Source organism: Arachis hypogaea, chromosome 3, assembly GCF_003086295.3.
Source record: "Arachis hypogaea cultivar Tifrunner chromosome 3, arahy.Tifrunner.gnm2.J5K5, whole genome shotgun sequence".
In the NCBI taxonomy this organism is placed as follows: Eukaryota; Viridiplantae; Streptophyta; class Magnoliopsida; order Fabales; family Fabaceae; genus Arachis; species Arachis hypogaea.
In genome coordinates, this window is record NC_092038.1 from 63,885,629 (window position 1) to 63,957,717 (window position 72,089).

Consider the following 72,089-nt stretch of genomic DNA (forward strand, 5'->3'; position numbering starts at 1 on the left):
TTGGAAAGTAGACATTCAGAGCTTTCCAACAATATATAATAGTCCATACTTTATTCAGGAATTGATGACGTAAACTGGCGCTCAACGCCAGTTCCACGTTGTTGTCTGGAGTAAAACGCCAGAAACACGTCACGACCAGGAGTTGAACGCCCAAAACACGTTACAACTTGGCGTTCAACTCCAAAAGAAGCCTCAGCTCGTGGATAGATCAAGCTCAGCCCAAACACACACTAAGTGGGTCCCGGAAGTGGATTTATGCATCAATTACTTGCTCATGTAAACCCTAGTTGCTAGTCTAGTATAAATAGGATAATTTACTATTGTATTAGACATCTTTGGTCTCAGTTTTATTTTATTCTTCATCTGAGGAGACTATTTATCACGTTTTGGGGGGCTGGCCATTCAGCCATGCCTGAACCTTTCACTGATGTATTTTCAACAGTGGAGTTTCTACACACCATAGATTAAGGGTGTGGAGCTCTGCTGTACCTCAAGTTTTAATGCAATTACTAGTATTTCCTATTCAATTCTCTTTCTTCCTATTCTAAGATATTCGTTGCTCTTCAACTTGATGAATGTGATGATCCGTGACACTCATCATCATTCTCACCTATGAACGCGCGTGATTGACAACCACTTCCGTTCTACCTTAGGCCGGGCGCATATCTCTTGGATTCCTTAATCAGAATCTTCGTGGTATAAGCTAGAATTGATGGCGGCATTCATGAGAATCCGGAAAGTCTAAACCTTGTCTGTGGTATTCCGAGTAGGATTCCGGGATTGAATGACTGTGACGAGATTCAAACTCCTGAAGGCTGGGCGTTAGTGACAGACGCAAAAGAATCAAGGGATTCTATTCCAACCTAATTGAGAACCGACAAATGATTAGCCGTGCTGTGACAGAGCATTTGGACCTTTTTCACTGAGAGGATGGGATGTAGCCATTGACAATGGTGATGCCCTACATACAGCTTGCCATAGAAGGGAGTGATAAAATTGGATAAAAGCAGTAGGAAAGCAGAGATTCAGGAGGAGCACAGCATCTCTATACGCCTATCTGAAATTCCCACCATGGAATTACATGAGTAACTTTATCTTTATTTTACGTTTATTATTTATTATTTATTTTCGAAATTCCGTAATCAATTATTATCTGCCTGACTGATATTTACAAGATAACCATAGCTTGCTTCATACCAACAATCTCTGTGGGATCGACCATTACTCATGTAAGGTTTATTACTTGGACGACCCAGTACACTTGCTGGTTAGTTGAACAGAGTTGTGACCACACATACCAAAGAGCTATTATCTCAAATCAAATTTCATACAAGTACAAAGAATACAGATCACAATTTCGTCCACCAAGTTTTTGGCGCCGTTCCCGAGGATTGTTCGAGTATGGACAACTGACGGTTCATCTTGTTGCTCAGATTAGGTAATTTTCTTTTCAAAAAGTTTTCAATAATCTTTCAAAAATATTTTTCTATTATTTTCGTTTTTTTTAACATAATTTTCTAAAAAAAATAATAAAAATACAAAAAAATCATAAAATCATAAAAACCAAAAATATTTTGTGTTTCTTGTTTGAGTCTTGAGTAAATTTTTAAGTTTGGTGTCAATTGCATGCTTTAAATTTTTTTTTCCTTGCATTTTTTGAAAATTCATGCATTCATAGTGTTCTTCATGATCATTAAGTTGTTTTTGGTAAGTCTTCTTGTTTGATCTTGATGTTTTCTTGTGTTGTATCTCTTGTTGTTTTTCATATGCATTTTTTGTTTGTTAGAGTCCATGCATTAAAGATTTCTAAGTTTGGTGTCTTGCATGTTTTCTTTGCATAAAAAATTTTTCAAAATTATGTTCTTGATGTTCATCATGATCTTCAAAGTGTTCTTGGTGTTCATCTTGACATTCAAAGTGTTCATGCATGCATCATGTGTTTTGATCCAGAATTTTCATGTTTTGGGTCATTTTTATGTTTTTCTCTTTCATCATCAAAAATTCAAAAATCAAAAAAATATCTTTTCCTTTTTTTCTCTCCTAATTTTCGAAATTTTGGGTTGACTTGGTCAAAAATTTTTAAAATTAGTTGTTTCGAACAAGTCAAGTCAAATTTTCAATTTTAAAAATCTTATCTTTCTAAAATCTTTTTCAAAAATCATATCATTTTTCATTTTTTTTATTTTCGAAAAATTCCAAAAATCTTTTTCAAAACATTTTCAAAATCTTTTTCTTATCTTTATGTCAAATTTTCGAAATTACACTAACAAGTAATATGATTGATTCAAAAATTTGAAGTTTGTTACTTTCTTGTTGAGAAAGGTTCAATCTTTAAATTCTAGAATCATATCTTTTAGTTTCTTGTTAGTTAAGTAATTAATTTTAATTTTAAAAAAAATAAATCTTTTTCAATCCTATCTTTTTATCATATCCTCTTATCTTATCTTTTTCAAAATTTATCTTTTTCAAAAATTTGATTTCAAAATATCTTATCTAACTTCTTAACTTCTTATCTTTTCAAATTTGATTTTAATATCTTTTTCAACTAACTATTTGACTTTTTGTTTGTTTCTTATCTTTTTCAAAACCACCTAACTACTTTTCCCTCTCTAATTTTCGAAAATATCTCATCCTTTTTTCAAAATTCTTTTTAAATTAACTAATTGTTTTAAATTTTAATTTTAACTATATCTTATCTTTAATTTTCGAAAATCACTAACCACTTTTTCAAAATTATTTTTGAAATTCTCTATCTCTCCTTCTTTTATTTATTTATTTATTTATTTATTTACTAACACTTCTCTTCACCTCTCTTCATCTCAAATGACTACCTCTACCCTTAACCATTCTTCTTCACTCTTCTTCCCTTACCTCTTCTACTAACAACAAAGGATCCTCTTTACTGTGACATAGAGGATTCCTCTTTCTTTTCTTGTTCTCTTCTTCCCTATATGAGCAGGAACAAGGAAAAAGACACTCTTGTTGAAGCTGATCCAGAACCTGAAAGGACTCTGAAGAGGAAACTAAGAAAAGCTAAACTACAACAATCCAGAGGCAACCTTTCTGAAATTTTCGAACAAGAGAAGGAGATAGCAGCCGAACCCAACAACAATAATGCAAGGAGAATGCTTGGTGACTTCACAAAACCAACGTCCAAATTTGATGGAAGAAGCATCTGCATTCCTGCCATTGGAGCCAACAATTTTGAGCTTAAGCCTCAACTAGTTGCTTTAATGCAACAGAACTGCAAGTTTTATGGACTTCCATCTGAAGATCCTTACCAGTTTTTAACTGAGTTCTTGCAGATTTGTGAGACTGTTAAGACAAATGGAGTAGATCCTGAAGTCTACAGGCTCATGCTTTTCCCTTTTGCTGTAAGAGACAGAGCTAGAACATGGTTGGACTCACAACCTAAAGATAGCCTGGACTCTTGGGATAAGCTGGTCACGGCCTTCTTGGATAAATTCTTTCCTCCTCAAAAGCTGAGCAAGCTTAGAGTGGATGTTCAGACCTTCAAGCAAAAAGATGGTGAATCCCTCTATGAAGCTTGGGAAAGATACAAGCAGATGACCAAAAAGTGTCCTTCTGACATGTTTTCAGAATGGACCATATTAGATATATTCTATTATGGTCTATCTGAATTTTCCAAGATGTCATTGGACCATTCTGCAGGTGGATCTATTCACCTAAAGAAAACGCCTGAAGAGGCTCAAGAACTTATTGACATGGTTGCAAATAACCAATTCATGTACACTTCTGAGAAAAATTCCGTGAATAGTACGACGCCTCAGAGGAAGGGAGTTCTTGAAATTGATACTCTGAATACCATATTGGCTTAGAATAAAATGTTGACTCAGCAAGTCAACATGATCTCTCAAAGTCTGAATGGATGGCAAAATGCATCGAACAGTACTAAAGAGGCAGCTTCTGAAGAAGCTTATGATCCTGAGAACCCTGCAATGGCAGAGGTTAATTACATAGGTGAACCTTATGGAAACACCTATAACTCATCATGGAGAAATCATCTGAATTTCTCATGGAAGGATCAACAAAAGCCTCAACAAGGCTTTAACAATGGTGGAAGAAATAGGCTCAGTAATAACAAGCCTTTTCCATCATCTTCTCAGCAACAGACAGAAAATTCTGAACAGAGCCCCTCTAATTTAGCAAACTTAGTCTCTGATCTGTCAAAAGCCACTTTAAGTTTCATGAGTGAAACAAGGTCCTCCATTAGAAATCTGGAGGCACAAGTGGGCCAGCTGAGTAAGAAAGTCATTGAAACTCCTCCCAGTATTCTCCCAAGCAATACAGAAGAGAATTCAAAAGGAGATTGCAAGGCCATTGAAGTAATCAATATGGCCGAATGCACAAGGGAGGAGAATGACGAAAATCCTAGTGAGAAAGACCTCCTGGGATGTCTCTCAAACAGGAAGGAGTTCCCCATTAAGGACCTAAAGGAATCTGAGGCTCATATAGAGACTATAGAGATTCCACTAAATCTCCTTCTGCCATTCATGAGCTCTGAAAACTATTCCTCCTCAGAAGAGGATGAAGATGTAACTGGAGAGCAAGTTGCTCAATATCTAGGAGCTATCATGAAGCTGAATGCCAAGTTGTTTGGTAATGAGACTTGGGAAGGTGAATCCCCCTTGCTCATTAGTGAACTAGATACATGGATTTAGAAAACTCTACCTCAAAAGAGACAAGATCCTGGTAAATTCTTAATACCCTGTACCATAGGCACCATGACCTTTAACAAGGCTCTGTGTGACCTGGGGTCAGGCATAAATCTTATTCCACTCTTTGTAATGGAGAAACTGGGGATCATTGAGGTACAGCCTGCCTTATTCTCACTTCAATTGGCAGACAAGTCAGTAAGACAAGCTTATGGATTAGTAGAGGACGTGTTAGTAAAGGTTGAAGGCCTTTACATCCCTGCTGATTTCATAATCTTAGACACTTGGAAGGAAGAAGATGAATGCATCATCCTTGGAAGACCCTTCCTAGTCACAGCAGAAGCTGTGATTGATGTTAGCAGAGGAGAATTTGTCCTTCAATTGAATGGGGACTACCTTGTGTTTAAAGCTCAAGGACCTTCCTCTGCAACCATGGGGAGGAAGCATGGAAAGCTTCTCTCAGTACAGAGTCAAAAATAGCCCCCACAGTCAAACTCTAAGTTTGGTGTTGGGAGGCCACAACCAAACTCTAAGTTTGGTGTTGAGAAGCCCCCTCATTCAAACTCTAAGTTTGGTTTGGGAGGCCCTCATCATGCTCTGAATATCTGTGAGGCTCCATGAGAACCCACTGTCAAGCTAATGGCACTAAAGAAGCGCTTGTTGGGAGGCAACCCAATTTTTATATATCTAATTTTAATTTTATTTTATTGTTATTTTGTGTTTTTATTAGGTTCATGATCATGTGGAGTCACGAAAAAAATACTAAAATTAAAAATAGAATCAAAAATAGTAGAGAAAAATCACACCCTGGAGGAAGGACTTACTGGCATTTAAACGCCAGTAAGGTGCATCTGGCTGGCGTTCAACGCCAGAACAGAGCATGTTTCTGGCGCTGAACGCCAGAAACAAGCAACATCTTGGCGTTTGAATGCCAGGAATATGCCTTGAGGAAAGCTGGCGCTGAATGCTAGAAACATGCTACACATGGGCGTTGAACGCCCAGAGTGTGCATCACTTCGGCGTTTAAACGCCAGAATGGTGTGCAAAGGCATTTTACATGCCTAATTGGTGTAGGGATGTAAATCCTTGACACCTCAGGATCTGTGAACCCCATAGGATCATCTCAGGATCTGTGGACCCCACAGGATCCCCACCTAATATATTCTCCCCTCTTCTCAACATTCATTCTCTTTTTCCAATTAACACACTTCCCAACAACTTCAATCTCTCTTCCCAATTACCCCCTTCACCACTCACATCCATCCACTCTTCCCCATAAACCCCACCCACCTTCAAAATTCAAAAATCCTTCCCACCCAAACCCACCCTAAATAACCGAAACTACACCCACTCCCCTCCCTATATATACCCTTCCATTCTACTTCATTTTCACACAACACAAACTCCCTCTTCTACACCTTGACCGAAACACCTTCCCTCACTCTCCTCCATATTTTCTTCTTATTCTTCTTCTCTTCTTTCTTCTCTTGCTCGAGGGCGAGCAACATTTTAAGTTTGGTGTGGTCAAAGCATAATCTTTTTGTTTTTCCATTACCATCAATGGCACCTAAGGCTGGAGAATCCTCTAGAAAAGGAAAAGGGAAGACAAAAGCTTCCACCTCCGAGTCATGGGAGATGGAAAGATTCATCTCCAAAAGCCATCAAGACCACTTCTATGATGTTGTGGGAAAGAAGAAGGTGATCCCTGAGGTCCCTTTCAAACTCAAGAAAAATGAGTACCCGAAGATCCGACATGAAATCTGAAGAAGAGGTTGGGAAGTCCTAACCAACCCCATGCAACAAGTCGGAATCTTAATGGTTCAAGAGTTCTATGCCAATGCATGGATCACTAGGAACCATGATCAAAGTGTGAATCCGAGTCCAAAGAATTATCTCACAATGGTTCGGGGGAAATACATAGATTTTAGTCCAGAAAATGTGAGGTTGGCATTCCACTTGCCCATGATGCAAGGAGATGAACACCCCTACACTAGAAGGGTCAACTTTAATCAAAGGTTGGACCAAGTCCTTATGGACATATGTGTGGAAGGAGCTCAATGGAAAAGAGACTCCAAAGGCAAGCCGGTTCAACTAAGAAGACTGGACCTCAAGCCTGTGGCTAGAGGGTGGTTAGAGTTCATTCAACGCTCCATCATCCCCACAAGCAACCGATCTGAAGTTACTGTGGATCGGGCCATTATGATTCATAGCATCATGATTGGAGAGGAAGTAGAAGTTCATGAAGTCATCTTCCATGAATTCTACAAAATAGCTGAAAAGTCCTCCACCATGGCAAGGCTAGCTTTTCCTCATCTTATTCGCCATCTATGTTACTCAGCTGGAGTTATCATAGAAGGAGACATCCTCATTGAAGAGGATAAGCCCATCACCAAGAAGAGGATGGAGCAAGCAAGAGAGACCCTCCACGGATCTCAAGAGATGCATGAGGAAGCTCATCCTCAAGAAATCCCTGAGATGCCTCAAGGGATGCACTTTCCTCCCAACAACTATTGGGAACAACTCAACACTTCCCTAGAAGATTTGAGCTACAATGTGGAACAATTAAGGGTGAAACATCATGAGCACTCCATCATTCTCCATGAAATAAGAGAAGATCAAAGAGCAATGAGGGAGGAGCAACAAAGGCAAGGAAGGGACATAGAATAGGTTAAGGACATTGTTGGTCCTTCAAGAAGAAGATGCCACTAAGGTGGATTCATTCCTTGTTCTTACTTTTCTGCTGTTCGGGTTTTATATTATATGTTTATCTATGTTTTGTGTCTCTACTTCATGATCATTAGTGTTTAGTAACTATGTCTTAAAGTTATGAATAATTCCATTAATCTTTTACCTCTCTTAAATGAAAAATGTTTTTAATTCAAAAGAACAAAGAAGTACATGAATTCCGAATTTATCCTTGAATTTAGTTTAATTATATTGATGTGGTGACAATACTTTTTGTTTTCTGAATGAATGCTTAAACAGTGCATATTTTTTATCTTGTTGTTTATGAATGTTAAATCTGTTGGCTCTTGAAAGAATGATGAACAAAGAGAAATGTTATTGATAATCTGAAAAATCATGAAATTGATTCTTGAAGCAAGAAAAAGCAGTGAAAAACAAAAGCTTGCGAAAAAAAATAGAAAGAAAAAGAAAAAGCAAGCAGAAAAAGCCAATAGCCCTTAAAACCAAAAGGCAAGGGTAAAAAGGATCCAAGGCTTTGAGCATCAATGGATAGGAGGGCCCAAGGAAATAAAATCCAGGCCTAAGCGGCTAAACCAAGCTGTCCCTAACCATGTGCTTGTGTCATGAAGGCCCAAGTGAAAAGCTTGAGACCGAGTGGTTAAAGTCGTGATCCAAAGAAAAAGAGTGTCCTTAAGAGCCCTGGACACCTCTAACTGGGGACTCTAGCAAAGCTGAGTCACAATCTGAAAAGGTTCACCCAGTCATGTGTCTGTGGCATTTATGTATCCGGTGGTAATACTGGAAAACAAAGTGCTTAGGGCCACGGCCAAGACTCATAAGTAGCTGTGTTCAAGAATCAACATACATAACTAGGAGAATCAATAACACCATCCGAAATTCTAAGTTCCTAGAGAAGCCAATCATTTTGAACTTCAAAGGAAAAAGTGAGATGCCAAAACTGTTCAGAAGCAAAAAGCTACAAGTCCCGCTCATCTAATTAGAATTAATATTCATTGATATTTTGGAATTTATAGTATATTCTCTTCTTTTTATCCTATTTGATTTTCAGTTGCTTGGGGACAAGCAACAATTGAAGTTTGGTGTTGTGATGATCAGATAATTTATACGCTTTTTGGCATTGTTTTTAGGTAGTTTTTAGTAAGTTCAAGCTACTTTTAGGGATGTTTTCATTAGTTTTTATGTTAAATTCACATTTCTGGACTTTACTATGAGTTTGTGTGTTTTTTTGTGATTTCAGGTAATTTCTGGCTGAAATTGAGGGACTTGAGCAAAACTCTGATAGGAGGCTGACAAAGGACTACTGATGTTGTTGGAATCTGACCACCCAGAAAGCCCAGAAAGCTGTATGTTGGGTTGAAATGGGTTTCACCGTTGTCAATGGCTACCTCCCGTCCTCTCAGTGAAAATGGTCCAAATGTGCTATCACAGCATGGCTAATCATCTGTCGGTTCTCGATCATGTCAGAATAGGATCCATTGATCCTTTTGCGTCTGTCACTATGCCCAACACTCGCGAGTTTGAAGCTCGTCACAGTCATCCCATCCAGATCCTACTCGAAATACCACAGACAAGGTTTAGACTTTCCAGATCTCAAGAATGCTGCCAATGGATTCTAGCTTATACCACGAAGACTCTGATCTCACGGAATGGGAGGCTTGGTTGTCAGGCGAGGCAACCATGCGTCGTGGGTCAGGAATCCAAGAGATACACACTCTAGCTTTCGTAGGTAGAACGAAAGTGTTTGTCAGGCACGCGTTCAGAAGTGAGAATGGTAATGAGTGTCACGGATCATCACATTCATCAGGTTGAAGTGCGAATGAATATCTTAGAATAAGAATAAGCATGAATAGAAAAGAAGAACAATAGTACTTTGCATTAATACTCGAGGAACAGCAGAGCTCCACACCTTAATTTATGGTGTGTAGAAACTCCACCGTTGAATATACATAAGTGAAAATAAGGTAGGCATGGCTATGAGGCCATTCCCCCAATGTCTAAGGACTAATAATAATCAAAGATGTTCCAAAAGCTCGTCCAAAAGATCTCTCAAATACAATAGTAAAAAGTCCTATTTATACTAGACTAGTTATTAGGGTTTACAGAAATAAGTCTTAGTGCAGAAATCGACTTCTGGGGCCCACTTTGGTGTGTGCTTGGGCTGAGCTTGAGCTTTATACGTGCAGAGGCTTCTCTTGGGGTTAAACGCCAAGTTGTAACATGTTTTTGGCATTTAATTCTGGTTTGTGACGTGTTTCTGGTCTTTTACTCCAGAATGCAGCATGGAACTGGCGTTGAACGCCAGTTTGCGTCATCTAAACTCGAATAAAGTAAGGACTATTATATATTGTGCGCCATTTGGAGTTCTGTAGCTCCAGAAATCCATTTCGAGTGCAGGGAGGTTAGAATCCAACAGCATCTGTAGTCCTTTTTCAGCCTCCTATCAGATTTTTGCTCAGGTCCCTCAATTTCAGCCAGAAAATACCTGAAATCACAGAAAAACACACAAACTCATAATGAAGTCCAGAAATGTGAATTTTGCATAAAAACTAATAAAAACATCCTTAAAAGTAGCTAGATCCTACTAAAAACTACCTAAAAACAATGCCAAAAAGCCTATAAATTATTCGCTCATCACAACACCAAACTTAAATTGTTGCTTGTCCCCAAGCAACTGAAAATCAAATAGGATAAAAAGAAGAGAATATACTATAAATCTCAAAATATCAATGAATATTAGTTCTAATTAGATTGCCATCTCACTTTATCCTTAGAAGTTTAGAATGATTGGCATCCATAGGAACTCAGAGTTCAAATAGTGTTATTGATTCTCCTAGTTAAGTATACTGATTCTTGAACACAGCTACTTTTATGAGTCTTGGCCGTGGCCCTAAGCACTTTGTTTTCCAATATTACCACCGGATACATAAATGCCACAGACACATGACTGGGTGAACCTTTTCAGATTGTGACTCAGCTTTGCTAAAGTCCCCAGTTAGAGGTGTCCAGAGCTCTTAAGCACACTCTTTTTGGTTTGGATCACGATTTTAACCACTCAGTCTCAAGCTTTTCACTTGGACCTTCGTGACACAAGCACATGGATAGGGATAGCTTGATTTAGCCGCTTAGGCCTGGATTTTATTTCCTTGGGCCCTCCTATCCATTGATGCTCAAAGCCTTGGATCCTTTTTACCCTTGCCTTTTGGTTTTAAGGGCTATTGGCTTTTTCTGCTTGCTTTTTCTTTCTTTAAATTTTTTTTGCCACTTCTTTTTTTTCGCAAGCTTTGTTCTTCACTGCTTTTTCTTGCTTCAAGAATTAATTTTATAATTTTTTAGATCATCAATAACATTTCTCTTTTTCATCATTCTTTCAAGAGCCAACAATTTTAACATTCATAAACAACAAGATAAAAAATATGCATTGTTCAAGCATTCATTCAGAAAACAAAAAGTATTGTCACCACATCAATATAATTAAACTAATTTCAAGGGTGAATTCGAAACTCATGTACTTCTTGTTCTTTTGTATTAGAAACATTTTTCATTTAAGAAAGGTGAAGGATTCATGGAATTATTCATAGCCTTAAGACATAGTTACTAAATACTAATGATCATGTAGTAAAGACTCAAAATATAGACAAACATAAAGCATAAAAACAAAAAACAGAGAGATAAGAACAAGGAAGTTAAGGAATAAGTCAACCTTAGTGAGGGTGGCGCCTTCTTCTTGAAGGACCAATGGTGTCTTTGAGCTCCTCTATGTCTCTTCCTTGCCTTTGTTGCTCCTCCCTCATAACTCTTTAATCTTCTCTAATCTCATTGAGAATGATGGAGTGCTCTTGATGTTCCACCCTTAATTGGTTCATGTTATGACTCAATCCTTCTAGAGAAGTATTGAGTTGTTCCCAATAGTTGTTTGGAGGAAAATGCATCCCTTGAGGCATCTCAGGGATTTCTTGATGATGAGCTTCCTCATGCGTCTCTTGAGATCCATGAATGGGCTCTCTTGTTTGCTCCATCCTCTTCTTAGTGATGGGCTTGTTCTCTTCAATAAGGATGTCTCCTTCTATAACAACTCCAGCTAAGTTGCATAGATGGCAAATAAGATGAGGAAAAGCTAGCCTTGTCAAGGTGGAGGGCTTTTTGGCTACTTTGTAGAGTTCTAGAGAGATGACTTCATAAAGTTCTACTTCCTCTCCAATCATGATGCTATGGATCATGATGGCCCGATCCACAGTTACTTCGGATCGGTTGCTAGTGGGGATAATGGAGCGTTGGATGAACTCCAACCATCCTCTAGCCACAGACTTAAGATCCAGTCTTTTCAATTGAGCCGGCTTGCCTTTTGAGTATTTTTTCCATTGAGCTTCTTCCACACATATATCCATGAGGACTTGGTCCAACCTTTGATCAAAGTTGACCCTTCTAGTGTAGGGGCGTGCATCTTCTTGCATCATAGGCAAGTTGAACGCCAACTTTACGTTCCCCCGAACCATTGTAAGCCAATTCTTTGGGTTTGGGTTCATGCTTTGATCATGGTTCCTAGTGCTTCATGCATTTGCATAGAACTCTTGAATCGTTAAGATTCCGACTTGTTGAATGGGATTGGAGATAACTTCCCATCCTCTTCTTCTAATCTCTTGTCGGATCTCCGGATATTCGCCCTTTTTGAGCTTAAAAGGGACCTCAGGGATCATCTTTTTCTTGGCCACAACTTCATAGAAGTGGTCTTGATGGGCTTTTGAGATGAATCTCTCCATCTCCCATGACTCAGAGGTAGAAGCAATTGCCTTCTCTTTCCTCTTTCTTGAGGTTTCTCTGGCCTTAGGTGCCATCAATGGTTTTGAAAAAAAAAAGCTATGCTTTTACCACACCAAACTTAGAATGTTGCTCGCCCTCGAGCAAAAGAAGAAATAATAGAAGAAGAAGAAGAAGATATGGAGGAGAGGGAGAGAGGTGTAGGTTTCGGCCAAGGGGGAGAAGAGAGGGTAGCCTTGTGTGAAAATGAAGAAGGATGGATGGGTTTATATAGTGGAGGGAGAGGGGTTTGGGTGGGAAAGAGATTTTGAATTTGAAGGTAGGTGGGGTTTATGGGGAAAAGAGATTGAGGTGATTGGTGAAGGGTATAGTGTTATTGGATTGTGTGAAAAAGAGAGAAGTATGGTAGGTGGGGATCCTGTGTGGTCCACAGATCCTAAGGTGATCCTGTGGGGTCCACAGATCTTGAGGTGTCAAGGATTTCTCATCTCTGCACCTTTTAGGCGTGTAAAACGCCATCTGTATGCAATCCTGGCGTTTAATGCCAGACTGCAGCTTGTTTCTGGCGTTAAACGCCCAGATGTAGCCTGTTTCTGGCGTTTAACACCAGCCTGATGCTTGTTTCTGGCGTTAAATGCCAGCTTGGTGCTTGAAGGTCTGAACATCCACTCTAAGCTTGCTCAGCTTTTGAGGAGGAAAGAACTTGGCCAAGAAGGCTGTGACCAGCTTATCCCAAGAGTCCAGGCTATCTTTAGGTTGTGAGTCCAACCATGTTCTAGCTCTGTCTCTTACAGCAAAAGGGAAAAGCATGAGCCTGTAGACTTCAGGATCTACTCCATTAGTCTTAACAGTGTCACAGATCTGCAAGAATTCAGTTAAAAATTGATAGGGATCTTTTGATGGAAGTCCATGAAACTTGCAGTTCTGTTGCATTAGAGCAACTAGTTGAGGCTTCAACTCAAAATTGTTTGCTCCAATGGCGTTGAACGCAGAATGCAGCATGGAACTGGCGTTGAACGCCAGTTTGCGTCATCTAAACTCGAATAAAGTATGGACTATTATATATTGCGCGCCATTTAGAGTTCTGTAGCTCCAGAAAATCCATTTCGAGTGCAGAGAGGTCAAAATCCAATAACATCTGTAGTCCTTTTTCAGCCTCCTATCAGATTTTTGTTCTGGTCCCTCAATTTCAGCCAGAAAATACCTGAAATTACAGAAAAATACAAAACTCATAGTAAAGTCCAGAAATGTGAATTTTTCATAAAAACTAATAAAAACATCCCTAAAAGTAGCTAGATCCTACTAAAAACTACCTAAAACAATGTCAAAAAGCGTATAAATTATCTGCTCATCATTAGTCATTCTTCAATCTGTTTTCTTTCCTTTGTTTTTTTTTTCACTGAAAATGCAAGTTGAAGAACACACTTATTGATGATGAGTAATTGGGCCGGGAACTAGCTAAAAAGCTAAGTTTAGTGTGGCCATTAACCCACTTAATCTAGGCTTACAACCCTTTTGAATGAATTAATTTTGAGAGTAAAGCCAGAGATTAAGTTTGGTGTGGCCACCACCATATGATGTCCACATAGCAAGCCCAACATGCTCTTAATCTAAATGCATTAAGTAAATTGGTTATGCATGCAAGGTAACTTTAATGTGTTCAGAATGAGTTAAAGAATGTGAAAGAAATGAATTTAATTCACCCTTATGAAAATATTAAATACCCAATGATAAACCCAATTTATTAGATGCAAGGAAATTAATTTTGGTGTCCCAAGGGACACTCATCAATTGCATTTTAATTATATATTATGAAAGGGAATATAAAAGGGTTCTTTTCACTTATGGTGTTTTAGTTTTCATTTTCAGGAGAGAGGATGGGGCCCACATGATTGATAGCTCATCAAGGAAGGAGTCAAAGTGTACTTGCACTTTGGAACTCAACACATGCAGAGAATCAAAAGAAAATAAGGGTTGGTGTCTCTTCCCACGCTAGGCGCTACTTCCCAAGTGGAAGAAGATAAATTGCTTTTAAATCCCACTACTACCCTCCCTTCGAGCCTACACCTCTCACCCCTATAAAAGCTAAACACTTCCCACCACTCTTCACACTTCAACACACCTAAAAGTTCACACACAAAAGAACCCTCTTCTCTCTTTTCTTTTGCTTTTTCTTCTACTTGATTAGGGACAATCAAGCCCTAAGTTTGGTATTGTGGAGCAAACCCTTGCTTTGCTCTCTTTGCATTCTATACCCCTTCTTCCAAACTCTTCAACTCTTCACACTTTTTTTCTCACCCAATGGTACCACCAAGAGCCTCATCATCAAAGAAGAGAAAGACCAAGGAAACAACCTTAGGATCCCCTGCAAGCTACAATGAATACAAGTTCCTCTCATCATTCAACCAAAACCAATTTTACGATTGTGTGAGTGAGAGGAAAATCATTCCCGAAGTTGGTTTCCAACTTAAAAGAAATTAACACCCAGAGATCAACCGGGAGATTGAAAGCAGAGGATGGGCACTCTTGTGCAACCCACCAAGAAATATGGTAGAAAGCTTGGTGAGGGAGTTCTACGCCAACGCAGTGCCCTAACTTGGACAATCTTATGGCTACCTAAGCTATGTTAGGGAGAAAGCGATTAATTATAGCCCTTCTAACATAAACAAGATATTGATGGTGAAGCAAACAAGCTCTACCCGGAGCTATAAAGAGAGGATAAAGCAACAAGACCCAGGCTTTGATGAAATCCTCAATGAGATTTATGTGCTCAATGTACAATGGATCAACAGCAAGGATGGGAGACCCAACCAGCTGAGGAGAAGAGATTTGAGTCCCCAAGCTAGAAGGTGGCTAGACTTTGTAAGGAGGTCTTTGATTCCCACATCCAACACTTCAGAGGTAACTAAGGAGAGGGCTATGCTCATATACAGCATAATGAAGGGAGAAAATGTGGATGTTGAGGAAATGACTGCCAACAACATCAACAAAATACTGAAAAACACCAAAGATGACTCAAGGTTAGCATTTCCCAGTATCATCCAAAGGCTATGTGATGAAGCGGGGGTTGAGAAGATTATTGATGAAGTCATGGTGGAGCAAGAAAAGCCTATAACTGCCAAAAAAATGGCCAAGGTGGTAGCTGTTAACCCACTTCAAAGGGCCAGGGAGCATAGTACTCAAGCTCATGTGCCACAAGGGCAACCACAACAAGAGGAAGATGCTGAGGAATAACCACAGTACCTAGTACTTCAACCACCACCATACTAACAATACCAACAATTCCCTGAAAGATTCAATTGAGAGCAATTACAAGGAGACATACACAAAATGAAGGGAGATATTCACCACCTGAGAGAGAATGTCAACCAACTCAAATAGCAACAACAATAATGGGACCACATGAATGAGAACATGTAACAACTCTAAGGAAGTATGGAGCAATTGAAGGAGCAGCAAGAACAGTTTGACTGGGGTGAAATGCAAGGTGCACTCAACAAAATAATGGAGCAAAACAAATGGCATCAGAAAAACCTTGCTGAATTTAGGAATCTTTATGATGCTAGAACCATTTCAAGGAGGCAATATGACATCAACACACAAGCGAAGCTAAATCACTTGTGCAATGCTGTGGCTACCATCAGCCCGGATACCCAACATTCATGCAAGAAATAGAGGAATTAAGTGTAAGACAAGAGGAAATTCTGGCTAAGCATAAGGATGACGAAAGGAACTACATGAGGAGGCTGGGATTTTGGAAGCCTAAGGACACAAAGGCACAAGAAGGATCCTCCAAGAAGAATGGTGATGACTCCTCCCCTTCCAAGAAGAAAGATAAGGGAAAAGGGCCAATGAACTGAAGTTGCTCAAAAGGTTGTTAAGTCTCATGGTTGACAGTCTCATAATTCTACAACTCTGTTTAGTTTTCTTCAAGTTTTATTTCTGTTCAATAATAAGTTGAAATGTTAGGATAGTTTAATTTTAATGCTTAGTTTACTTTTGTCCTGAAATCTTTTATGAGTCCTCTATGTTTTTAAGAAAGAAAGTGAAATGATGTTTGAAGTCATCTAATCATCAATGAAAGAATGTTTGTTTCCATAAGAGTCTATTGTGAGCTGTGCAAAAACAAAACTAAAAGAGAATAAGACCAAGTAAGGGTGTTCAAAACCAAGAGATAAAGGAACTAAGTGCAGGACCATGAATGGATTAAAAAGAAAATGAGTCATGATGAGTAATTAGACTTAGAGGAAGTGACAAGTAAAAGTTAAAGGTGTCCCTTGAATATCTATATAACCAAGAAGTAGTAAGCAATTGAAAAACCCAAGGCTCTGAGCATCAACTACTAGGATGAAAAGAAACATAAATAGCTCAAAAGGGTTAGATAACCCTAGTAGATGCTTGTGGTAAAGATGTGTCAAGAAGAGAGACCTGGGCAAGTAAATTCTTAGGGATGTTTCAACAACTAGCACCCTAAAACCAACTGGTTTGGGAGTGCTAATTGAAAGCCTAAGCTAAAAGGTTGTCTTGAGACAAAACACTTAGAGTCGTGGTCAATTGAAAAGAAAAGAAAAAGAAGCAACTCTTGCTACTTCAAGGTGACAATCAATAAAAAGGGCACCTAAGACAAACACTTGAAAAATCCTCAAGAGTCTAGGAGTTCATTGTGGCATTAAAACAACAAATACTCATGCATGTGTTAATGCTTAGCCTTATTCTTGGTAATGAAGTGCATTTATTTATGGTTGAAGTCTCAATTCATTTAAGAACAACTTACATTGATTTGCTTGGGACAAGCAAAGATTAAGTTTGGTGCTGTGATGACTTGCATCATTTACCCTTTTTACCTATGCAAAAGGACCATAAAAAGAGCACATATTCAATGTTTCAATGCAATTTCATGAGCTAAATGTTAAGTATTATGGTACATTGCTTTGAAATGGGTTTGTGCTGAATTTCATGTGAAAAGTGCAACAAAAAGGGAAGAAAACAACAAAACAGAGCTGGGCGTGTGAAACTGGTGAGCCACTTAGAGCAACCGCCATGAAAGTACATGGGCGTGACACGCCAAGAGTTGGGCGTGGCACGCTAGTACAAGTTTCCAGAGAGCAACGCTAGAAGCCACAAGAGGGGCGTGGCACGCCAGCACCACCAACTACTATGGGCGTGCCACTTGGAACATGGGGCATGGCACACCAGTTCATCAATCCAAATGTCCAAGAACTTAGGCATGCCACTTGCAATCGAAGGCGTGGCACGCCAAGCTCCCATCATCACTTTGGCGTGCCACTTCAGGAGCCAGGCGTGGCACGCCAAGCTTAAAGTTGACCATCATCCCTTGAGCATGGCACGCTAGTACAAATTTCCAGAGGCAAGGTTCAGGGTCCAAACACATGGGCGTGCCACTTGAAGACCAAGGTGTGGCACGCCAAGCTTCAAATGAGGCAAAGTAAAGCTGGGCATGCCATTTGAGATCGAAGGCGTGGCACACCAAGCTCTCATCCTCACTTAGGCATGCCACTTGAAGGCCAAGGCATGGCACGCCAACCCACATTGACCATCTGGGTGTGCCACTTGGACGTTGGGCGTGGCACGCCAGCTATTGAAATGATGAGGAACTATGGGCGTGGCACGCTGGAACATGGACGTGGCACGCTAGTACAATTTTCCAGAGAGGGAGATGAAGGCCAACCATATGGGCGTGCCACTTGGTGTCAAAGGCGTGGCACGCCAGCTATCATTTCTCACTTGAGCGTGCCACTTGAGTCTTAGGCGTGGCACGCCAGCATCAACCATCAACAAGAAGAAGACATGGGTGTGCCACTTGAGTTCTGGGCGTGGCACACCAATGAAGGAACCAACACATGCAAGGGGAGTGGCATGCCAGACCCTGGGCATGCCACGCAAGTACAACTTTCCAAAATGAAGAAGATGAAGACAAGGCCTAGGCATGCCAATTGGGCTCGAAGGCGTGGCACGCCAGGCTATCCAAGGCTCAAGAAGACCCTGGGCGTGCCACTTGGGATTGAAGGCGTGGCACGCCAGAGACATCAACACAAGGCCTGGGCGTGCCACTTGGGCTCGAAGGCGTGGCACGCCAGGCTAACCAAGGCTCAAGAAGACCCTGGGCGTGCCACTTGGGATCAAAGGCGTGGCACACCAGGGACATCAACACAAAGGGGCGTGCCACTTGTGAGCTGGGCGTGGCACGCCACTGACGCGCCAGTCACACGCCAGCCACTGAATGTCGCTTTTATTGAGTTTTCTTTTTTCCTCCAATTGTAATTTTCTTTTCTTTTTGTATTTTCTTAATTCTAATAGTAGGAGTAGTATAAATAACCCCTGGAAGTATTGAAAAAGTGGTTGTTGGTTGTTAGAGTTATTATTAGAGTAGCTTTTGTTGAAAGCATAGTTAGATTTACTTTTCACCTTCTTATATATCTTGTACTTTTCTTTGAGTTATGAGTAGCTAACTTCCCTCTCATTAAGAGAGGGAGCTCTGTTGTACTTGATGGATTAATGATAGTGAATTTATTCTTCTCTTCATCTTCTATTTGATTTGCTAGAAGGAATTTCGTTTTAATGCTAGTGTTCAATCATCTTGGGAAAGAGGTTTAATGCAAAATGGGTTTCATGGGAACCTTGGAAAAGGAAACATGAAACCATTCTTGAAATCCCTTCTCACACTTGAATAGAATCTGGGTTTTGGTGATTGGATATGGTGACATATAATCCACCCTCTACCTGGACCTATGATGATGTGTGGTATAATTAGTGACCAAGCATATCTCTCTTCATGAGCAATTAGACCAAGGAATTGGCTGATTATCAAGATTTGAGAAATTGAGTCACCAAGGGATTGGGGCTCAATCAATCATGATTGCCAAGAGGTCAATGAGTTGCATGATTGAAGATGAGATAAGCTAGATTTAATCCAAAAAGAACAATATCTCCCAATCTCAATGAATCCACCTATTCTTATCTTCCACATTCTTTATAGCTTTGTTTACAATTCTGTTAATCCCCATTTCCAATTACAATTCAGTCATTTATGTTTCTGCACTTTACACTTATGCCATTTTCTTTTGTGCACTTTAATTCGTCTCTTTACCTTTGAGCCATTTACTTTCCGGATCATTTACAATTCTACAATCACACTCTGTATTGCTTAGCTTGACTAATTCACCAATTTATTAACATTGCTCAATTCTAACAATCTTTGTGGATATGGTCCCACTCCTCTGTGATTTATTACTTGACGATAATTTTGGTGTGCTTGCCACAAGAACGGATTCATTATCAAAAAATTTTGTGGGGTGTGAATTCCAGTCATCAATTTCCTTTTCCAAGGTTCCTATGAAACCCAAATTGTATTCAACCTCTTTTCCAAGATGATTGAATGCTAGACTTGAGAAACGAAATTCCTTCTAGCAAATCAAAGAGAGATGAAAAGAAGAAGAAATTCACTATCATTAATCCATCAAGTATAACAGAGCTCCCTCTCCCAATAAGAGGGAGTTTAGATACTCATAGCTTAGAGAAAAGTACAAAAGATGGAAGAAGATGAAGTGAAGTGAAAAGTAAAAGTAAAACAAATTCCTCCAACTAGCCAACCAACCCCTTTTTCAATGCTCCCAAGGGGTATTTATACTACTCCTGTTAGTAGATATAAAATTACAAAGAGGAAAAGAAAATTACAATTGAAAATTAAAGAAAAAACTAATTAAATTGAGACATGTGCCTGGCTGGTGCATGAAATTGTGATCATCAACAATGGCGCCAAAAAACTTGGTAGCACTCTCAAACGTGAATCACACTTAGTCACAACTCCGCACAACTAACCAGCAAGTGCACTGGGTCATCGAAGTAATACCTTACGTGAGTAAGGGTCGATCCCACGGAGATTGTTGTTATGAAGCAAGCTATGGTCATCTTGTAAATCTCAGTTAGGCGGGTAGTAAATGTTTTGGAGTTTTTGAATAATAAATAAAGCAGAAAATAAAGATAGAGTTACTCATGTAATTCAATGGTGGGAATTTTAGATAAGTATATGGAGATGCTTGTCACTGTTGGATCTCTACTTTCCTACTGCCTTCCTTCAATCCTTCTTATTCCTTTCCATGGCAAGCTGTATGTAGGGCATCACCATTGTCAATGGCTACTTCCCATCCTCTCAGTGAAAAAGGTCCAAATGCTCTGTCACGGCATGGCTAATCATCTGTTGGTTCTCGATCATGTTGGAATAGAATCCCTTGATTCTTTTGCGTTTGTCATCACGCCCAACAATCACAAGTTTGAAGCTCATCACAATCATTCAATCTTTGAATCCTACTTAGAATACCACAGATAAGGTTTAGACTTTCTGGATTCTCATGACTGCCGCCATCAATCTAGCTTAGACCACGAAGATTCTGATTAAGGAATCCAAGAGATATGCGCCCGGTCTAAAGTAGAATGGAAGTGGTTGTCAGTCACGCGTTCATAGGTGAGAATGATGATGAGTGTCACGGATCATCACATTCATCATGTTGAAGTGCAACGAATATCTTAGAACAGGAATAGCTGAATTGAATAGAAAATAGTAGTAATTGCATTAAAACTTGAGATATAGCAGAGCTCCACACCCTTAATCTATGGTGTGTAGAGACTCCACCGTTGAAAATACATAAGTGAAGGTCCAGGCATGGCCGAATGGCCAGCCCCCAAAATATGATATGAATTCGAAAATAGGGAGAAGGACCTATGGTCAAAAGACCGAATGGTCAAAGACACTGAATACAATAGTAAAAAGTCCAATTTACACTAGACTAGCTACTAGGGTTTACAGAAGTAAGTAATTGATGCTTAAATCCACTTCCGGGGCCCACTTGGTGTGTGCTTAGGCTGAGCTTGAGCTTTACATGTGCAGGGCTTCTTTTGGAGTTAAACGCCAAGTTGTAACGTGTTTTTGGCGTTCAACTCTGGTTCGTGACGTGTTTTTGGCGTTTGACTCCAGAATGCAGCATGGAACTGGCGTTGGAGAGGAAGAAGATATGGAGGAGAGGCAGAGATGTTTGTGTTTTGGTCATGTAGGGTGGGTTTGGGTGGGAAGGATAGATCGATGTGAATGGTGAAGAGGTGATGGGGAAGAAAGATTGAGGTGATTGGTGAAGAAGAGAGAAGGTGAGTTAAGGTAGGTGGGGATCCTGTGGGGTCCACTGATCCTGAGGTGTCAAGGATTTACATCCTTGCACCAATGAGGCGTGTAAAATGCCTTTGCATACAATTCTGGCGTTTAAACGCCGAAGTGATGCTTATTTTGGGTGTTCAACGCCCAATTGCAGCATGTTTCTGGCGTTGAACGCCAGTTCCATGCTTGTTTCTGGCGTTCAGCGCCAGCTCTCCTCAGGGTATATTCCTGGCATTCAAATGCCAGGATGCTACTTGTTTCTGGTGTTCAACGCCAGATCCATGCTCTGTTCTGGCGTTGAACGCCAGCCAGATGCTCCTTACTGGCGTTTGAACGCCAGTAAGTCCTTCCTTCAGGGTGTGACTTTTCTTCTGTTGTTTTTTATTCTGTTTTTAATTTTAGTATTTTTTTCATGACTCCACATGATCATGAACCTAATAAAACATAAATGAACAATAAAAATAAAAATAAAATTAGATAAATAAAAATTGAGTTGCCTCCCAATAAGCGCTTCTTTAATGTCAATAGCTTGACAGTGGGCTCTCATGGAGCCACACAGGTGATCAGGTCAATGTTGTAGACTCCCAACACCAAACTTAGAGTTTGGATGTGGGGATTTAACACCAAACTTAGAATTTGGCTGTGGCCCCCCAACACCAAACTTAGAGCTTGATTGTGGGGGCTTTGTTTGACTCTGTACTGAGAGAAGCTTTTCATGCTTCCTCTCCATGTATACAGAAGAACACCCTTGAGTCTTAAACACAAGGTAGTCCCTATTCAATTGAAGGACTAATTCTCCTCTGTTAACATCCATCATAGCTCCTGCTGTGGCTAGGAAAGGTCTTCCAAGGATGATGCATTCATCCTCCTCCTTCCTAGTGTCTAAGATTATGAAATCAGCGGGGATGTAAAGGCCTTCAACCTTTACCAACATGTCCTCTACCAATCCATAAGCTTGTCTTACTGACTTGTCTACCATTTGCACCTCAATGATCCCCAGCTTCTCCATTACAGAGAGTGGCATTAGATTTATGCCTGACCCTAGGTCAGTCAGAGCCTTTTCAAAGGTCATGGTGTCTATGGTACAGGGTATTAAGAATTTGCCAGGATCTTGTCTCTTTTGAGGTAAGGTTTGCTGAACCCATGTATCTAGTTCACTGATGAGCAAGGGAGGTTCACCTTCCCAAGTCTCATTACCAAATAACTTGGCATTCAGCTTCATGATAGCTCTTAGATATTGAGCAACTTGCTCTCCAGTTACATCTTTATCCTCTTTAGAGGAAGAATAGTCTTCAGATCTTATGAATGGTAGAAGGAGGTTTAATGGGATCTCTATGGTCTCTATATGAGCCTCAGATTCCCTTGGGTCCTCAATAGGGAACTCCTTCTTGCTTGAGAGACGTCCCATGAGGTATTCCTTATTGGGATTTACGTCCTCTCCTTTCTCTCTAGATTCAGCCGTGTTGATTATATCAAAGGCCTTGCACTCTCTTTTTGGATTCTTTTCAGTATTGCTTGGGAGAGTACTAGGAGGAGTTTCAGTGATTCTCTTACTCAGCTGGCCCACTTGTGCCTCCAGATTTCTGATGGAGGACTTTGTTTCACTCATAAAACTTAAAGTGGCCTTAGACAGATCAGAGACTAAATTTTCTAAGTTAGAGGTACTCTGTTCATAATTCTCTGTCTGTTGTTGAGAAGATAATGGATAAGGCTTGATATTGCTGAGCCTATTTCTTCCACCATTATTAAAGACTTGTTGAGGCTTTTGTTTATCCTTCCATGAGAAATTTGGATGATTTCTCCATGATGAATTATAGGTGTTTCCATAAGATTCACCCATATAATTTATCTTTGCTATTGCAGGGTTCTCAGGATCATAAGCTTCTTCTTTAGAAGATGCCTCTTTAGTACTGTTGGATGCATTTTTCCATCCATTCAGACTTTGAGAAATCATGTTGACTTGCTGAGTCAACATTTTTTTCTGAGCCAATATGGCATTCAGAGCATCAATTTCAAGAACTCCCTTCCTTTGAGACTCCCATTATTCACGGAATTCCTCTCAGAAGTGTACATGAACTGGTTATTTGCAACCATGTCAATAAGTTCTTGAGCTTCTACAAGCGTTTTCTTTAGGTGAATGGATCCACCTGCAGAATGGTCCAGTGACATCTTAGAGAACTCAGATAGACCATAATAGAATATATCTATCATGGTCCATTCTGAAAACATGTCAGAAGGACATCTTTTGGTCATCTACTTGTATCTTTCCCAAGCTTCATAGAGGGATTCACCATCTTTTTGTTTGAAGGTTTGAACATGCACTCTAAGCTTGCTCAGCTTTTGAGGAGGAAAGAACTTAGCCAAGAAGGCCGTGACCAGCTTATCCCAGGAGTCCAGACTATCTTTCGGTTGAGAGTCCAACCATGCTCTAGCTCTGTCTCTTACAGTAAAAGCAAAAAGCATGAGCCTGTAGACTTCAAGATCTACTCCATTAGTCTTAACAGTCTCACAGATCTGCAAGTACTCAGTTAAGAACTGGTAGGGATCTTCTGATGGAAGTCCATGAAACTTGCAGTTTTGTTGCATTAGAGCAATTAATTGAGGTTTTAGCTCAAAATTGTTTGCTCCAATGGCAGGAATTGAGATGCTTCTTCCATCAAACTTGGAAGTAGGTGAAGTATAATCACCAAGCTTCCTTCTTGCATTATTGTTGTTGGGTTCGGCTGCCATCTCCTTTTCTTATTCGAAAATTTCAGCAAGGTTGTCTCTGAATTGTTGTAATTTAGCTTCTCTTAGTTTCCTCTTCAGAGTCCTTTCAGGTTCTGGATCAGCTTCAACAAGAATGCCTTTTTCCTTGTTCCTGCTCATATGAAAGAGAAGAGAACAGAAAAAGAAGAAGAATCCTCTATGTCACAGTAAAAAGGTTCCTTATTGTTAGTAGAAGAAGAAAGGGAATAAAGACAGGAGAATCCAAACACAAAGTTGAGGATAGGGGCAGTGATTTGAGATGAAGAGAAGTATTAGTGAATGAATAAATAAATAGAATAAGATGAGAGACAGAAGTTTTCAAAAATAATTTTGAAAAGGAGTTAATGATTTTTTGAAAATTAAGATAAAAAATAATATTAAAATTAAAATTTTAAAACAATTAATTAATTAAAAGAATTTTTGAAAAAGAGGGAGGTATTTTCGAAAATTAGAGAGAGAAAAATTGTTAGGTGGTTTTGAAAAAGATAAGAAACAAACAAAAAGTCAAATAGTTAGTTGAAAAAGATTTGAAAATCAAATTTGAAAAGATAAGAAGATAAGAAGATAAGAAGTTAGAAAAGATATTTTAAAATCAAATTTTTTGAAAAAAGATAAAAATTTTAAAAAAAAGATATGATATAAAAGATAAAATGAAAAGATATGATTAAAAAGATATGGTTAGAAAAGATTTAATTTTTAAAATTAAAATTAATTACTTAACTAACAAGAAACTAAAAGATAAGATTCTAGAATTTAAAGATTGAACCTTTCTTAACAAGAAAGTAACAAACTTCAAATTTTTTAGCCAATCACATTACTTGTTAGTTAAGTTTCGAAAATTTTGAAATAAAATTAAGAAAAGAATTTGAAAATAATTTTTTGAAATTTTCGAAAATCATGAAAGAAAAATGAAAAAGATTTGAATTTTGAAAAAGTTTTAAAAAGATAAGATTTTTTTTTTTAAATTTGAAAATTTGACTTGACTTATAAGAAGTAACTAATTTTAAAATTTTTTTTCACTAAGTCAACCCAAATTTTCGAAATTTTGAGAGAAAAAAGGAATAGATATTTTTTTGATTTTTAAATTTTTAATGATGAGAGAGAAATCCACAAATGTGACCCAAAACATGAAAAATTTGGATCAAAACCAATGATGCATGCAAGAACACTATGAATGTCAAGATGAACATCAAGAACACTTTGAAGATCATGATGAACATCAAGAACATATTTTTGAAAAAAAAAATTTTGATGCAAAGAAAACATGCAAGACACCAAACTTAGAAATCTTTAATGCTTAGACAATATGAATGCAAAGATGCACATGAAAAAACAATAAAAGACACAAAACAAGAAAACATCAAGATCAAACAAGAAAACTTACCAAGAACAACTTGAAGATCATGAAGAACACTATGAATGCATGAATTTTTGAAAATTGCAAGAACAAAATGAATATGCAGTTGACACCAAACTTAAAACATGACACAAGACTCAAACAAGAAACACAAAAAATATTTTTGATTTTTATAATTTTATTATTATTTTTTTTGGATTTTATTTTATTTTTTCAAAAACATATACGAAAAAGGAAGTAATGAATTCAAAGTCCTCAATCAAAATTCCAAGAATCATACCAGGTTAGTCTAAAGCTTGATGGCCAGCCAAGCTTCAGCATACCATTTTGAAACTCTAGAATTCATTCTTAAAAACTCTGAAGGATTTTTCGAAAATAGAGGGAGAATTTTGAAAAATATCTTTGAAAACTTTTGGAAAAGAAAATAAAAAAGAAAATTACCTAATCTAAGCAACAAGATGAACCGTCAGTTGTCCAAACTTGAACAATCCCCGGCAACGGCGCCAAAAACTTGGTGGACGAAATTGTGATCATCAACAATGGTGCCAAAAACTTGGTAGCGCTCTCAAACGTGAATCACACATAGTCACAACTACGCACAACTAACCAGCAAGTGCACTGGGTCGTCCAAGTAATACCTTAGGTGAGTAAGGGTCGATCCCACGGAGATTGTTGGTATGAAGCAAGCTATGGTCATCTTGTAAATCTTAGTTAGGCGGATAGTAAATGTTATGGAGTTTTCGAATAATAAATAAAGCAGAAAATAAAGATAGAGTTACTCATGTAATTCAATGGTGGGAATTTCAGATAAGTGCATGGAGATGCTTGTCCCTGTTGGATCTCTGCTTTCCTACTGCCTTCCTTCAATCCTTCTTATTCCTTTCCATGGCAAGCTGTATGTAGGGCATCACCGTTGTCAATGGCTACATCCCATCCTCTCAGTGAAAAAGGTCCAAATGCTCTGTCACGTCACGGCTAATCATCTGTTGGTTCTCGATCATGTTGGAATAGAATCCCTTGATTCTTTTGCGTTTGTCATCAAGCCCAACAATCGCGAGTTTGAAGCTCGTCACAGTCATTCAATCCCTGAATCCTACTTGGAATACCACAGACAAGGTTTAAACTTTCCAGATTCTTATGAATGTCGCCATCAATCTAGCTTATACCACGAAGATTCTGATTAAGGAATCTAAGAGATATGCGCCCAGTCTAAAGTAGAACGGAAGTGGTTGTCAGTCACGCGTTCATAAGTGAGAATGATGATGAGTGTCACGGATCATCACATTCATCATGTTGAAGTGCAACAAATATCTTAGAACAAGAATAGCTGAATTGAATAGAAAATAGTAGTAATTGCATAAAAACTTGAGGTACACCAGAGCTCCACACCCTTAATCTATGGTGTGTAGAGACTCCACCGTTGAAAATATATAAGTGAAGGTCCAGGCATGGCCGAATGTGTAGAGACTCCACCCTTAGAACAGAATGGAAGGCTCTATTGTCAGGCACGCGTTCATAAGGGAAGATGATGATGAGTGTTACGGATCATCACATCCATCAGGTTGAAGTACGAGTGAATATCTTAGAACAAGAATAAGCATGAATTGAATAGAAAAACGATAGTACTTTGCATTAATTCATGAGGAACAACAGAGCTCCACACCTTAATCTATGAGGTGTAGAAACTCCACCGTTGAAAATACGTAAGTGATGAAGGTCCAGGCATGGCCAAATGGCCAGCCCCCAAAACGTGATCAAGATATCAAAAGTGATCCAAAGATAGTCTTAAAAATGATCTAAAGATATGAATACAATAGTAAAAAGTGCTATTTATACTAAACTAGTAAACTATGTTTACAGAAAATGAGTAACTAAGTGTAGATAGTGCAGAATCCACTTCCGGGGCCTACTTGGTGTGTGTTTGGGCTGAGCATTGAAGCTTTCACGTGCATAGGCTCTTCTTGGAGTTTAAACGCCAGTTTTGGTGCCAGATTGAGCGTTTAACTACAGTTTTGGTGCCAGTTCTGGCGTTTTTCGCCAGAAAAGGGTCTCTGGTGGGCGTTTGGACGCCAGTTTGGGCCATCAAATCTCGGAAAAAGTATAGACTATTATACATTGCTGGAAAGCTAGTGGACGAAATTGTGATTCGTACTCTTTATTGTTGTATGGAATTAATTCCCCGATAATGGCTCCAAAAACTTGGTGCTCAATATCATGGTGTCTAAAATTTAATTCACAACTTCGCACAACTAACCAGCAAGTTCACTGGGTGGTCCAAGTAATACCTTACGTGAGTAAGGGTCGATCCCACGGAGATTGTTGGTATGAAGCAATCTATAGTCATCTTGTAAATTCCAGTCAGGTGGATTCAAATGTGATTGGGTTAGATAATTAAAAGATAAATAAAATAAACAGAAAATAAAGATAAAGTTACTCATGTAATCCAATGGTGGAAATTTCAGATAGGTGCATGGAGGTGCTGTGTTCCTTCCGAATCTCTACTTTCTTATTACATTCATCCAATCCTTCTTACTCCTTTCCATGGCAAGCTGTATGTAGGGCATCACCGTTGTCAATGGCTACATCCCATCCTCTTAGTGAAAAAGGTCCAAATGCTCTGTCACAGCACGGCTAATCATCTGTCGGTTCTCAATCAGGTTAGAGTAGAATCCAGTGATTCTTTTGCGTCTGTCACTAATGCCCAGCCTTCAGAAGTTTGAAGCTCGTCACAGTCATTCAATCCTGGAATCCTACTCGGAATACCACAGACAAGGTTAGACTTTCCGGATTCCCATGAATGCCACCATCAATTCTAGCTTATACCATGAAGATTTTGATAAAGGAATCCAAGAGATATGCGCCCGGTCTAAGGTAGAATGGAAGTGGTTGTCAATCACGCGCGTTCATAGGTGAGAATGATGATGAGTGTCACGGATCATCACATTCATCAAGTTGAAGTGCAACGAATATCTTAGAACAGGAATAAATCGAATTGAATAGAAAATAATAGTAATTGCATTGAAACTTGAGGTACAGCAGAGCTCCACACCCTTAATCTATGGTGTGTAGAAACTCCACCGTTGAAAATACATAAGTAAAAGGTCCAGGCATGGCTGAATGGCCAGCCCCCATGATCTGAGAACTAAACGTCCCAAGATGTCTAATACAATAGTATACTATCCTATTTATACTAGACTAGCTACTAGGGTTTACAGGAGTAAGTATTTGATGCATAAATCCACTTCCAGGGCCCACTTGGTGTATTTTTGGGCTGAGCTTGATCTATCCACGAGCTGAGGCTTCTTTTGGAGTTGAACTCCAAGTTGTAATGTGTTTTGGGCGTTCAACTCCGGTTCGTGACGTGTTTCTGGCGTTTGACTCCAGACAACAACATGGAACTGGCATTGAGCGCCAATTTACGTCGTCTAATCACGAATAAAGCATGGACTATTATATATTGCTGGAAAGCTCTAGATGTATACTTTCCAACGCCATTGAGAGCGCACCATTTGAAATTCTGTAGCACCAGAAAATTCATTTTGAGTGTAAGGAGGTCACATTCCAACAGCATCAGTAGTCCTTTGTCAGCCTCCTATCAGAGTTTTGCTCAGGTCCCTCAATTTCAGCCAGAAAATACCTGAAATCACAGAAAAACATACAAACTCATAGAAAAGTCCAGAAATGTGAATTTAGCATAAAAACTAATGAAAACATCCCTAAAAGTAACTAGATCATACTAAAAACTACCTAAAAATAATGCCAAAAAGCATATAAATTATCCGCTCATCACAACACCAAACTTAAATTGTTGCTCGTCCCCAAGCAACTAAAAATAAATTAGGATAAAAAGAAGAGAATATACTATAATTTATAAAATATCAATAAATATTAGTTCTAATTAGATGAGCGGGACTTGTAGCTTTTTGCCTCTGAACAGTTTTGGCATCTCACTTTTTCCCTTGAAGTTTAGCATGATTGGCATCTATAGGAACTTAGAATTTCAGATAGTGTTATTGATTCTCCTAGTTAAGTTTGTTTATTCTTGAACACATCTACTTTTATGAGTCTTGGCCGTGGCCCTAAGCACTTTGTTTTCCAGTATTACCACCGGATACATAAATGCCACAGACACATAACTGGGTGAACCTTTTCAGATTGTGACTTAGCTTTGCTAAAGTCCCCAATTAGAGGTGTCCAGAGCTCTTAAGCACACTCTTTTGCTTTGGATCATGACTTTAACCACTCAGTCTCAAGCTTTTCACTTGGACCTGCATGCCACAAGCACATGGTTAGGGACAGTTTGATTTAGCCACTTAGGCCTAGATTTTATTTCCTTGGGCCCTCCTATCCATTGATGCTCAAAGTCTTGGATCCTTTTTACCCTTGCCTTTTGGTTTTAAGGGCTATTGGCTTTTTCTGCTTACTTTTTCTTTTTTTTTCTATATTTTTTTTCGCCAATTTTTTTTCCACAAGCTTTTGGTTTTTCACTGCTTTTTCTTGCTTCAAGAATCAATTTCATGATTTTTCAGATTATCAATAGCATTTCTCTTTGTTCATCATTCTTTCAAGAGCCAACAATTTTAACATTCATAAACAACAAGATAAAAAATATGCACTGTTCAAGCATTCATTCAGAAAACAAAAAGCATTGTCACCACATCAATATAATTAAACTAAATTCAAGGATAAATTCGAAATTCATGTACTTCTTGTTCTTTTTGAATTTAAAAACATTTTTTTTAAGAAAGGTGAAGGATTCATGGAATTATTCATAGCCTTAAGACATAGTTACTAAATACTAATGATCATGAAGTAGAGACACAAAACATAGATGAACATATAATATAAAAACCGAAAAACAGAGAGATAAGAACAAGGAAGTTAAGGAATGAGTCCACCTTAGTGAGGGTGGCGCCTTTTGAAGGTCCAATGGTGCTTTTTGAGCTCCTTTATGTCTCTTCCTTGCTTCTGTTGCATGATCCCTATTGATTTTGGTGTTCCTACCCTTAGTTGCTTCCAATAATTATGTGGAGGAACATGTATCCCCTGAGGTATCTCAGGGATTTCTTGATGAGGGAATTTCTCGTGCTCTCTTGATGTGCAGTCAAATGCTCTTCTACTGAGTTATGGACCCTTGAGATGAATATTTCCATCTCCCATGACTCAGAGGTGGAAGCTTTTGTCTTCTCTTTTCTCTTCTCTTTCTTTTCTCTCTTTTTTGTTGAGGTTTCTCTGGCCTTAGGTGCCATCAATGGTTATGGAAAAGTAAGAAAAGCAAAAAAGCTATGCTTTTACCACACCAAACTTAGAATATTGCTCGCCCTCGAGCAAAAGAAGAAAGAATAGAAGAAGGGGAAGAAGATATGGGGGAGAGGGAGAGATGTTTGTGTTTTGGCCATGTAGGGTAGGTTTGGGTGGGAAGGATGGATGGATGTGAGTGGTGAAGAGATGATGGGGAAGTGGGATTAAGGTGATTGGGGAAGAAGGGAGAAGGTGAGTTGAGGTAGGTGGGGATCCTGTGGGGTCCACAGATCCTGAGGTGTTAAGGATTTACATCCCTGCACCAATTAGGCATGTAAAACGCCTTTCCATGCAATTTTGGCGTTTAAACGGCGAGGTGATGCATGTTCTGGGCGTTCAATGCCCATGTGCAACATGTTTCTGGCGTTGAACGCCAGTTCCATGCTTGTATCTGGCGTTCAGCGCCAGCTCTATGCTCTGTTCTGGCGTTGAACGCCAACTAGATGCTCCTTACTGGCGTTTAAACGCAGTAAGTCCTTCCTCCAGGGTGTGATTTTTCTTTTGATGCTTTTGATTCTGTTTTTAATTTTAGTATTTTTTTGTGACTCCACATGATCATGAACCTAATAAAACATAAAAGAGCAATAAAAAGAAAAATAAAATTAGATAAATAAAAATTGGGTTGCCTCCCAATAAGCGCTTCTTTAATGTCAATAGCTTGACAATGGGCTCTCATGGAGCCTCACAGGTGATCAGGTCAATGTTAGGACCTCCCAAAACCAAACTTAGAGTTTGAATGTGGGGGTTCAACACCAAACTTAGAGTTTGGTTGTGGCCTCCCAACACCAAACTTAGAGTTTGACTGTGGGGGCTCTGTTTGACTCCGCATTGAGAGAAGCTGTTCATGCTTCCTCTCATTACCAAATAACTTGGCATTTAGCTTCATAATGTCTCCTAGATATTGAACAACTTGCTCTCCAGTTACATCTTCATCCTCTTCAGAGGAAGAATAGTCTTCAGAGCTCATGAATGGCAGAAGGAGATTTAATGGAATCTTTATTGTCTCTATATGAGCCTCAGATTCCTTTGGATCCTCAATAGGGAACTCCTTCTTGCTTGAGGGACGTCCCATGAGGTCTTCCTCATTGGGATTCATGTCCTCTCCTTCCTCTCTAGGTTCGGCCATATTGATTATATCAATGGCCTTCCACTCTCTTTTTGGATTTTTTTCAATACTGCTTGGGAGAGTACTAGAAGGGGTTTCAGTGATTTTCTTACTCAGCTGGCCCACTTGTGCCTCCAAATTTCTGATGGAGGACCTTGTTTCATTCATGAAACTTAAAGTGGCCTTAGATAGATCAGAGACTAAATTTGCTAAGTTAGAGGTATTCTGTTCATAATTCTCTGTCTGTTGCTGAGAAGATGATGGATAAGGCTTGATATTGCTGAGCCTATTTCTTCCACCATTATGAAAGCCTTGTTAAGGCTTTTATTGATCCTTCCATTAGAAATTCGGATGATTTATCCATGATGAATTATAGGTGTTTCCATAAGGTCCACCTATGTAATTTACCTCTGCCATTGCAGGGTTCTCAAGATCATAAGCTTCTTCTTCAGAAGATGCCTCTTTAGTACTGTTGGATGCATTTTGCCATCCATTCAGACTTTGAGAAATCATGTTGACTTGCTGAGTCAACACTTTGTTCTGAGACAATATGGCATTCAGAGCATCAATTTCAAGAACTCCCTTCCTTTGAGGCGTCCCATTATTCACATAATTCCTCTCAGAAGTGTACATGAACTGGTTATTTGCAACCATGTCAATAAGTTCTTGAGCTTCTGCGGGTGTTTTCTATAGGTGAATGGATCCACCAGTAGAATAGTTCAATGATATCTTAGAGAACTCAAATAGACCATAATAGAATATATCTATCATGGTCCATTCTGAAAACATGTCAGAAGGACATCTTTTGGTCATCTGTTTGTATCTTTCCCAAGCTTCATAGAGGGATTCACCATCTTTTTGTTTGAAGGTCTGAACATCCACTCTAAGCTTGCTCAGCTTTTGAGGAGGAAAGAACTTAGCCAAGAAGGCCGTGACCAGCTTACCCCAGGAGTCCAAGCTATCTTTATGTTGTGAATCCAACCATGTTCTAGCTCTGTCTCTTACAGCAAAAGGGAAAAGCATGAGCCTGTAGACTTCAAGATCTACTCCATTCATCTTTACAGTCTCATAGATCTGCAAGAAGTCAGTTAATAACTGATAGGGATCTTCTGATGGAAGTCCATGAAACTTGCAGTTTTGTTGCATTAGAGCAACTAGTTGAGGTTTCAGCTCAAAATTGTTTGCCCTAATGGTAGGGATTGAGATGCTTCTTCCATCAGACTTGGAAGTAGGTGTAGTATAATCACCAAGCATCCTCCTTGCATTATTGTTGTTAGGCTTGGCTGCCATGTCTTTTTCCTGTTCGAAAATTTTAGTAAGGTTGTCTCTGGATTGTTGTAATTTAGCTTCTCTTAATTTCCTCTTCAGAGTCCTTTCAGGTTCAGGGTCAGCTTCAACAAGAATGCCTTTTTCCTTGTTCCTGCTCATATAGGTAAGAAGAGAACAAGAAAAGAAAGAGGAATCCTCTATGTCACAGTAAAGAGGTTCCTTATTATTAGTAGAAGAAGAAAGGGAATAAAGAAAGGAGAATCCAAACAGAAGGGTAAGGATAGGGGTAGTAAATTGAGATGAAGAGAGGTGAAGAGAAGTGTTATTGAATGAATAAATAAATAGAATAAGAGAAGAGAGGGAGAGTTCAAAAATAATTTTGAAAAAGTAGTTAATGATTTTCGAATATTAAAGATAAGGTATAATTAAAATTAAAATTTAAAACAATTAGTTAATTTAAAAAGAATTTTGAAAAAGGGATGAGATATTTTCGAAAATTAGAGAGGGAAAAGTAGTTAGGTGGTTTTGAAAAGATAAGAAACAAACAAAAAGTCAAATAGTTAGTTGAAAAAGATATTAAAGTCAAATTTGAAAAGATAAGAAGATAAGAAGTTAGATAAGATATTTTGAAATCAAATTTTTGGAAAAGATAAAATTTTGAAAAAGATATGATATAAAAGATAAGATAAGATAGATTGAATTTTTAAAATTAAAATTAATTACTTAACTAACAAGAAACTAAAAGATAAGATTCTAGAATTTAAAGATTGAACCGTTCTTAACAAGAAAGTAACAAACTTCAAATTTTTGAATCAATTATATTACTTGTTAGTATAATTTTCGAAAATCAAGATAAAATTAAGAAAAATATTTTTGAAAAATATTTAAAAAGAATTTCGAAAATTAAATAAAAAAATAAAAAGATTTAATTTTTGAAAAAGATTTTGAAAAGATAAGATTTTTAAAATTGAAAATTTGACTTGACTTGTAAGAAACAACTAATTTTAAAAATTTTTTACTAAGTCAACTCAAATTTTCGAAAAATTGGAGAGAAATAAGGAAAATATATTTTTTTGATTTTTGAATTTTTTTAATTATGGGAGAGAAAAACACAAATATGACCCAAAACATGAAAATTTTGGATCAAAACACTTAATGCATGCAAGAACACTATGAATGTCAAGATGAACACCAAGAACACTTTGAAGATCATGATGAACATCAAGAACATATTTTTGAAAAAAATTTTTATGCAAAGAAAATATGCAAGACACCAAACTTAGAAATCTTTAATGCATGGACACTATGAATGCAAAAATGCATATGAAAAACAATAAAAGACACACAACAAGAAATCATCAAGATCAAACAAGAAGACTTACTAAGAACAACTTGAAGATCATGAAGAACACTATGAATGCATGAAATTTTCGAAAAAATAATGCATAGATTTTAAAAACATGCAATTGACACCAAACTTAAAAATTGACTCAAGACTCAAACAAGAACCACAAAATATTTTTGGTTTTTATGATTTTATGATTTTTTGTATTTTCTTTTGATTTTTTTTTTTGAAAAACATTTAGGAAAAAAGAAAAGAAGAAATTCAAAATTTTTAATAAGAATTCCAGGAATCTTTCAATATTTGTCTAAAGCCCCAATCTAAGGGTTGGGCATGGCTTAATAGCCAGCCAGCTTTAAAAGACATAAATCAGGCATGCAACAGCTGATATTTCATCCAACTCCATATACATACCCAACCTATTGACAAGTAGAGGCCTCAATCCAAGGCGGTTTGGATATGGCTTTACAGCCAACCAGTCATCAACATGTTACTTGTGAAACTCTAGAATTCATTCTAAAAAATTTAGAATAATTTTCGAAAACAGATGAGAAATTTTTGAAAGATTTTTGAAAAAATTTTTTTGAAATTAAAACAAAAAGAAAATTACCTAATCTGAGCAACAAGATGAACCGTCAGTTGTCCATACTCGAACAATCCCCGGCAACGGCGCCAAAAACATGGTGGACGAAATTGTGATTCGTACTCTTTATTGTTGTATGGAATTAATTCCCCGATAATGGCTCCAAAAACTTGGTGCTCAATATCATGGTGTCTAAAATTTAATTCACAACTTCGCACAACTAACCAGCAAGTACACTGGGTCGTCCAAGTAATACCTTACGTGAGTAAGGGTCGATCCCATGGAGATTGTTAGTATGAAGCAATCTATGGTCATCTTGTAAATCCCAGTCAGGTGGATTCAAATGTGATTGGATTAGATAATTAAAAGATAAATAAAATAAACAGGAAATAAAGATAAAGTTACTCATGTAATCCAATGGTGGGAATTTCAGATAGGTGCATGGAGGTGCTGTGTTCCTTCCGAATCTCTACTTTCTTATTACATTCATCCAATCCTTCTTACTCCTTTCCATGGCAAGCCGTGTGTAGGGCATCACCGTTGTCAATGGCTACATCCCATGCTCTCAGTGAAAAAGGTCCAAATGCTCTATCACAGCACGGCTAATCATCTGTCGGTTCTCAATTAGGTTGGAGTAGAATCTAGTGATTCTTTTGCGTCTGTCACTAATGCCCAGCCTTCAGGAGCTTGAAGCTCGTCACAGTCATTCAATCCCGGAATCCTACTCGGAATACCATAGACAAGGTTAGACTTTCCGGATTTCCATGAATGCCGCCATCAATTCTAGCTTATACCACGAAGATTCTGATAAAGGAATCCAAGAGATATGCGCCCGGTCTAAGGTAGAATGGAAGTGGTTGTCAATCACGCGCGTTCATAGGTGAGAATGATGATGAGTGTCACGGATCATCACATTCATCAAGTTGAAGTGCAACGAATATCTTAGAACAGGAATAAATCGAATTGAATAGAAAATAATAGTAATTGCATTGAAACTTGAGGTACAGCAGAGCTCCACACCCTTAATCTATGGTGTGTAGAAACTCCACCGTTGAAAATACATAAGTGAAAGGTCCAGGGATGGCCGAATAGCCAGCCCCCATGATATGAGAACTAAACGTCCCAAGATGTCTAATACAATAGTATACTATCCTATTTATACTAGACTAGCTACTAGGGTTTACAGGAAGTAAGTATTTGATGCATAAATCCACTTCCAGGGCCCACTTGGTGTATTTTGGGCTGAGCTTGATCTATCCATGAGCTAAGGCTTCTTTTGGAGTTGAACTCCAAGTTGTAACGTGTTTTGGGCGTTCAACTCCGTTCGTGACGTGTTTCTGGCGTTTGACTCCAGACAACAACATGGAACTGGCATTGAGCGCCAATTTACGTCATCTAATCACGAATAAAGTATGGACTATTATATATTACTGGAAAGCTCTGGATGTATACTTTCCAACACCATTGAGAGCGCGCCATTTGGAATTCTGTAGCCCCAGAAAATCTATTTTAAGTGTAGGGAGGTCAGATTCCAATAGCATTCGCAGTCCTTTGTCAGCCTCCTATCAGAGTTTTGCTCAGGTCCCTCAATTTCAGCCAGAAAATACCTAAAATCACAGAAAAACATACAAACTCATAGAAAAGTCCAGAAATGTGAATTTAGCATAAAACTAATGAGAACATCCCTAAAAGTAACTAGATCATACTAAAAACTACATAAAAACAATACCAAAAAGCGTATAAATTATCCGCTCATCAAAAGCCCAAGATGTCTACTTTCCAACGCAATTGAGAGCGCGCCATTTGGGCTTCTGTAGCTCCAGAAAATATACTTCGAGTGTAGGGAGGTCAAAATCCAACAGCATCTTCAGTCCTTTCTCAGCCTCTGAATCAGATTTTTGCTCAGGTCCATCAATTTCAGCCAGAAAATACCTGAAATCACAGAAAAATACACAAACTCATAGTAAAGTCCAAAAATGTGATTTTTGCATAAAACTAATAAAAATATACTAAAAGGTAACTAAAACATATTAAAAACTATGTAAAAATAATGCCAAAAAGTGTATAAATTGTCCGCTCATCACAACACCAAACTTAAATTATTGCTTGTCCCCAAGTAACTGAAAACAAAATAAGATAAAAAGAAGAGAATATACAATAAATCTCAAAATATCAATGAAACTTAGTCCCAATTAGATGAGCGGGGCTAGTAGCTTTTGCCTCTGAACAGCTTTGGCATCTCATTTTATCCTTTGAAGTTCAGAATGATTGGCATCCATTAGGAACTCAGAAATTAGATAGTGTTATTGATTCTCCTAGTTCAGTATGTTGATTCTTGAACACAGCTACTTTATGAGTCTTGGCCGTGACCCAAAGCATCTTGTTTTCCAGTATTACCACCGGATACATAAATGCCACAGACACATAACTGGGTGAACCTTTTTAGAGTGTGACTCAGCTTTGCTAGAGTCCCCAGTTAGAGGTGTCTAGAGTTCTTAAGCACACTCTTTTGCTTTGGATCACGACTTTAACCACTCAGTCTCAAGGTTTTCACTTGGACCTTCATGACACAAGCACATGGTTAGGGACAACTTGATTTAGCCGCTTAGGCCAGGATTTTATTCCTTTGGGCCCTCCTATCCATTAATGCTCAAAGCCTTGGATCCTTTTCACCTTTGCCTTTTAGTTTAAAGGGTTATTTGCATTTTCTGCTTGCTTTTTCATTTCTTTTTCTTTTCTTTTTCTTTGTTTTCTTTATTTTTTTCGCCACTTTTTTTTCGCAAGCTTTTTATTTTTTTCACTGCTTTTTCTTGCTTCAAGAATTAATTTTATGATTTTTTCAGCTTATCAATAACATTTCTCTTTGTTCATCATTCTTTTAAGAGCCAACAATTTTGACATTCATAAACTTCACTATAAAAAAATGCACTGTTCAAGCATTCATTCAGAAAACAAAAAGTATTGCCACCACATTAAAATAATTAGACTAATTTCAAGATAAAAGTCGAAATCCATGTACTTCTTGTTCTTTTGTAATTAGAAACTTTTTTCATTTAAGAAAGGTGAAGGATTTATGGGATATTTATAGCCTCAAGGTATGGACAATAGACACTAATGATCATGTAATAAAGACACAAACATAGACAAACATAAAGCATAAAAAATCGAAAAACAGAAAAACAAATAACAAGGAAATTAAAGAACGGGTCCACCTTAGTGATGGCGGCTAGTTCTCCTTCTTGAAGATCCTATGGAGTGCTTGAGCTCCGCAATGTCTCTTCCTTGCCTTTGTTGTTCATCCCTTATGGCTCTTTGGTCTTCTCTAATTTCATGGAGGATGATGGAATACTCTTGGTGCTCCATCCTTAGTTGCTCCAAATTGGAACTCAAATCTCCTAGAGAAGTGTTGAGTTAATCCCAATAGTTGTGTGGAGGAAAATGCATCCCTTGAGGTATCTTAGGGATTTCTTGATGAGGGACTTCCTCATGCGTTTATTGAGGTCCATGAGTGGGCTCTCTTGTTTGCTCCATCCTCTTTTTAGTGATGGGCTTGTCCTCTTCAATGAGGATGTCTTCCTCTATGACAATTCTAGCTAAACTGCATAGGTGACAAATGAGATGAGGAAAGGCTAACCTTGCCAAAGTGGAGGGCTTGTCAACCACTTTGTATAGTTCTAGGGGTATGATCTCATGAACTTCTACTTCCTCTCCAATCATGATGCTATGGATTATGATAGCCCGATCCACAGTTACTTCAGATCGGTTGCTAGTAGGAATGATAGAGCGTTGGATGAACTCCAACCATCCTCTAGCCACAGGCTTAAGGTCAAGCCTTCTTAGCTGAACTGGCTTGCCGTTGGAGTCTCTCTTCCATTGTGCTCCTTCCATACAGATGTCCATGATGACTTGGTCCAACCTTTGATCAAAGTTGACCTTTCTTGTGAAAGGATGAAGATCTCTTTGCATCATTAGCAAGTTGAATGCCAACCAATCATTTTCTGGACTGAAATCTAAGTATTTCCCCCGAACCATTGTGAGCCAATTATTTGGGTTTGGGTTCATACTTTGATCATGGCTATTGGTGATCCATGCATTAGCATAGAACTCTTAAACCATTAAGATTCCGATTGGTTGAATGGGATTGGTGAGAGCTTCCCATCCTCTTCTCCTAATCTCATATCGAATCTCCAGATATTCGCTCCTTTTAAGCTTGAAGGGGACCTCAGGTATCACCTTCTTCTTGGCCACAACTTCATAGAAGTGGTCTTGATGGACCTAGGAGATGAACCTCTCCATCTACCATGACTCAGAGGTGGAAGCAATTTTCTTCCCCTTCCTCTTTCTAGAGATTTCTCCGGCCTTAGGTGCCATTAATGGTTATTGAAAACAAAAAGTAACGCTTTTTCCAACACCAAAATTAAAATGTTTGCTCGTCCTTGAGCAAGAGAAGAAAGAAGAGAGTTGAAGAAGAAGAGAAGTGGGAGATGGAGGCTTGAGAGGGTTTGGCCAAAGGAGGTGTTTAGTGTATGTGATGTGTGAAAATAAAGGAGGAAGGATGGGTATTTATAGTGTAAGAGAGGTAGTTGGTTCGTGTGAGAAGAGTTGGGTTTGGGAGGGAAATGGTTTGAATTTGAGTGGTTGGGGGTAGGTGGGTTGTATGATGGGTTTATCGGAATTAGGGAATGGATGTGAGTGGTGAAGAGAATATGGGGAAGAGGGTAAGATTTGATAGGTGAGTGGTGTTTTGGGTAGAGTGTTATGGAAAAGTGTGAAGAGGAGAGAGAGTGAGGTGGGGTAGGTGGGGATCCTGTGGAGTCCACAGATCCTGAGGTGTCAAGGATTTTTTTCATCCCTACACCTTACTGGCGTTAAACGCCCTCTATGTGCCATTCCTGGAACTTAAACGCCGGGCTGATGCCCTTTTCTGGAGTTTAAACGCCAGTCTGCCTTCCAGTTCTGGCGTTTAAACTCCCAGAATGGTGCCAGGCTGGGCATTTAAATGCCCATTTTTCTACCTTTACTGGCGTTTAGACTCCAGTTTGCCTGCCAGTTTTGGAGTTTAACGCCTAGAATGGTGCCAGGCTGGGCGTTAAATGCCCATTTCAGTATCCTTACTGGCTTTTAAACGCCAGTAAGCTCATCCTCCAGGGTGTGCCATTTTTTTGCTGTTTTTTATTTTACTTTTGCAGTTATTTTTATGACTCCACATGATCATCATCCTAAAGAAAACATAAAATAACAATGGAAAACAAAATAAAAAAGTAATTAATATAGATAAATAAAATTGGGTTGCCTCCCAATAAGTGCTTCTTTAATGTCAATAGCTTGACAGGAAGCTCTTACAGAGCTTCACAGATGCTCAGAGCATGATTGTTGCCTCCCAACACCAAACTTAGAGTTTGGATGTGGGGGATTTTCTTGACTCCGCATGGAGAGAATTGGATGAAGCTTTTCTGCTTATTCTCCAAGTTTACAGAGGAAAATCCTTGAGCTTTAAACACAAGGTAGTCCTCATTCACTTGAAGGACTAACTCTCCTCTGTCTACATCAATCACAACTTTTGTTGTGGCTAGGAAGGGTCTTCCAAGGATGATGGATTCATCCTCATTCTTCTCAGTGTCTAGGATTATGAAGTCAGCAGGGATGTAAAAGCCTTCAACCTTTACCAAGACATCCTCTACAAGTCCATAAGCCTATTTCTTTGATTTGTCTGCCATCTCAAGTGAGATTCTTGCAGCTTGTACCTCAAAGATCCCTAGTTTCTCCATTATAAAGAGTGGCATGAGGTTTACACTTGACCCTAGGTCACACAGAGCCTTCTCAAAGGTCATGGGGCTTATATTGCAAGGTATTAAGAACCTTCTGGGATCTTCTTTCTTCTGAGGTAACTTCAGTTGAACCAATGCATTTTGTTCACTAATGAGCAATAGAAGTTCATCCTCCCAAGTTTCATTACCAAATAATTTGGCATTCAGCTTCCTGATTGCTCCTAGATGCTAAGCAACTTGCTCTTCAGTAACAACTTCATCTTCTTCAGAGGAAGAATAATCATCAGAGCTCATGAATGGTAATATGAAGTTTAGTGGAATCTCTATGGTCCCTAGATGAGCCTCTGATTCCTTTGGTTCCTCAATAGGGAACTCCTTGTTGGCCAGTGGACATCCCATTATTCACAGGATTTCTTTCAGAAGTATACATGAACTGGTTATTTGTAACCCCTCAATGAGTTTCTGGGCTTCTGCAGGCGTTTTCAGATGAAGGGATCCACCAGCAGAATGATCTAGTGACATATTTGACATTTCAGACATACCATCATAGAATATACATATGATGCTCCATTCTGGAAACATGTCAGAAGGACACCTTTTGGTTAATTGCTTGTATCATTCCCAAGCTTCATAGAGAGATTCACCTTCCTTTTGTTTGAAGGTTTGGATGTCCACTCTGAGCTTACTCATCTTTTGAGGTAGAAAGAATTTGGTCAAGAAAGCATTGACCAGCTTGTCCCAAGAGTTCAGGCTTTCTCTAGGTTGTGAGTCCAACCATGTCCTAGCTCTGTCTCTTACAGCAAAGGGGAAAAGTATAAGTCCGTAGACCTCAGGATCAACCCCATTGGTTTTGACAGTATCACAGATCTGCAAGAATTCAGATAAAAACTGATGAGGATCTTCTGATGAAAGTCCATGAAACTTGCAGTTTTGCTGAATTAGAGAAACTAATTAAGGCTTAAGCTCAAAGTTGTTTGCTCCAATGGCAGGAATTGAGATGCTTCTTCCATAGAAGTTGGAAGTTGGTGCAGCATAGTCACCAAGTATCTTCCTTGCATGGTTGTTGGGTTCGGCCATGTCTGCTTCTTTTTCGAATTCTTCTGTAAGATCCTCTCCGGAGTGCTGTGCTTTAGCTTCTCTTAGCTTCTTCTGTAGAGTCCTTTCAGGTTCAGGATCAGCATCAATAAGAATGTTTTTATCCTTGTTCCTGTTCATGTAAAAAAGAAGAGAACAAAAAAGAAAAGGAATCCTCTATGTCACAGTATAGAGATTCCTTTATGTGAGTAGAAAAAGAGATGAAGAGAAGAATGAGGTAGATAGAAAATAAAGAGAATTCAAACACAGAAAGGGAGAGAGGGTTCGAATTTTAAGAAGGAGAGAAGTATTAGTAAATAAATAAATAAATAGAAAGAGGTGAGAGAGAGGGAATTCGAATATTAAATAAAAATGAAAATATTTTTGTTTTTATTTTAAATATTAGTTAGTATTCAAAAATTAAGAAAGGAATAAAATAAAATTAGAGTTTAAAACAATTAGTTAATTAAAAAGATTTTTGAAAAAGTTGTTAGTGGTTTTCGAAAATTAGAGAGAGAAAAGTAGTTAATTGAAAAAGATTTGAAAATAAATTTTGAAAAGATAAGAAGTTAGAACAAGATTTTGAAATTAAGTTTTGAAGAAGATATGATTGAAATTTAATTTAAAAAAAAGATTTGAAAAAGGAATTTAAAAAGATTTGATTTTGAAAATTGAAGTTGATGACTTGACTAACAAGAAACTAAAAGATATGATTCTAGAATTTAAAGATGAACCTTTCTTAACAAGAAAGTAACAAACTTGAAATTTTTTGAATCAAATCCTTAATTGTTAGCAAGGTTTTCGAAAATATGAAATAAAAATAAGAAAAAGATTTTGAAAATCAATTTTTAAAGATTTTTTCGAAAATATTAAGAAGAGAAATGAAAAAGGATTTGGTTTTTGAAAAAGATTTGAAAAGATAGAATTTTTAAATTGAGATTGTGACTTGACTAACAAGAAACAACTAAATTTTTAAAAATCTTTGACTAAGTCAACCCAAAATTTCAAATTTTATGAGTGAAATAAGGAAAAGATTTTTTTTATTTTTGAATTTTAATGAGGAAAGAGAGAAACAAAAAAATTGACTCAAAACAAAAAAATTTTGGATTAAAACCAATGATGCATGCAAGAACACTTTGAATGTCAAGATGAACACCAAGAACACTTTGAAGATCATGATGATCATCAAGAACATATTTTTGAAAAATTTTTAAGAAAAGAAACACATGTAAGACACCAAACTTAAAAATTTTTAATGCTTAGACACTAACAAATTAAAAATACATATGAAAAATAAGAAAAGACACAAAACAAGAAAATCACAAGATCAAACAAAGACAATCATCAAGAACAAATTGAAGATCAAGAAGAACATATGCATGAGTTTTCGAAAAATGCTAGAAAAATAAAAACATGCAATTGACACCAAACTTAAAAGTTGACACAAGACTCAAACAAGAAACACAATTATTTTTGGTTTTTATGATTTTAAAAATTTTTTTTGAAAATTTTCAAAAAATAGAAAAAAAAATTTTTGAAAGATTTTTGAAAAATTTTTGAAAATAGAACAAGAAGAAAATTACCTAATCTAAGCAACAAGATGAACCGTCAGTTGTCCAAACTCGAACAATCCCCGGCAACGGCGTCAAAAACTTGGTACACAAAATCGTGAGTTCACACTTCTCTCATAACTCCGCACAGCTGACCAGCAAGTGCACTGGGTCGTCCAAGTAATACCTTACGTGAGTAAGGGTCGATCACATGGAGATTGTCAGCTTGAAGCAAGCTATGGTCATCTTGTAAATCTCAGTCAGGCGGATTCAAATGGTTATGAGGTTTTGATAATTAAAAGAGAAATAAAACATAAAATAGGATAGAGATACTTATGCAATTCATTGGTGGGAATTTCAGATAAGCGTATGGAGATGCTTTGTTCCCTCTAAGCCTCTGCTTTCCTATTGTCCTTATCCAATCATGCGTACTCCCTTCCATGGCAAGCTATTTGTTGGTTGATCACCGTTGTCAATGGCTACCATCCGTCCTCTCAGTGAAAATATGTCCTCTACGGTTTTCCGCATGGCTAATCAGCTGTCGGTTCTTGATCATGTTGGAAGGCTCTATTGTCAGGAGAGGCAACCATGCGTTGTGAACCAGGAGGCCAAGAGATACACACTCAAGCTCTCGCGGATAGAACGAATGTGGTTGTCAGGCACGCGTTCATAAGGGAGGATGATGATGAGTGTCACGGATCATCAAAACCATCAGGTTAAAGTACGAGTGAATATCTTAGAACAAGAATTTAGCGTGAATTGAATAGAAAAATGATAGTACTTTGCATTAATTCATGAGGAACATCAAAGCTCCACACCTTAATCTATGAGGTGTAGAAACTCCACCGTTGAAAATACATAAGTGATGAAGGTCTAGGCATGGCCAAATGGCCAGCCCCCAAAACGTGATCAAGAGATCAAAAGTGATCCAAAGATCTAAAGATATGAGTACAATAGTAAAAAGTGCTATTTATACTAAACTAGTAAACTAGGTTGAAAATGAGTAACTAAGTGTAGATAGTGCAGAAATCCACTTCCGGGGCCCACTTGGTGTGTGTTTGGGCTGAGCATTGAAGCTTCCACGTGCATAGGCTCTTCTTGGAGTTTAAACGCCAGTTTTGGTGCCAGCTTGGGCATTTAACTCCAGTTTTGGTGCCAGTTCCGGCGTTTTATGCCAGAAAAAGGGTCTCTCGTGGGCTTTGGATGCTAGTTTGGTCCATCAAATCTCGGGCATAGTATGGACTATTAAACATTACTGGAAAGCCCAAGATGTCTACTTTCCAACGCAAATGAGAGTGCGCCAATTAAGTTTCTGTAGCTCCAAAAAATCCACTTCAAGTGCAGGGAGGTCAGAATCCAATAGCATCTTCAGTCCTTTCTCAGCTTCTAAATCAGATTTTTGCTCAGGTCCCTCAATTTTAGCCAGAAAATACCTGAAATCATAGTTGTCAAAACCGAACCGGTGATCGAACCGGTCAGGCTACTGGGTCACTGGGTCACTGGTTCAACCGGTGGGTCACTGGTTGAACCGGTTAACCCGGTCCCACATAAGTAAAATGTATAAAATAGCTAAAAACTTAAAAATTAAAAGTTAAAAAACATATCTCCAATAATATTTTAATAAACATTAAATCTCAAATCCTAAAAATAAGTAGTAATACGAGAATAAACATAAAATTTAGTACTATTAGTCTACTACATGAACAACTCAATTTAACATAATGAAAACAACAATTCATGGATTATATCCAAGGAGTAACTTCAAAGTCTGGAAATCTTTCTTCATCTGACAAATCTGGAGCTACATCCTGATTGGTTTCATTCTGATTTGCATTTTCCACAGAAGTATTATTAGCTTCACCATCATCTCGATCATCTTCCAGATTCAATTCATCTAGCATTTCAATAATGTTTCACAAATCATAATCAATAATACGGCAAAACATTTGGTTAAAGCATTACAAAATCATCCCTAACAACAACATACCCAAATCATCTAAAGCTGATTGAAGAGACATATTTGCAAGATCATTCCGTAAAGCATCAACTTCTTCAGGAGTTAAAAATGGTGGTGAATCTTCTATTATCCATTCCGAATGATCCTCAAATGCATCAAGACAAATTAGATCATAACTTTGCTTTCTCATTCGGTTCCTATATTATCAATTAACTTGATTATTCTTATTATGACTAAAAATTTTAAATAATGCCTTCAAGAAAGAATAATAAAAAAGTACCTTTATTGTAGCCTTAAGTTGTAATGAACATAAACAAGATCATTAAGCTTTTGATGCTCTAACCGATTCCTTTTCTTTGAGTGAATGTGTTCGAAAATGCTCCAGTTACGCTCACAACCTGAAGAACTGCAAGTTTGACTCAAAACACGAATTGCTAACTTTTGCAGGTTTGGTGCTCCACATCCATAAGATTCCCACCATTGATCTTAACATAAAAAGAAAACAATCACAATCATAAAAATCAAATCTTAAACATATCACAATCATAAAAAACTAATTTTAATACAAAATTTACCAGGCATCACAGTGCTTCGCTCACGTATTGCAGACTGTCTCCCAAAGTCTCCTTCAGCATTCTTAAATATTCTCTTCTCACTTGTCAATTTAGTAATCAAATCAGCATCACCGTAAGCATACCTCTCAATCACATCTAGTAGGCCAGAAATTGTGTCTTTGTGCTTGTCAAATTCTGCAGAATTAAATCAAAAAGCTGGATTTAACCAATAACCAGCAGCATGAAGGTTTCTTTTAAGTTGTAAATCCCAATGTGAATCTAAAATCTTCAAATAAGGTTCAACAACCCTCTTTCTTTTTTGAAACCTCTTCACCATGTCTTCCCTAGCCTTATACATAGCTTGATAAAGGAAACCCATTGCAGCTCTATCTTCACTATCCACAATACGCAATACATGAACAAGTGGCTTCGTAAGCTTAACAATATCAGTGCATTGATTCCAAAATTTAGAATCTAAGACTTGATCCACAAACTTTTTTGCTTTGGCTTCTTTAGAGTAAGCTGAACTTGTCCATTCTCTAGATGTCACCATAGCTCTCAATGCATCCTTTTGAGCCAAAATACTTTGCAAAGCAATGAAATTAGTGGCGAATTGAGTTGGAGCTGGACGAAGTTTTTCTCGGCCGCCTGTGAACTGCCTCATCAAGTACAAAGGATGGCAGTGATTATAGATATATTTCGTAATCATTGAAGCTTGTGACACAGTTTCAGTCACTTCCACAAACTTCCTAATATCCTGCAACATCAGATTAATACAATGTGCCGCACAAGGAGACCAATACAATCTAGGAAACTCCGATTCCAACAACCTTCCAGCAGCAACGTAATTTGCAGCATTATCCGTCACTACATGTACAACATTTTCAGGACCAACAAATAACACAACATCCCTAAGAAACTTAAACAAAGCCTCAGCAGTTTTCGAGATATGAGAAGCATCAACTGACTTTAGGAAAACAGTTCTTTTAGGGCAATAAACTAAGAAATTAATTAAAGTACGTCTACAACGATCAGTCCATCCATCAGCCATGATAGTACATCCAGTTTGTTTCCAAATCACACGATAACCTTCAATCATCTTCTTTACATCTTCAACCAATTTACTCAACAAATATCCACGAACTCTTTGGTAATTTGGCCCTTTATACCCTGCACCCATGTTTGCAATAGCATCAATCATCGGCTGATAATAAGCTGAATTAACCGCATTGAATGGCACAGAGGCATCCAACATCCATCTTGCAATAGCAATATCACACTTCTCCACAATTTCTTTGCTTTGGAGAACACTTTTAATACTTGGTTGAGCTCCAGGTGTTGCTGCCGGTGGAAAAAAGGATTGTAATCCCTTGACTTGTTTTCCAACTCCCTTTCTAGAGCTAGGTGCTGGAATTCTTGATGCTTGTTGTTGGCGCATCTCATTACGTTCAATCTCATCAAATTCCCTTTCAACGTCGTCACAAGCACCATAACTTTCTGCATATTCTTCTTGAGTTTTCCTTTTCTTGGTTCGATGATCTTCAATGTTTTGATTGAATTGGTGTCTCACCACAGCTGGCACCTTTCGACATGCCTCAATATCTCCGCCTTTTCCAGCCAAATGATGCTTAACCCGGTTAATTCCTCCACCTCTAATAAGCTTCTCGCAATAAATACATACCAAAGCAGTTTTTTCTTTATCCAAAACTTGTTTACAATGGCCCCATGCAGGATCGGTTTTTCCTCTGTTACTATTTTTTTGGGTTCCAATTGAAGGATCAGGAGTTGATCCTTGTTCCTGAGAAGTTGGTGTTTCTGATGGTGTATTTGATGAAGCCATCCTAAATTCCTAATCAACCAGGATCCAGGACTAAATGACTAATCTCCAAGAATAATACACAACAATCCACTAAGGCACTAACTACTAAGAATAATATACAACAGCAACCAACAATGGATAATCAACAAACTGAACAGAAATAAAAAAATAAATCAAGAAATGAGAGATCAAACAGAAAAACATGTGGTCTTGTTCATGTTCTCATCTGGACAGAAATCAACAATCTAAATTAAATAGAAATCAACAACCTAAAATTATTTGAACAACCAACAATCTAAATTCCAACACAAATCAAACAAAACCAAGTAACCAACATACATAATCAATCTACAATAATCAATTAACTTCAAAAAATTAAAAAATTAAAAATACTTAGTTACTTACCTGGCTGGACGGCTGAACCCTGGAGCTGGAGGAATGGAGCGACGAGCAGAGACCAGACCAGAGAAGAGGGAGACTGGAGCGACGAGCAGAGAAGAGGGTGACCGGAGCGCCGAGCAGAGAAGAGCGACGAGCAGTAGGCGACGATGGACCGTGGACGGGCTTCTGCCTTCTTGGTGGTGGTGAGTGGCGCACTGCTCTGGATGCGGTGGTGAGGTGAGTGCCGCGCTGGTTGAAGCTGAACGGGGCGACGAGGTGGCTGAGTGAGTGGCGCACTTCTCTATCTCTCAGCTCTCAGCTCTCATGGTGATGGTGGTCTCTCAAAGTTTGGGAATGGGAAGGGAAAGTGTGAAACAGGGGATGGAGGCTAGGGTTACAGGCTTACAAGTTACAGCACTCAGCAGCAAATTTTTTTTTTAATAAAGAAACGACGTCGTTTCCAGCGTATAAAACAAAAAAAAATTTAATTTTCGAACCGGTCCGGGTTAAACGAAACCCGCCGGTTCACCGGTTCTGATCAAACCTAGCCGGTTCAATACGGGTCTTTTCGGTACGACTCCTTGTCCGGTCAGATGACTCACCCGGACCAGTTATGGCACCGGTTCACCGATTTTCCGGTCCGACCGGCCGGGTCGGTCCGGTTCTGACAACACTGCCTGAAATCACAGAAAAACACACAAACTCATAGTAAAGTCTAGAAATGTGATTTTTGCATAAAAACTAATAAAAATATACTAAAAAGTAACTAAAATATATTAAAAACTATGTAAAAACAATGCCAAAAAGCGTATAAATTATCCGCTCATCATCCTTCTTCTTGGAGGACTCATCACCATTCCTCTTTGTGAAGGATCCATCTTGTGCTTGAGTATCTCTTAGCTTCCAAAAGCCTAGCCTCCTCATATAGGTCCTTTCGTCCTCTTTTTCCTTGGCCAATATCTCCTCTTGCCTAGCATTCAGCTCTTCCATTCCTTGCATGAACGTTGGATAATCGGGATTCAAGGTGGCTACCGCATTACACAAGTGATTCAGCTTCACTTGTGTGTTTATATCATACTGCCTCCCTGATGTGGTCCTCAGCTCATATAGGGACCTAAACTCAGCAAGGTTCCTCTGTTGCACTTGGTTTTGCTCGAAGATCTTGTTGAGGCTACCTTGCATTTCACCCCAGTGAAACTGTCCCTACTGCTCTTTCATGTACTCCACACTCCCTTGGAGTTGCTGGATACTCTCTTACATTTGCTCCCATTGTTTTTGTTGCTCCCTAAGTTGAGTGACATCTTCTTGCAGATGGTTGATGTTCCCTTGCATCTGATAAATATTTCCTTGCATTTTTTCCCAATCAAAGCCTTCCGGAAATTGTGCTTGAAATTGTGGAATTGGTGCTGGCAGTTGGGGATATGGCACTTGGACATAAGCTTCTTCTTTTTGTGGTGGTCCTCTTAGTTCCTGCATATGAGCCCTGTGTTCCCTGGCCCTTTGTAGTAGGTTGATGGCCACCACATTCTCCATTTTCTTCGCAGTGATTGGTTTGTCTTGATCAACCAATGTTACATCTATTACCTTCTCCACTCCAGCCTCATCACACAGCCGCTGGATAATGCTTGGGAAGGCAAGTCTTGTGCTATCCTTGGTGCTCTTCAACACCCTATGAATATTGGTTGCTATCACTCCCCCACATTGACATTTTCCCCCTTCATTATGCCGTAAATTAGTACAGCCCTTTCCAAAGTAACCTCTAAAGTGTTGGAGGTGGGATTGAGGGATCCCCTTGATGAGGGAAAAATGATTCCACACAACTTAACCGGCAAGTATACCGGGTTGCATCAAGTAGTAAAACTCACGTGAGTGAGGTCGATCCCACGAGGAATGATGGATCAAACAACTTTAGTTAGGTAATAAATTTAGTTAAGCTAACAGTGGCGAATTGAGTAAAACTGATTAACTGAATGTAAATTGCAAGGAATATAAAGTGCAGAATGTAAATTGCATCAAATGTAAAGGGATTGGGTGATGGGAGATTAAATGAAACAGAAATAACAGAGAGGAAAGTTCATCAGGGATCGCAGATATCATAATCCACAATGAATCAAATGGGTCTCAACTTCTTTCTCAATCATATGAGTAGATCTATGGCAGATTGAAATTGATTAGATCCCAATTCCTTGGCAATCCAATCTCTCTAATCACAATCAATCTTGCCAATTCCTTGATCTAATTGTCATGAGAAGAGATTAAGTGCATGTCTCTCATCCATAAGCCACACTAACTCTCAGGATCTCAATCCCTCTAGAATTGTGTTGATCAAAAGAGTAGTGAAGGATAGAGCCTCAGTTCTAATGCTCATAATTCCCCTTCAGAGGCTCACATAAGCATTCACATATTCAAACCCCCTTCCGGAGTGAATGAATCATCAATCAAAACAGAGGGTATCCAATAGCTACACAAATGAATTGAGAAGAAGAAGAAGTTCGCTTAATCATGTGAGTTATAATAGAGCTCTTCCCCTAATGAAGTAGGGTTAATGGATAATCGCTCAAAGAACAGATTGCATGAAACTTAAATTGCACAAAGGTAAATCAAACTCAAGTAAATTCAATGGGAAATTGCAGAAGAATAGAGACGCAGGAAATTGAAATTGCATAAGAAAATGAAATTCAGTAAAAGCTACAATGTAAGAATGGCAGAAAGGAAAAGTGTATACAAGAGCCTTTTATTCTACTCCTACTCCTACTCCTACTGCTACTCCTACTACTACTACTGCTGCATCTGTTCATGAGAGCATACTCTATTCTTTGAAACTAATGCCTTTATATAGACTTTTCTAAATTACAAATTGAAATGAAATTCAAAACAAATTACAATCAAATTAAATTTAAATGATTCTTGCAGCCTTGATTCAGTAATCTGAATAGGGTTGCTTCCTTGTTCAAATGGGCTTGAAATGAAATTAATTGAACCATAATTCTGCTCCCAGGAGAATGTAGTGTTCTGGAGAAGAGCGTAGCGCTCGGGCACCCACGCATACGCGTCCCTTACGCTTACGCCTGCCTTGGGCAATCTGGAACATCGACGCGTATGCATGCTATACGCTTGTGCGTCCCTGGCGTTTTGGCACATCGATGCATACGTGTCACCCAAGTGTACGCGTCCCTTGTAGCACTCGTTTTGAGAGCGTAGCGCTAGCATAAAGAGCACTCTTCCACTCGTACGCGTCACCTACGCGTACGTGTGGACTTCAAAACTTCATTTCTACACTGCTGCTCAACCCATGCGTGTACGTGTTGTCCCCAAAAATCATATCCACGCGTACGCGTCGTTGATATAGAGAATTTATCGTTGATCTAGAATTTTCTCAAAATAAAATTCATTCGTTGCAAGTATAGTCTAGATCAACAACTAACTCCCAAATCAAATATTTTAAATTCAAATTAGAATAACCGAGAGTTTCCCTAGAAGTTGCAATGAAATGTATAATTATTGGCTATGGAGGGAACATGGGAAATCGGGAAAGCAAGAAAGCAAGAGATGTAAATAGCATGAGAGCAAATAAACATGCAAGGAATGTAAATGGCAACTCTTGACAAGAATTGGGGAATTTAGTATTCCTATCCTAGTTATAGACCACAAACATGGCAATTGTGTGAAATCAATCCAAATTGATCAATCCTCCTTGAGAATTAGTCAAAAGGGCATAATTGATCTCAATTCATATCTCCTAGCCAACTCACTAATTACTTAGTGAAAGACTGGCTTCAATGGAAACTAAACCAATTAGTCATTTTCACACTATGCAGAATGGACATCCACAACTCAATTCCACCCAAACACCTAATTTCTCAACCAAGAGTGTGAAAACTAAACATGTAAGAAAATAGACATCAAAGCAATAAAAGTCAAAGCAATTAAAGGCAAGGAAAGAAAACTACATATGTAAGAAAACCTCTTGGCAAGTAATTGATAGCTAAAGATACCTATCATAACCATTGACCACAAACACATGATGATTATGAAGACTCAATCCTACTTAGTCAACCTTACATCAAAGATAAGTCAAATAGGCATAGCTAATTCCAATCCATAAGTCCTATGTCAACACTAAGGGTCACATAGAGTCAATGAAGACTAAATCAACTAACTACTCTAATGTGTCAAACAGGAATGGACATCAGAGACTCAAAGATCACCAAAGTCATCATTTCCAAGCCAATAGTATAGAAAAACTAAGTGAAAACTAAGCCAAGTATTTTATTAAACACTTGGTGTGCATGAAAATAAAATAATATTAAATTGCATTAAAAATAAATTCTAAAATACCAAAAGCAAGAAAATGACAATGATAACTAAAGAAAGCAATAAATGACATAAAAATAGAAATTGCATTAATTAAAATTAAAGTTAACAAGAGTATCCATGAACATAAAAATACCAAAATAAAGGAAATGATAAGAGGAATTAAGAAGATAAGTACAATAGAGCAAGAAAACATAAAGGAAACTACATTAAAACAAGAATTAAAGTGCTAAAATTAAAGGAAACTAAGCTAAAAACCCTAATTCTAGAGAGACGGGGTGATACGTAAAAATTATAATTTCAGACGTTAACCAGCAAGTATACCGGGTCGTATCAAGTAATAAAACTCACAAGAGTGAGGTCGATCCCATGGAGATTGGTAGCTTAAGCAACTTTGGTTAAATGGAAGTTTAGTTAGGCAAACATCGTTCTGTTTTCATGAGAATTTAGTTCTTGAAAGAAATTGCAAAGAACTAAATGACAAGGAATTTAAAGAACTAAAATAAGGAAAGAAAATTAACTGAAATGAAAATAAATAACTGAAACTTAAATGGCAAGAAACTTAAATGACATTAAGAATAGAGTGCAGGAAAGTAGAGTGCAAAATTATAAAGAACAGAGAAGTAAAATTGCAAGTACTTGAAAGCTGAATTTAAATGGCAGGAATGCTAAATTGCTTAAATATAAAAGGGAATTGGGTAGTGGGCATTCAAAATAACTAAAGAACAAAAGAAATGAGAATTAACGATAGAGATCACTAGGGATCAGAGGTGTAAATTCTCATGAATTGATGATAATGAATTCTTTCTCAATCATTGGGATAGATCCATGGTGGATTGTGAATAATTGAGTCCCAATCTCTTGGTGGCTCAATTTCTCTCAACCCAATCAATTGCCACTCTCGTGATCTAATTGTTCATGAGAAGAGATGAAGCTCAATAGCTAATCCTTCATGCCACACAATTCTCAGGATCTCAACCAAGGGTGGTTACATCTCACATACCAACCCAAAGTATATCAATCAAGAGAATTATGAAAGGATGAACTCTAAACTGAGTTCTATGACTCCTTTCTCAAGTTCATCACAAAATTCAAATAGAGCCAATCCCCCTCTTGGTAGTGATTGGATCTGTGAAGAACAAGAGTTTCCTCTTGGAGAAACCCACTTGAATTGAGAAGAAAAGAAAAGCTATCAATTCATTTGAATAAACAGAGCTCCTCCCCCAAGTGAAAATGGGGTTTAGTGAATCATAGCTCCCATTACAACTATAATTGCAAGAATGGAAATTAAACTAAGTGTAGAGAAGAATGAAGAATGAAGAAGAAGAGTTCTCAGAACTAAAATTTAAAGTTGCAAATAAAATAAATTATCTTTCTGGTATTCTCCCCAAAATACAGTAAAAGTAAAAAGTAACAATTCTGGTGTAAAAGTAAAAGTGTCTAAAGAGAGGGCCCCCCTAACTACAAAACTCTTCTCTATTTATACTAGTCCTAAAGCTCATTGAGAGGCCCTCAATCATGCTTGTTGGGTTAGCAAATTGGGCTTTGTTCATGTTGGATTAGCTAGCTCATGAGTGGAGTTGCTGCCCTTTAAGAAAAACAGAGAAACCAGAGCTTGTTCACTTCAATTCTGGCCCATTGAACGGGCGTTATACGCTAGTGTTAATGCACGTTGGCAAGGTGCTAGTGAATTTTCTGGGCTGGGGCTCAATGATGGGCATTGCCAGCCCAAGTTATTGCCAGCAACGTGACTTCTTCTTCTTGGATTCAACTTTTGATGCTTAAAGTTGCCTATGGCTTGTGCTTCAATCCTCTGCCTTAATATAGACTATTATATATCATTGGAAAGATCTGAATGTCCTCTTTCTAATGTAATTAGAAGTATCTCAGTTGGATCTATCTAGCTCAAGTTATGCATCATTGAAGAGGGGAAGGTCAGGCTGCCAAGATCACAGGCGTTGTTGGCAAACACGCCTTCCTCCCAGCACGTTGGCAACATGGATTGCCTCCTTCCCTGGGCCAAAGCCTCTATCGCAGGCATTGTTACTGGACACGCCTTCCTCCCAGCACGTTGGCAACGTGAGTTGCACTCCAAGTTTGCTTAAGTTGCTGGCGTTGCCAATGAACACGCCCTTGCTCCTTCAAGTTAGCAACGTGCTAACTTCATCCTCCTTGCCAAGCTTCTTGGCATTGCTACTACACACGCCAATGATTCTTCAAGTTGGCAACATGCTCGTGGCTGCCTCCTAGCTCCAAGCATTGCTGCGTTGCCAATGGACACGCCCTTATAACTCCAAGTTAGCAACGTGCTAGCCTCTGCCTCCTTGCATCAAGCTTTGCTGCGTTGCCAATGGACACGCCCTTATAACTCCAAGTAAGCAACGTGCTAGCCTCTGCCTCCTTGCATCAAGCTTGCTACGTTGCCATTGGACACGCTCTTGAATGCTTGCATTGGCAACGTGCTCGAGGCTTCATAATCACAATCCAGGGCTTCCTAGCGTTGCCATTGAACACGCCAATGATAGCCAGCATTGGCAACGTGCTCGAGTAGCTTCAGAGTCACCAACCAGGGCTACCTGGCATTGCCATTGAACACCCCAATGATAGCCAACATGGCAACGTGCTCGAGTAGCTTCAGAATCACCATCCAGGGCTGCCTGGCATTGTTGCCAAACACGCCAGTGATAGCTTGCGTTGGCAACGTGCAAGTGGCTTCAGAATCACCATCCAGGGCTGCCTGGCATTGTTGCTAAACACACTAGTGATAGCTTGCATTGGCAACGTGCACATCTCTGCCTCCTTGCCAAGCTTGCTGTATTCCCAAGCTTTCTTGCTCCAATTCTTGCTCTATTGCCTTCTTGCCTCATTACCTATCATTAACCAAGGAAACTTCCTCAAAGTCTTTCCATTCTATGCAATCAATTTCAAGAGATTCATTCAAATTAACTCATTTATACGCTCCTTGAATCATTTGCATGAATTTAGCCAAAATTAACCTAGTCCTTGGTATTTTAATACATGGAGGTAAAACTCATCAAAGTGTTTGTTTATTTCAAAGATAATGAATGAAACTAAGCTAAAACTAACTAAACTAACAAGCTAATATACCAAAGATGCAAATGCATCACAACACCAAACTTAAAATGTTGCTTGTCCTCAAGCAAAGGATAAAGGAACTTGATAAGAGAATTTAAGATACAAGAATTGAATGTCATAATAGAGAAGACTTCTTTTCATAGAGTTTGTCATCATCCTCATTAGTGTAGTCATTTGTTTTGTGCAAATAATCAAGGCTCGTCTAAATTTTCTGGTTAAGACACTTGCTTCAATACTAGGTTGGTTAACCTTGTTAGACTCTTTTTCATCGCCTTAGCATACAATCCTCTACCTATTCTTTTCTCCTCTTTTTTCAAGACTTCTCTGTTTTAACTGAGCTAAAAATCCTGTCTTAAGGTGGCTCTTTAGTATAAGCTTTCAATCAACAATCCCAAACCAGTTGGTTTAAGTTGTTTAGTGTTGAAACACTCTTAAAGATTTACTGGCTCAAGCCTCTCTCCTTAACACATTCAATCACAGGCATATAACTTGAAGTTTTATTTGGATAGTGGTGTCCATCACCTCTTTGGGTTGCTAAATGTTCTGTTATAGGGCTAGTCTTGATGGTGAGTTTTCAATCGATGATCTCGAGTTAGTTAACTCAAGTTATCGAGTGATAAAGCACCCGTCGGATTTACTTGCCCAAGTATGTCCCCTAACATCAATCACCACAGACACATACCCAAAATTTTGTCATTGATGCCTAGCCTTTCAATCTTTGTTCTTTTCTTTGTTACTTTTTTTTTAGCTCTTATTTTTTTATTACTTCATTGTCAAGGATCTTTGTACTTCTAATTTCTAGAGTTTTATTACCATTAACCAACTAGTCTTATGTGAGCAAGCATCTTAACCCATTTTACTTTCTTGAGCCATGATCTATTCACAATGAAAACATATATACGGACACCTTTATAGGACCTACTTATTCCTTCTAAGCTAGATTCCTCCCTATTTTTGTTCATAACACATCCTTTATTCCATTGAAAAATTAAAGGAACTTGAGACAAGCATACATTCCAAGCATATGAGTATTACATGAAGTAAGCAACATATATGAAAATGCATATTATAAAAGAAAGAAGCCTGGAAGGTATATCATGTTTCAGACATACATCTTCTTTATTTATTAAAGCAATAAAAAGAACTTCACCACCTTTAAGCTTTGTGTCATTTTCCTTTACTTGATTCTCCTTGTTTTCCTTTGTTCTTTGGATCCTCTTTCTTCTTCTTTCTTGCTTCTTCTTGCCGTTTTGGCACTGAATCCTCTGCTTTCCACATTCCTAAACTTATCATCTTGTCTCTTAACCTCTGCTCAGTGAATTTCACCCTTGAAATTTATTATTCCTCCAAAACCTTATGTACTTCTCCAAATGTTTGGATTTGTGGGTTAAGCACTGGGAGTGCTCCGCAGATGTCGTTGAGTCTTGCTTGAGTGCACATATCATATTCAACTCTATCTCTATGTCTAGCCTCCCTGAACATTCTGTACTCACTCTGTGTCTTGTAGAAGGCATTTTGTCGATTATTCATCCCTTGGAGTAGCTCCCTTTGTTGAGCCTGCTCTTCCCTTAGCTGTGCCTGCTCTTGCATCACCTTACTCATGGATCTTTCATATTCGGCAGCTGAGTTGTTGATGGTTTCATATATTTAGGTATATTGCTCCTTTTGTTACTCTATCATATGAGTTTGAAACTCTCTTTGTTGGTCCATCCATTGAGCTTGAACTCTTCTTTGCTGATCCATCAATTGCCATAGGTCCCTTTGTTGTTGAGCTTGTTCTTGCTAGCTCTGTTGAATTTGTGAGTATTGTTGGGTGATTCCTTCCAAGGCATTTTGAAGTTGGTTCATGTTTAGAGCATTTTGTTCTTCCTCTTCCTCTTGCTCCTCCTCTTGTATTGCTTCCCTCCTTCTCTTTCTTCTTACGAGAGGATGCCTCTCCAATTTGGTTGTAGTGACATATTCCAATCTTTCCTTGGTGATAGGCTTCCCAATGGACACTAAGTATGTATCTTCAAACTCCTCAAGTGGCACCACAGCCTATTCATATAGGCGCAAAATAGTACTTGGATGTCCTAGCCAACTATCTTGTTTGACCTTTTCAGCTATGTCAATGTTGTTCTTGGCTATAACTTCTCCCACATTGATCTCCCCTCATTTCTTTATGCAATGGATTATTATTGCTCTGTTTACTATTACCTCGGAGTTGTTTGAGGTGGGGATTAATGATCTCCTCACTATGTCATGCCATTCTTTGGCTTTCGGTGTGAGGTCACCTCTTCTAAGTTTGAGTGGAAGTCCATGTGAATCCAACACCTAATTGGTGCATATTTTGCACAAATCACTTAGCACATCCTCACATCTTGTGTCATTTTCAACCCTTTCCTCATAGCTAGGTTGTTTGAACCGTTTAGGCTTGGTCTTTAGCACACTATTGATAGTGCTTCGGCTAAAGTCGACCGTCATTCCTCTCACAAAGCTCATGTATGGTTCTTCATCATTAAATTCTCTTATGACATTGGCATAAAACTCATGAATGAGAACCATGCTCACTATTTGAGGTTGATCACAGAGAAGCTCTCATTTCCTTTTTCTAATCACTTTTTGTATCTTGGGATATTCTTCCTTTCTTAGCTTAAAAGGTACCTCCGGGACAATGTCTTTACTTATCATCCAACCAAAGAAGGTGTGTTCATTGTGCTTGGACTTGAACCTTCTTTGATCAAATGTGGCTTGCTCTTCTACCAGTTCCTTGTCTTTTCCCTTCTTAGCTCTTGATGATGAGGCCATTGAATTTCAAATGCAAAGGTCGAATCTTCCAACACCAAACTTAGAAAAATGCTTGTCCTCAAGCATACAAGGAATGTTTATGAATGATTAAGAGAATTCAATGTTAGTTTGGACTATGCTACCAACGAATTGATTCTTGTTTTGATGGATTCCAAACTATACAATAGTTCTCTTTATCAATTCCTTCTATCACACCCTCCTTCAACTTTTCCTACAACAAGAAAACAAAAGCTTCAAATTTCTTTCTAATGTTGATGATAGGACACGTAGTGAACTCTACTACAACTAAAAACAATTATACTGTATAAAGACAAGGAATGCAATTTTTTGGTTGCCTTCTTATGCCTAAAGGGAGTAAATCCAATTGCAATCTAGAGTTTAGAGTGTGTGTAACTATGTGGACACCAAACTTAGTTTGTGACTAAGTTTTGCAACGAGACTTGATGCACATGTCTTAAGATGATGGTCACACCAAACTTAGTGTCCATCATAGGCTACATGTTGAGATTGATTTTTGTTCCCTCAAGTGCATATGATGCAAACTTTTATTTTTAACTACTAGAGCATGAATTTTAAAAGAAGAATCCTATGCATGGGTTGCCTCCCATGAAGCGCTTGTTTATCGTCCTTAGCTTGACGTTGCCACTTCTTTGCTCATATTAACAAGTGCACACTCTCTTCCTTGCTCCATGTACCATGAAGGTAGAGTTTCACCCTATGACCATTGACTGTGAAGGTCTCTCTTGAGGCTTCATCAAGTAATTCCATGTAGCCATGAGGAGATACTCTGGTGATAGTGTATGGACCAGTCCATTTAGATCTCAGCTTCCTAGGAAAAATCTTCAATCTAGGGTTGAAAAGTAGCACCCTTTGGCCTGGTTCAAATGTCCTTGGTGTAATCCTCTTATCATGCCACCTCTTTGCTCTTTCCTTGTATATTCTGACATTCTCATATGCCTCAAGTCTGAATTCTTCTAACTCATTGAGCTGCAATAGTCTCTTCTCCACTGCTGCTTGGGCATCTAGATTTAGGAGTTTTGTGGCCTAGTAGGCCTTGTGTTCAAGCTCTACAAGAAGATGGCATGCTTTACCATACACTAGCTGGAAAGGAGATCTCCCTATAGGGATTTTAAATGCCGTCCTGTATGCCCAAAGTGCATCATCTAACTTCCTTGCCCAGTCCTTTCTTGTTGCCCCTATAGTTTTCTCCAAAATTTTCTTTAGCTCTCTATTTGCAAGCTCGGCTTGTCCATTTATCTGTGGGTGGTAAGGTGTAGCCACTTTGTGGGTCACTCCATATTTATAGCGGAGAGAGTTCAAATGTTTGTTGCAGAAATGGCTTCCACCATCACTTATAAGTCCCTTTGGAACTCCAAACCTAGTGAAGATGTTCCTCCTTAGAAACTACAGGACTATATTAGCATCACATGTAGTGGTGGCTATTGCCTCCATCCATTTTGAAACATACTCCACTGCCATTAAGATGTATTTGAATGTATAAGATGGAGGGAAGGGGCCCATAAAGTCAATTCTCCACAAGTCAAAGAGTTTCACTTCCAGAATGAACCTCTGAGGCATCTCATTCTTCTTTGTCAAACCCCCTGTTCTTTGACATTCATTGCAATGGCTCACAAATTCTCTAGCATCCTTGAAGATAGAGGGCTAATAAAATCCACTTTGGAGGACCTTTGCAACAGTCCTTTCAGCTCCAAAATGGCCACCATAATTTGAATTATGAAAATGCCATAGTATGTCCTTCATTTCAACCTCTGGCACACACCTTCTAATCATCCCATACGGGCATCTTTTGAATAGGAAGGGCTCATCCCAAAAGAATAACTTAGCATCGTGTAATAACTTCTTGACTTGTTGCCTTGTGTACTCTTGTGGGATACTCCTTCCTGCTTTGCAGTTGGCCATGTTGGCAAACCAAGGAGTTTGTTGAATTTGCAAGAGGTGTTCATCTGGAAAATTTTCATTCACTGGTTGAGAGGTGTCTTCACTTGTTCCTTATGGTAGCCTTGATAAGTGGTCAGCAACTTGATTTTTGCTCCCTTTTCTGTCTTTTATCTCAATGTCAAACTCTTGTAGGAGTAGTATCCATCTAATTAACCTTGGTTTGGCATCCTGTTTTGACATTAGATACTTAAGAGCAGCATGATCAGTGTAAACTAAAATTTTTTATCCAAGCAAATATTGTTTGAATTTGTCAAATGCATATACCACGGCTAATAATTCCTTTTCTGTTGTGGTATAATTCCTTTGGGCTTCATTCAATACCTTGCTTGCATAGTAGATGACATGATGTTTATTGTCCTTCCTTTGCCGCAACACAGCACCAATTGCAAGATCACTTGCATCACACATGAGTTCAAAAGCCAATTCCCAATTTGGGGGTGTGATAATTGGTGCTGTGATGAGCTTGGCTTTTAGAATCTCAAAGGCATGCTTACACTCATCATCAAAAGAGAAAGGGTTGTTCACCGCCAGCAAATTGCTTAGTGGTTTTGCTATTTTTTGGAAAAATCTTTGATGAATCTTCTTTAAAATCCAGCATGCCCCAAGAAACTCCTAATCGCTTTCACATTAGTTGGTACAGGAAGCTTCTCTATAATCTCTACTTTTCCCTTGTCAACCTCTATACCCTTTCTTGAAATTTTGTGGCCAAGAACAATTCCTTCGGGTACTAAAAATGGCATTTTTCCCAATTCAAAACCAAATTGGTTTCTTGGCACCTTTTCAAGACTAGGGTAAGATGGTGCAACCAAGCATTGAAAGAGTCCCCAAAAACAGAGAAATTATCCATGAAAACTTCAATAAATTTTTCTACCAAATCTGAGAAGATTGATAGCATGCATCTTTGAAAGGTAGTTGGGACATTACATAACCCGAATGGCATTCTCGTATATGCAAAGACTCCAGAAAGAGCAAGTGAAGGAGGTCTTCTCTTGATCCCTGGGGTCAACTGCTATTTGGTTATAGCCAGAATATCCATCAAGAAAACAATAGTAGGCATGACTAGCTAGTCTTTCAAGCATTTGGTCAATGAAAGGAAGAGGAAAGTGATCCTTGCATGTGGCATCATTCAGCTTCCTATAAGCAATGCACATCCTCCACCCTATTACTGTTCTTGTTGGAATGAGTTCATTTTTTTCGTTGACAATGACAGTCATGCCACTTTTCTTGGGTAACACTTGAACCGGACTAACCCATGGGCTGTCAGAGATGGGGTAAATGATCCCAGCCTTACATAGTTTCATCACTTCCTTTTGAACAACTTCCTTCATTGTAGGATTCAATCTTCTTTGAGGTTGTACCACTGGTTTGGAATTCTCCTCCAAGAGTATTTTGTGCATGCATATGGCAGGGTTTATGCCTTTCAAGTCATCAATGGTCCATCCCAAGGCATCTTTGTGAGCTTTCAAAACAACAAGGAGTTTTTTCTTTTTCTTCCCCACTTAAAGTAGAGTTGATGATCACTGGAAAGCTATCCTCCTCACCGAGAAATGTATACTTAAGATGAGGGGGTAGAGGCTTCAACTCTTATTGTGGTACTCCTTCATTTTTGGCTTCACTTGGTTCTTCTAGCGCTTGTGTCTCTTCAGAATCTCCTTCGTGCATTTCTTCCCCTTGTTGGTTTGCTTCAAGTACCTCTTCAACTAAGGAGTCCACCACATCAATTCTCATGCAATTCTCTTTCTCTGCAGTGTATTGCATGGCCTTGAAAACATGGATAACCATTTGTTCCTCATGTACCCTGAGAACCATCTCCCATTTCTCAACATCAATAATCGCCCTAGCAGTGGCTAGAAAGGGTCTACCAAGAATGATTGAGTTATTCCCTTCCTCATCCATGTCCAAAACCACAAAATCGGCTGGGAACATGAAGTTTTCAACCTTCACTAAGAGATTCTCCACTACCCCATTTGGTATGTTGAGAGATCTGTCAGCAAGTTGTAGTGACATCCTTGTAGGTTTAACCTCCTCTATCATCAATTTCTTCATCATAGCAAGAGGCATTAGGTTAATGCTTGCTCCCAGGTCACAAAGTGATTTATCAATAGCCATGTTTCCAATTGTGGATGGGATAAGGAAGCTTCCTGGATCCTTGAGTTTTGGTGGGAGCCCCTTTTGAATGATAGCACTACACTCTTGAGTAAGAAACACGGTTTCTTTCTCCTGCCAACTTCTCTTCTTAGTGATTAATTCTTTAAGAAACTTTGCATATAATGGCATCTGCTCCAAAGCTTCAGCTAATGGAATGTTAATTTCAAGTTTCCTAAAGATATCCAGAAATTTTGGGAATTATTGGTCCTTTGCTTCTTTGTGTAGCCTCTGTGGGTAAGGAAGTTTGGGTACATAAGGCTTTACTCCTTCTTTCTTGTCCTCTTGTTGTGGCTTCATAATTTCCTTGTCCTTTTTAGAGGTTGATGCCTTTTCATCTTTCTTGTTGTCTATTGTGTCCTCTTCTTCAAACTTTGCTTCTTCTTCATTGATGCCCCTTGTGTCTTTTCTCACTATCTTGCCACTTCTCAATTGCACAGCTTTATATTCTTCCCTTGGGTTGGGGATTGTATCACATGGGAGAATATTGGTTGGCCGTTCAGCTTGTTTGGCTAGTTATCCCAATTGTCTCTCAAGATTCCTCATGGTGGCTTCACGTCTCTCTTGTCCTTTAATCAAGGTCTCCTGCCCTTTGACTAAACCCTGAGTGGTCTGAGCAAGTGATTGTGTGTTTTGGGTGAGGGCTTGTAAGGCTGCCTCAAGATATAAGATTCTGGTTTCATGATGGTCAATGGGTGGTATGATAGGGTATGATTGTTGTTGCTGGAAGTTGTTTGGAGCATTGAGGTGGGCATTTTGTGAGTTGAATGGTGGTGTGGAGAAGTTATTTTGGTGAATTTGTGAATTGTTGTGGGGTGGTTGATATGTGTTTTGTGATTTCTTGTATTGGTTAATGTTGTTAGATGAATGATTTTGGCTGTTTGTATTGTGGGAATGGTTGGAGTTGTTGTTCTTTTGCCAATGATTTTGATTCTTGCCCCACTTCAGGTTGGGGTGGTTCCTCCAGGATGAGTTGTATGTGTCACCATGGATTTCATTCTGAGAAGAATTTGAAGCATTCTGCATGTATTAAACTTGTTCTTGTTGCTGCTTAACATTCCCTACTTCACCTTGGCACCATTCAATTGAAGGTTGACTTGTTGTGCTCACTGAAGCTAATTGGATGCCATCTATTCTTTTCGCCATCAACTCCATCTGTTGCTGGATTTGTTGGTGCATCAGCTTGTTTTTTGCCAAGATAGTGTCCACTCCTTCTAGTTCTAACACACCCTTCTTTTGAACCGGTTGGTGTTGTCTCCATAGGTGGATTGATAAACCATTATTTCATGGTTTATCTTGTGCTCAATTGAGTGGTTTTTATCAACTCTTTACCCACTTATTCATACTATTTGCATGGTTTTACTTTTTCCTTCCTGATTTTGTGCTATGATTGAAAACATGCTTCTTTGGGCTTTGAATTTGCTATGTTTAATCCTCTCTTATTACCATTCGATGACTTGATATGTGTGTTAAGTGTTTTCAGAGATTATAGGGCAGGAATGGCTTAGAGGATGGAAAGGAAGCATGCAAAAGTAGAAGGAATACAAGAAGTTGAAGAAATTGCTGAGCTGTCTAGCCTAACCTCTTTGCACTCATACAGACATAACTTGAGCTACAAAGATCCAAATGATGCGGTTTTAGTTGCATTGGATAGCTAACGTCCGGGGCTTCGATCTTATATATAATTCGCTATAGTGGGCATACAGAAAAATGGCGCGCACGCATGAATCATGCAGACGCATCGTTCTGCAGAAAATCAGCGTGGCAGAATTCGTTTCCAGCGATTTCTGGGCTATTTCTGGCCCAGTTTCAGGCGCAGAAAACACAAATTAGAGGCTATAAAGTGGGGAAATATATCCATTCATAAACATAACTTTCATATACATATTTTAGACTTTTAGATGTAGCTTTTGGGAGAGAGAAGAGCCTCTCTCTAGGATTTAGGATTCCTTGTTTTATGCTTTTGAGTTGGATATTACAGAGTTACTACCTCCATTGAAGACTTTATCATTCTAGTTTGTTTCCTTATCTTATTTACTCTTTTATATCTTTAATCCTTATTCAGAGTTACAATTGGAAAGCTTTTATGACATTATTAATGCAAAGAGTATTTTTCTATCTACCTCATTATTTGTTTGATTATCTTCAAGTATTTATTTAGTCATTTATTATGTGAAAATGGGCATCCATGTCAATAGAGTAGATTTCCAACTTGATTGGGAGTTGATTAATATTTGGAGACCCTTGAGTTGGAAGACTCAAGAGTTAAATTGTAATTGGGTTTATTGTTGGTTGACTCTCTAGTCACTAACGCTAATCCTTCCCAAGGGAGAGGATTAGAACTTGTGAATAAAAGTTAGCTCCCAACTTAATGTTCCTTTATTTAGTAAAGGATAACCAAGTAGGACAACAACCTATTACTATTAACCTTGAAAAATCCAACAAGGATAGAACTTCTAATTAATATTCTCCTAGTCAAGGTTTTTTTATTTAAATATATATAAATCTCTTTTAATTTATATTGCTTTAATTTATAATTATATCTGTGCCCATTGCCCAAACTCCAAATTTCCCAGAAAACTCATAACCAATAATAAATCATACTTCCCTACAATTTCTTGAGAAGATGACCCGAGGTTTAAATACTTCGGTTTATTATTTTTATTGGGTTTGCTTAAGTGACAACTAAAATTTTTGTACGAAAGGAATTTCTGTTGGTTTAGAAACTATACTTACAACACGATTATATTTTTAAATTTCTTTACCGATAGAAATCCGTTCGTCAAAATGGCGCCGTTGCCATGGAACACAATGACTTTAGAACCAATAAGGTAAGATCTAAATTTATCAAATGCAAAAACTATAGCAAGGAGTTCTTTTTCTGTGGTGGTGTAGTTTCTTTAGGCTTCATTGAGAACCTTGCTAGCATAATAGATGACATGCACTATCTTATCTCTCCTTTGCCCTAAGACAGCACCAATACCAAAATCTGATGCATCACACATCAATTCAAAAGGTAAGTCCCATCTAGGTGGTGCTATAATAGGTGCAGAAGAGAGCTTACTTTAAGCTCATCAAAAGCTTGCATGCATTCTCTATGAAAGATGAATGTTACTTAGAGACAAGCAAGTGGCTTAGAGGTTTGGCAATCTTTGAAAAGTCTCTAATGAACCTTCTATAAAACCCAGCATATCCCAAGAAACTCCTAATTGCTTTGACAATGCAAGGAGGGGTTAATTTTACAATCACTTCCACCTTGGCTCTATCTACCTCTATGCCTTTCTTAGAGATTTTGTGGCCAAGGACTACCCCTTCTGTAACCATAAAATGGCACTTTTTCCAGTTCAAAACTAAGTTAGTATCTTGTCATCTCTTGAGCACCAAGGCAAGATGGTGTAAGCACTTAGGAAACGAGTCACCAAACACTGAAAGGTCATCAATGAAAACCTCCAATAAACCTCTCAATCATATCAGAAAAAATGGACGGCATGCACATTTGGAATGTAGCAGGTGCATTGCACAAACCAAAGGGCATATGTTTATATGGAAAAACACCATAAGGGCAAGTGAAAGAAGTCTTCTCTTGGTCCTCAGGGTCTACTACAATCTGGTTGTAGCCTGAGTATCCATCCAAGAAAAAATAGTATTCATGTCCAGCAAGCCTCTCCAGCATTTGGTCCATGAATGGTAAAGGAAAATGGTCCTTCCTTGTGGCTTTATTGAGCTTCCTGTAGTCTATACATATGCACCACCCAGTCACTATTCTTGTTGGTATCAACTTATTTCTATCATTAGGCACAACTGTGATTCCCCCTTTCTTGGGAACTACTTGGACAGGGCTCACCCAAAGGCTGTATGAGATGGGGTAAATCACCCCTGCGTGCCATAACTTCAGCACTTTTTTTTGCACCACTTCCATCATTGATGGATTCAATATCCATTGTGGCTGTATTGAAGGCTTGGCATCCTCCTCAAGAAGGATTTTATACATGCACATCGAAGGGCTAATCTCCTTTAAATCTGAAAGTGTCCACCCTATGGCATCCTTGTGTTGTCTCAACATATTGATAAGCTCCTCTTCTTGTTCCTCACTTAAGCTTGAGTTTATGATTATTGGATATGTGTCATTGTCACCCAAGTAGGCATACTTCAAGCTTAGGGGCAAAGTCTTCAACTCCAATTTTGGTGCTTCCACTTCCTTCTTAGTTGCCTTGTCTAGCATGATTGAGCCTTCTATGTTTTCTTGTGGTAGATCATCAAGTGATGTTTGTTGATCTTGCTCCATTACTTCTTCACATTATTCTTCTTCTATGACTCCTTGAACCAACTTCTCCATCATGTCTACCATCATGCATTCACCAATGGATTCCAATGGGTAGCTCATTACTGTGAAAACATTGAACACCATCTTCTCTTCATGCAGTCTTAAAACTAACTCTCCCTTTTGTACATCAATTATGGCCCCATCTATAGCTAAGAATGGTCTTCCTAATATGATTGATGCATTGGCCTCTTCTTTCATATCAAGCACTATAAAATCTACTGGAAAAATAAACTCTCCCACCTTAACCAAAAAGTCTTCCACCACTCCATGGGGAAACTTGAATGTCCTATCAGCTAGTTGGAGTGCCATCCTTGTTGGTTTGGCTTCTTCAATTCCCATTCTCTTCATCATGGCCAAGGACATAAGGTTGATGTTTGCTCCAAGATCACACAATGCCTTCTCAATGCTAATATCCCCTATGATGCAGGGGATTTGAAAGCTACCAGGATCTTTCATCTTTTTGGGAAGCTTCTTTTGTATAATGGCACTACATTCTTCTGTGAACACTACAGTTTTCTTTTCTCCCCAGTTTTTTTTCTTTGTCATGAGCTCTTTTAGGAACTTAGCATAGAGTGGCATTTGCTCTAATGCTTCAGCAAAATGTATGTTAATTTGAAGCTTCTTAAAGATCTCTAAAAACCTAGAAAATTGGCTGTCCTTTCCATCTTTTCTCAGCTTTTGTGGGTAGGATGCTTTTGGTACATAGGGCTTCAAGACTTGCTTTGGTGGGGCTGGAGCAGGTGTCTCTTCTTCCTTTTTGGTTTCTGAGTCATTTGTAACCTCTTCTTCTTACAAGTTGTGGCTTGAGGATGTCTCCTTCACCACCTTCCCACTTCTTAGCGTGATAGCCTTACATTCCCCTCTTGGATTGGTCATGGTATCACTGGGGAATGTATTTGTAGGCATTGGTATCTGCTTTGATAGGTATCCTAATTGTGATTCCAGTTTTGAGATTGCTGCCCCTTAGTTCTTTATGTTGGATCTGGCCTTCTCCTAGATTGAATCTATCTTTTTTTCATCTTGCAATTGTCTCTCTGCAACAATGGCAATATCCCCTGCCATTTGTGTCATCATAGCTTCCAATCTTGCAAAATTTCCATTGTCCTCACATGGTTGTGGGGTTGGGCTTGATACATTTTAAAAATTATGATCATATGGTTGTCTAGATGAATTGTTCACATAGTTGGCTTGCTCCCATTGGCATTCAACTTCTAGACTATCTTCTTCTTGCATAGGTGCTTGAGTGTTAATTGTTGAAACTTGGTTCTTCTCCATTTTCTTGGTTAGAGCTGCTAGTTGAGCTGTGATCACCTTGTTTTGAGCTAGCAAAGCATCCATATGGTTTAGCTCCATCACTCCCCTTCTTGTGTTTCTATCAGAGGCATAGAAATACTCATTGTTGGCCACTATTTTTATAATATCTATGGCCTCTTCAATTGTCTTTTTGGTATTGAGGGAACCTCCTGAAGAGTGATTGATGAGTGGATAATTTATACGCTTTTTTGCATTGTTTTTAGTATGTTTTTAGTATGTTTTAGTTAGTTTTTATTATATTTTTATTAGTTTTTAGTTAAAATTCACTTTTCTGGACTTTATTATGAGTTTGTGTGTTTTTCTGTGATTTCAGGTATTTTCTGGCTGAAATTGAGGGACCTGAGCAAAAATCTGATTCAAAGGCTAAAAAAGACTGCAGATGCTGTTGGATTCTGACCTCCCTGCACTCGAAGTGGATTTTCTGGAGCTACAGAAGCCTAATTGGCGCGCTCTCAACTGCGTTGGAAAGTAGACATCCTGGGCTTTCCAGCAATGTAAAACGGGCGTTCCAAGTCAGCTCAAGAATTCTGGCGTAAAACGCCGGAACTGGCACAAGAATGGGAGTTATACGCCCAAACTGGCATAAAAGCTGGCGTTTAACTCCAAGAAGAGTCTCTACACATGAAAGCTTCAATGCTCAGCCCAATCACGCACCAAGTGGGCCCGGAAGTAGATTTTTATGTCATTTACTCATCTTTGTAAACCCTAAGCTACTAGTTCTCTACAAATAGGACCTTTTGCTATTGTATTTTCATCTTTGGACGTCTAGTTCTTAGATCATCTTTGTTTTTCTGGTTCCCTCTCTGGGGCCGAAGCCAATGATCACCATTATCACTTATGTATTTTCAACGGTGGAGTTTCTACACACCATAGATTAAGGTGTGGAGCTCTGCTGTACCTCGAGTATTAATGCAATTACTATTGTTCTTCTATTCAATTCAGCTTATTCTTGTTCTAAGATATCACTTGTTCCTCAACTTGATGAATGTGATGATATGTGACACTCATCATCATTCTCACCTATGAACGTGTGCCTGACAACCACCTCCGTTCTACCTTAGATTGAGTGGATATCTCTTGGATCCTTTAATCGGAATCTTCGTGGTATATGCTAGAATTGATGGCGGCATTCAAGAGAATCCGGAAGGTCTAAACCTTGTCTGTGGTATTCTGAGTAGGATTCAAGGATTGAATGACTGTGACGAGCTTCAAACTCCTGAAGGCTGGGCGTTAGTAATAGACGCAAAAGAATCACTGAATTCTATTCCAACCTGATTGAGAACCGACAGATAATTAGCCGTGCTGTGACAGAGCGCGTTGAACATTTTCACTGAGAGGACGGGATTGTAGCCACTGACAACGGTAATGCCCAACATACAGCTTGCCATGGAAAGGAGTAAGAAGGATCGGATGAATGCAGTAGGAAAGTAGAGAGACGGAAGGGACAAAGCATCTCCATACGCTTATCTGAAATTCTCACCAATGAATTGCATAAGTATCTCTATCTTTATTTTATGTTTTATTCATCTTTTAATCATTAATCCTCTATTACCATTTGAATCCGCCTGACTGAGATTTACAAGATGACCATAGCTTGCTTCATACCAACAATCTCCGTGGGATCGACCCTTACTCGCGTAAGGTTTATTACTTGGATGACCCAGTGCACTTGCTGGTTAGTTGTGCGAAGTTATGATAAAGAGTTTAGATTACAATTGAGCGTACCATGTTGATGGCGCCATTGATGATCACAATTTCGTGCACCAAGTTTTTGGCGCCGTTGCTGGGGAATTAAATGTCCTAACTACAATTTCGCATTTGTTCCCTGCAATAACAGTGCCAAGTTTTGATCCGGCAACAGCACCAAGTTTTTGTCGCCGTTGCCGGGGATTGTTTGAGTTTGGACAACTGACGGTTCATCTTGTTGCTTAGATTAGGTATTTTTCTTCTGAATTTTTAAGAATGAATTCTAGAGTTTCAAGGTGATGTTTTCATCATCACAAAGCTAATTGATTCTCATCAATTTAGCTCTTGAATGTAATGTCCTGTTGACGCTTGGCTAGCCATGTCTAATTTCTTTAGACTAAAGCTTTAGACTAACATTGCATGATTCCTGGAATTCTTATTAAAAATTTTGAATCTCTTTATTTTCTTTTCCATATAATTTTCGACAAATCCAAAAAAATTACAAAATCATAAAAACCAAAAATATTTTATGTCTCTTGTTTAAGTCTAGTGTCTCATTTTAAGTTTGGTGTCAATTGCATGTTTCTATTCTTCTTGCATTTTTCGAATTCATTCATGTGTCTTCATTGATCTTCAAGATGTTCTTGATGATTTACTTGCTCTGATCTTTAAATTCTCTTGTCTTGAGTGTTTTGCTGTTTCTTATATGCATTCTCAATTTGTTAGTGTCAGTAGTATACAAACTTCTAAGTTTGGTGTCTTGCATGCATTGTTTATTTGATCTTAGTTTCATTTTGATTATTCCTCATTATTAAAAAATCCCAAAAATTTTTTAATTTGTGTCTTTTCAAGTCAATAACACAGAGAATTGAAGATTCAGAACATACAGTAGAGGCATTACACAAAAAAAGCTGGGCGTTCAAAATGCTCAGTGGGGAAGGAAAACTGGCGTTTAAACGCCAGCCAAGGTGCCTGGCTGGGTGTTTAACGCCTAAAAGGGTAGCATTTTGGGCGTTAAACGCCATAATGGATACCATTCTGGGCGTTTAACGCCAGGATGGCACAAGAGGGAAGATTTTGTTTTTAATTCAAATTTTTTTTTAAGTTTTCATAATTTTTCAAAATCAAATCTTTTTCCAAATCATATCTTTTCAATCATATATTTTCAAAATCAATTTCTTTCCATTTTTCAAAAATACTTGCAAACAATTAATGATTTGATTCAACATTTCAAGTATGTTGCCTTTTCTGTTGAGAAATGTTTAATGTTTGAATCATATCTTTTCTTGTTAGCCAAGTCATTAATTTTAAAAATCAAATCTTTTTAAATTGTTTTTCAATCATAACTTTTCAATCATATCTTTTTTAAAACCATAACTTTTCAATCATATCTTTTTAATCACATCTTTTTCAAAATAGTTTTCAAATCATATCTTTTTTATTTCTAATTTCAAAGTCTTTTTCAAAAATCACTTTATTTCCCTCCCAATCATATTTTTGGAAAATTATTCTTCAATTTTTCAAAATGTTTTTAAAATCTTTTTAATTAATTTTCAAAAATTTCTTCCCCTCTTCTCACATCCTTCTACTTATGGACTAACACCCCTCCTTAATGCACAATTCGAACTCTATCTTTCTTGATAAGTTCGAATTCTTCTACCTCTTCCTTTTATTTTTCTTTTCCTCTGACACCTCAAGGAATCTCTATACTGTGACATAGAGGATTCCATACTTTCTTGTTCTCTTCTCTTTCATATGAGCAAGAACAAAAGACAAAAGCATTCTTGTTGAGGCTGACCCTGAACCTGAAAGGACCTTAAAGCAAAAACTAAGAGAAGCTAAAGCACAACTCTCTGTAGAGGATCTAACAAAAATCTTCAAAGAAGAAGACATGGCAGCCAAAAACAACAACAATACCAATAATGCAAGGAAGGTGCTGGGTGACTTTACTGCACCTACTCCCGACTTCTATGGGAGAAGCATCTCTATCCCTGCCATTGGAGCAAACAACTTTGAGCTTAAGCCTCAATTAGTTTCTCTAATGCAACAGAATTGCAAGTTCCATGGACTTCCATTGGAAGATCCTCATCAGTTTTTAGCTGAGTTCTTGCAAATCTGTGACACTGTCAAGACTAATGGGGTTGACCCTGAGGTCTACAGACTTATGCTATTCCCTTTTACTGTAAGAGACAAAGCTATAATATGGTTGGACTCACAACCTAAAGAAAGCCTGAACTCTTGGGAAAAGCTAGTCAATGCCTTCTTGGCAAAGTTCTTTCTACCTCAAAAATTGAGTAAGCTTAGAGTGGAAGTCCAAACCTTCAGATAGAAGGAAGGTGAATCCCTCTATGAA

General features: G+C 38.4%; 4 non-coding genes across 4 annotated transcripts; 3 read left to right on the forward strand and 1 right to left on the reverse strand.

Moving 5' to 3' along the window:
- Positions 1–3,488: 3,488 nt before the first annotated feature.
- Positions 3,489–3,592, reverse strand: LOC112793376 (small nucleolar RNA R71). Its single transcript, XR_003198071.1, has one exon. It is a non-coding gene; the product is annotated as a small nucleolar RNA R71 (small nucleolar RNA).
- Positions 3,593–23,530: 19,938 nt separating this feature from the next.
- LOC112794046 (small nucleolar RNA R71) lies at positions 23,531–23,634 on the forward strand. The gene has a single exon (XR_003198728.1). It is a non-coding gene; the product is annotated as a small nucleolar RNA R71 (small nucleolar RNA).
- An 8,967-nt stretch (positions 23,635–32,601) lies between these two features.
- On the forward strand, positions 32,602–32,705 carry LOC112793178 (small nucleolar RNA R71). The gene has a single exon (XR_003197884.1). It is a non-coding gene; the product is annotated as a small nucleolar RNA R71 (small nucleolar RNA).
- Positions 32,706–41,356: 8,651 nt separating this feature from the next.
- On the forward strand, positions 41,357–41,460 carry LOC112793715 (small nucleolar RNA R71). Its single transcript, XR_003198414.1, has one exon. It is a non-coding gene; the product is annotated as a small nucleolar RNA R71 (small nucleolar RNA).
- The last annotated feature ends 30,629 nt before the right edge of the window (positions 41,461–72,089 follow it).